The following is a 72,089-nucleotide window of genomic DNA, read 5'->3' as shown; positions in this document are numbered from 1 at the left end:
TCCAGCTATACCACTCCTAGGCATATATCCAAAAGAGGCTCAAAGTAAACAATAAAGACATTTACTCCACCATCTTCATATCAGCCTTATTTTTAATAGCCAGAAGCTGGAAACAGGCCAGATTCCTCTCAGTGGAGGAATGGATACAGAAATTGTGGTACATCTACACAATGGAATATTACTCAGCAATAAAAAAAAACAAGGAAATCTTAAAATTCGCAGGTAAATGGTGGGATCTGGAAAAGATCATCCTGAGTGAGCTACCCCAGAAGCAGAAAGACACACACGGTATATATTCACTCATATACACATATAATATAGGATAAACCTACTAAAATCTGTACACCTAAAGAAACCAATCAAGAGGGAGGACTCTTGCTAAAATAACTAATTCCTATCCAGAAATGCAAAGAGGATGGACATCAGAAGAAGGAGAAAAGAGGGAACAAGTCAGGAGCCTGACATAGAGGGCCCTTGAAAGGTTCTGCCCTGCAGACTATCAATGCAGATGTTAAGACTTATGGGAAACCTTTGGGCAGAGTGCAGGGAAACTTATGAAAGAAGTGGGAAACAGTAAGATCTGGGTGAGAAAGGAACTCCACAAGGAGAACAACAAAACCAAAAAAAATCTGCGCACCAGGGTCTTTCCTGAGACCTCTAACTAAGGACTGTGAATGGAGATAACCTAAGACCCCTACACAGATGTAGCCCATGGCAGTTCAGTATCAAAATGGGTTCCACTGTAATAGGAACAGGGACTGTCTCTGACATGAACTGATTGGCCTGCTCTTTAATTATCTCCCCCTGAGGGGCAAGCAGAATTACCAGGCCACAGAAGAAGAAAATGCAGCCACTCCTGATGAGACCTAATTGACTAGGGTCAGAAGGAAGGAAGAGAAGACTTCCCCTATCAGTGGACTTGGGGAGGGGCATGCATGTAGAGGGTGGTGGAAGGGAGGGATTGGGACTGGAGAAGGGAGGGAACCATAGTGGAATACAAAGTAAATGAAGTGTAATTAATAAAGAAATTTTTAAAAATTGCTTAAAAAAGCAATAAAATAAGGTATCCAATTAAAAAATATCATACAGACCTAAATAGAGAATTCTCTGTAGAAGAAATATAGAATTCCAGAGAAACACTTAAAGAGATGCTCAATTTCCTTAGCCGTCAGAGAGATGCAAATCAAAACAAACCTGAGATTTCACCTTATACCCATCAAACTGGCTAACATCAAAAACTGAAGTGACAACACATGCTGGAGAGGTTATGGAGAAAGGGGAACCCTCCTCCACTGCTGGTGGGAATGTAACCCACTTTGGAAATCAATCTGTGCTTTCTCAGACAATTAGGAATAGTGCTTCCTCAAGATCCATCTATAACACTTTTAGGCATATATCCAAAAGATGCTCAAGTACACAACAAGGACATTTGCTCAACCATGATTGTAGCAGCTTTATTTGTAATAGCCAGAAACTGGAAACAACCCAGATGTCCCTCAGTTGAGGAAAGAATATAGAAATTGTGGTATCTTTACACAATGGAATACTACTCAGCAATTAAAAACAAGGAAATCATGAAATTTGCAGGCAAATGGTGGGATCTAGAAAAGATCATTCTTCTTGAGGTATCCCAGAAGAAGAAAGACACACATGGTATATACTCACTTATAAATCTGTACTAGACCTATAAGATAGGATAAACATACTGAAATCTATATACCTAAAGAAGATAAACAAGAAAGAGGACCCTTTGTAAGATGATCAATCTTTACTTTAAAACTCAAATGGGATGGACTTTTGATGTAGGAGAAAACACCTAACAGGATGGGAGCCTACCAGTAAGGGCCTCTGAAAACCTCTACCTTGCAGTGTATCAAAGCAGATACTGAAATTCATAACCAAACCTTCAGCAGAATACAGGAAATCATATGAAATAAGGGGGAGTTACTATGACCTGGAGAGGACAGGAGCCCCACAAGGACCAAATGTATCTGGGCACAGAGGTCTTTTGTGAGACTCTATCTCCAACGAAGGACCATGTATGGATATAACCTACAACCCCTGCTCGGATGTAGCCCATGATAGCTCAGTATCCAAGTGGGTATCCTAGTAAGGGGAACAGGGACTATTTCTGACATGAACTCAATTCCTGGCTTTTTGATCTCCCCACCAACACCAGAGAGAGGAGCAGCTCTGCTAGGCCACAGAGGAGGAATTTTTAGCTAGACTTGAAGATATCTGATAAGTTAGGGTCAGATGGAAGGGTGGAGGTCCTCCCTATCAGTGGACTTGGAAAGGGTCAGGGAGAATATGATGGATTGAGGGTGGGAATGAGAGGGAATGAGGGAGTGGGATATAGCTGGGATACAAAGTTAAATAAATGTAACTAGTACTAAAAAATAAAATTAAAAAATTAAAAACACGAAGTTTTTCAGAATTCTTTATAGATTCTAGATTTTTTTTACTATTTTTTCATTTTTTTCTCTTTTTTTTCTTTTTTTCACTTTTTTAATTTTTTATTTTTTTTATTTTTCATCAATTACACTTTATTCATTCTGCATCCCCCCATAAGCCCCTCCCTTCTCCCCTCCCAATCCCACCCTCTCTCCACCGTCTGCATGCATGCCACTCCCCAAGTCCACTGATAGGGGAGGTTCTCCTCTCCTTTCTGAACTTAGTCTATCAGTTCACATCAAAAGTGGCTGCATTGTCCTCTACTATGGCCTGGTAAGGCTGCTCCCCCCCAGAGGGAGGTGATCAAAGAGCAGGCCAATCAGATTGTGTCAGAGGCAGTCCCTCTTCACATTACTATGTAACCCAATTGGACTCTGAACTGCCCTGGGCTACATCTGTGCAGGGGTTCTGGGTTATCTCTATGAAAAGTCCTTGGTTGGAGTATGAATCTCTGGGAAGTTCCCTGTATTCAAATTTTCTGGTTCTGTTGCTCTCCTTGTGGAGACCCTGTCCTCTCCAGCTCTTACTATTTCCCAGTTCTTACATAAAATTCCATTCACTCTGCCCAACAGTTGCCCATCAGGCTCAGCATCTGCATTGATAGTCTGAAGGGCAGAGGCTTTCAGAGGCCCTCTGTGGGAGGTTCTTAGGTTGTTTCCTGTTTTCTTCTTCTTCGGATGTCCATCCGCTTTGGCTTTCAGAATGGGGAATGGACATTTTAGTTAGGGTCCTCTCTCTCTTGCTTAGTTTCTTTAGATGCACAGGTTTTAGTGGGTTTGTCCTATGTTGTATGTCTATATGATTGAGTATATACCATGTGTGTTTTTTTGCTTCTGGGACAACTCACTCAGGATGATCCTTTCCAGATCCGAACCATTTACCTGCAAATTTCATGATTTCCTTATTTTTCATTGCTGAGTAATATTCCATTGTGTAGATGAACCACAATTTCTGCATCCATTCTTCAGTTGAGGGGCATCTGGGTTGTTTCCAGCTTCTGGCTATTACAAATAAAGCTGCTACAAACATGGTTGAGCAAATGTCCTTTTTGTGTACTTGAGCCTCTTTTGGATATATGCCCAGGAGTGGTATGGCTGGATCTTGAGGAAGCGCTATTCCTAGTTGTCTGAGAAAGCACCAGATTGATTTCCAGAGTGGTTGTACAAGTTTACATTGCCACCAGCAGTGGAGAAGGGTTCCCCTTTCTCCACAACCTCTCCAGCATGTGTTGTCACTTGAGTTTTTGATCTTGGCCATTCTCATGGGTGTAAGGTGAAATCTCAGGGTTGTTTTGATTTGCATTTCCCTAATGGCTAGTGAGGTTGAGCATTTCTTTAAGTGCTTCTCTGCCATTCGGTATTCCTGTACAGAGAATTCTCTGTTTAATACTGTTCCCCATTTTTTAAGTGGATTACTTGGTTTGCTGCTTTTCAGCTTCTTTAGTTCTTTATATATACTGGATATGAGTCCTCTGTCAGATAAAGGGTTGGTGAAGATTCTTTCCCAATCTGTAGGCGGTCGCTTTGTTTTGATGACAGTGTCCTTTGCTTTGCAGAAGCTCTTCAGTTTCATGAGGTCCCATTTATTGATTGTTGCTCTTAGAGCCTGTGCCGTTGGTGTTCTGTTCAGGAAGTTTTCTCCTGTACCAAGGAGTTCTAGGGTATTTCCCACTTTTTTTTCAAGCCGATTTAATGTGTCTGGTTTTATGTTGAGGTCTTTGATCCACTTGGACTTCAGTTTTGTGCATGGTGATAAATATGGATCTATTTTCATTTTTCTACATGTAGACATCCAGTTGGACCAGCACCATTTGTTGAAGATGCTATCTTTTTTCCATTGAATGGTTTTGGCGTCTTTGTCAAAGATCAGGTGTCCATAAGTGTGTGGGTTTATTTCTGGGTCTTCTGTTCGGTTCCATTGATCCACCAATCTGTTTCTATGTCAGTACCATGCAGTTTTTAAAACTGTTGCTCTATAGTACAGCTTAAGATCAGGGATGGAGATACCTCCAGAAGATCTTTTATTGTAGAGGATTGTTTTAGCAATTCTGGGTTTCTTGTTATTCCATATGAAGTTGAGAATTTTTCTTTCCAGGTCTGTAAAGAATTGTGTTGGTAATTTGATGGGCATTGCATTGAATCTGTAGATTGCTTTTGGTAAGATGGCCATTTAACTATGTTAATCTTGCCAAGCCATGAGCATGGGAGATCTTTCCATCTTCTCATATCTTCTTCTAATTCTTTCTTCAGAGATTTGAAATTTTTTTCATACAAGTCTTTGACTTCCTTGGTTAGGGTTACTCCGAGGTACCTTATGTCATTTGTGGCTATTGTGAAGGGTGTTGTTTCCCTAATTTCTTTCTCAGCCTTTTTGTCTTTTGTATACAAGAGGGCTACTGATTTTTTTGAGTTAATTTTGTATCCGGCCACTTTGCTGAAGGTGTTTATCAGCTGTAGGAGTTTCCTGGTAGAGTTTTTGGGTCACTCACGTATACTATCATATCATCTGCAAATAGTGATAATTTGACTTCTTCCTTTCCAATTTGTACCCCCTTGATCTCCTTCAATTGTCTTATTGCTCTAGCAAGGACTTCCAGCACTATGTTGAAGAGATATGGAGAGATTGGGCAGCCTTCTCTTGTACCTGATTTCAGTGGGATTGCTTTAAGTTTCTCTCCATTCAGTTTGATGTTGGCTATAGGCTTGCTGTATATTGCCTTTACTATGTTTAGATATGTGCCTTGTATCCCTGATCTCTCCAATACTTTAAACATGAATGGATGTTGGATTTTGTCAAATGATTTTTCAGCATCTAGGGAGATTATCATATATTTTTTTTTCTTTCAGTTTGTTAATATGGTGGATCACATTGATGGATTTCCATATATTGAATCACCCCTGCATACCTGGGATGAAGCCTACTTGGTCATAGTGGATAATATCTTTGATGTGTTCTTGGATTCGGTTTGCAAGTTGTTGTTTTTTTTTTCAATACAGTTTATTCAGGAACCTTGAACAATCCTCGGACCCTGGGGAAAGCCAGCCCACAGAATTAATAGCCTATGGGTAGCCAACCTAGGCGTGCCACGTGGGCAATGCAGATAGGTCCACATACATGGAAGCAAGCCAGATCCTCAGCCTTATCCAAATGTGGAATTTTTCCTAACAGAGAGCACTCACCAACTGGAAGGTGGAAGGCGGGAACCAGCTCCATCTTTAAGGCATAGCATTCCGCAGCTCTCTACAGTTCCCCCTTTTTGTTTTAGACACATCAGGCAAGAGTAGAGGTCTGATCTCTGATATTAGAAATAAATTGGGACTTTGTACTGATGTTCATTTAGGTGTCATCCACCCAAAGAGCATCAGACCCGTCCTATACCTTTTTCTCAGAGGCGGGACCTGGGGCATCAACCCACATGCAATCAGACATGCTCTTCTCTGGGTCCAAAGCGGCTGACCCTGAGTGCAGTGCTTAGCCTCGCATCCAGAGCATAACATTTTAGCTTTTTATGGTATCCAACCATGCTTGGGGAGAATGTCCTGCTTCAATGGCTGTAAAGGCCTGAATGATCATGGCTGCATCACACTGTTGTGAGACTCTAATCTTGCATATATACCACAGGCAAACCAAGGAGACCAACACCAGAAGGCCTGCTAACGCTCCCATGCCCGCCCATTCCTTCAGATGATTCATGGCTGCAGCAATCCATGTTGATAATCCTGTGGCTAGTCCTGCGTCCACTCTGGTAGAATTTACTGTGACCATGGCCACTCTCAGCTGCTCCATGGTAGTATCGAATTCTCCAGTACAATTACCTAAAATATAGCTTGACAATTGTTTAGACAGATTTGCAGCACAGGGAAAATTCTCATGTTATATGCTAGTGACTCAAAGTCCAGCATATTTTCATTGACAGCCAAGTTGAGCGAATTGCCATAGGGTATCAATTTGCTCCTGCACGAGGTCAATCCTCTGATTGAACACCATCAAGCTTCCTTTTAGTTGAGCATTAATTCCTTTATGTACAACTAAGGCATGAGCTACATTGGCTAAACGATTTTTCAGGGTCTGAGCAGTCTGCCCAGTATGACTCATGGCTAATGCCCCAGTGGTGGCTCCAACAGCCGCCAATGAGATGGTAGTAACAAGGGTGGCTGTAGTTCCAAGATCCCTTTTCTGTCTGAAGAGAGTCATAGCGTGAGGGGCATCAACGGGCACAGGCACCCAGTGAGGCATGCGAGTAACCAGGGCATACCTAAATTTACTAGCATTCCAGCATTGGGCAAAAAAGCAAGTATCATTACCACAATTACTTGGCTCTATCTGGCTAATAATGAATAGAAATGGGGGATATAAACAAACAGATGTGGGCTTATAGGAAATATGAGAAGCCTTAACCCCCTCGTTGGAACATCCTGCATCAGTTCTAGAACTAGCAGTGGTGGTGTCCGAGGTCTGAGTAGGTTCAGGAGATCATTGCCCCCAGGGGCGAGACGTGCTCCATGCCAATTGACTAACTCCATGTTTTCATCCACTTTTGAAAGTCATTTAAGGTTTTTAAATTAATTTTCCCTTTTTTTTTTTAAATTTTTCATCAATTACACTTTATTCATTCTGCATCCCCCCATAAGCCCCACCCTCCACCCCTCCAAATCCCACCCTCCCTCCTCCCTCTGCTTGCATGCCACTTCCCAAGTCCACTAATAGGGGAGGTTCTCCTCTCCTTTCTGATCTGAGTCTGTCAGTTCACATCAAAAGTGGCTGCATTGTCCTCTACTATGGCCTGGTAAGGCTGTTCCCCCCCAGCGGGAGGTGATCAAAGAGCAGGCCAATCAGATTATGTCAGAGGCAGTTCCTCTTCACATTACTATATAACCCAATTGGACTCTGAACTGCCCTGGGCTACATCTGTACAGGGGTTCTGGGTTATCTCCATGAATAGTCCTTGGTTGGAGTATGAGTCTCTGGGAAGTTCCCTGTGTTCAAATTTTCTTGTTCTGTTGCTCTCCTTGTGAAGACCCTGTCCTCTCCAGCTCTTACTATTTCCCAGTTCTTACCTAAAATTCCATTCACTCTGCCCAACAGTTGCCCATCAGGCTCAGCATCTGCTTTGATAGTCTGAAGGGCAGAGGCTTTCAGAGGCCCTCTGTGGTAGGTTCCTAGGTTGTTTCCTGTTTTCTTCTTCTTCTGATGTCCATCCTCTTTGCCTTTCTGGATGGGGATTAGACATTTTAGTTAGGGTCCTCTCTCTCTTGCTTAGATTCTTTAGATGCACAGGTTTTAGTGGGTTTGTCCTATGTTGTATGTCTATATGAGTGAGTATATACCATGTGTGTCATTTTGCTTCTGGGACAACTCACTCAGGATGATCCTTTCCAGATCCCACCATTTACCTGCAAATTTCATGATTTCCTTATTTTTCATTGCTGAGTAATATTCCATTGTGTAGATGTACCACAATTTCTGCATCCATTCTTCAGTTGAGGGGCATCTGGGTTGTTTCCAGCTTCTGGCTATTACAAATAAAGCTGCTACAAACATGGTTGAGCAAATGTCCTTTTTGTGTACTTGAGCCTCTTTTGGATATATGCCCAGGAGTGGTATGGCTGGATCTTGAAGAAGTGCTATTCCTAGTTGTCTGAGAAAGCGCCAGATTGATTTCCAGAGTGGTTGTACAAGTTTACATTGCCACCAGCAGTGGAGAAGGGTTCCTCTTTCTCCACAACCTCTCCAGCATGTGTTGTCACTTGAGTTTTTGATCTTGGCCATGCTCATGGGTGTAAGGTGAAATCTCAGGGTTGTTTTGATTTGCATTTCCCTAATGGCTAGTGAGGTTGAGCATTTCTTTAAGTGCTTCTCTGCCATTCGGTATTCCTCTCCAGAGAATTCTCTGTTTAGCTCTGTTCCCCATTTTTTAAGTGGATTACTTGGTTTGCTGCTTTTCAGCTTCTTTAGTTCTTTATATATACTGGATATGAGTCCTCTGTCAGATAAAGGGTTGGTGAAGATTCTTTCCCAATCTGTAGGTGGTTGCTTTGTTTTGATGACGGTGTCCTTTGCTTTACAGAAGCTTTTCAGTTTCATGAGGTCCCATTTATTGACTGTTGCTCTTAGAGCCTGTGCTGTTGGTGTTCTGTTCAGGAAGTTTTCCCCTGTACCAATGAGTTATAGGGTATTTCCCATTTTTTTTCAAGCCGATTTAATGTGTCTGGTTTTATGTTGAGTTCTTTGATCCACTTGGACTTCAGTTTTGTGCAGGGTGACAAGTATGGATCTATTTTCATTTTTCTGCATGTAGACATCCAGTTAGACCAGCACCATTTGTTGAAGATGCTATCTTTTTTCCATTGAATGGTTTTGGCGTCTTTGTCAAAGATCAGGTGTCCATAAGTGTGTGGGTTTATTTCTGGGTCCTCTGTTCGGTTCCATTGAGCCACCATTCTGTTTCTATGCCAGTACCATGCAGTTTTTAAAACTGTTGCTCTATAGTACACCATAAGATCAGGGATGGAGATACCTCCGGAAGATCTTTTATTGTAGAGGATTGTTTTAGCAATTCTGGGTTTCTTGTTATTCCATATGAAGTTGAGAATTTTTCTTTCCAGGTCTGTAAAGTATTGTGTTGGTAATTTGATGGGCATTGCATTGAATCTGTAGATTGCTTTTGGTAAGATGGCAATTTTTACTATGTTAATCTTGCCAAGCCATGAGCATGGGAGATCTTTCCATCTTCTCATACCTTCTTCTAGTCCTTTCTTCAGAGATTTGAAATTTTTTTCATACAAGTCTTTGACTTCCTTGGTTAGGGTTACTCCGAGGTACCTTATGTCATTTGTGGCTATTGTGAAGGGTGTTGTTTCCCTAATTTCTTTCTCAGCCCTTTTGTCTTTTGTATAGAGGAGGGCTACTGATTTTTTTGAGTTAATTTTGTATCTGGCCACTTTGCTGAAGGTGTTTATCAGCTGTAGGAGTTCCCTGGTAGAGTTTTTGGGGTCACTCACGTATACTATCATATCATCTGCAAATAGTGATAATTTGACTTCTTCCTTTCCAATTTGTATCCCCTGGATCTCCTTCAACTGTCTTATTGCTCTAGCAAGGACTTCCAGCACTATGTTGAAGAGATATGGAGAGATTGGGCAGCCTTCTCTTGTACCTGATTTCAGTGGGATTGCTTTAAGTTTCTCTCCGATCAGTTTGATGTTGGCTATAGGCTTGCTGTATATTGCCTTTACTATTTTTAGATATGTGCCTTGTATCCTTGATCTCTCCAATACTTTGAACATGAATGGATGTTGGATTTTGTCAAATGATTTTTCAGCATCTAGGGAGATTATCATGTGGTTTTTTTCTTTCAGTTTGTTAATATGGTGGGTGACATTGATGGATTTCCGTATATTGAACCACCCCTGCATACCTGGGATGAAGCCTACTTGGTCATAGTGGATAATATCTTTGATGTGTTCTTGGATTCGGTTTGCAAGTATTTTATTAAGTATTTTTGCATCAATGTTCATAAGGGAGATTGGCCGGAAATTCTCATTCTTTGTTGAGTCTTTGTGAGGTTTAGGTACCAAGGTGACTGTGGCTTCATAGAATGAATTTGGTAATATTCCTTCTGTTTCTAGGTACCAAGGTGACTGTGGCTTCATAGAATGAGTTTGGTAATGTTCCTTCTGTTTCTATTTTGTGGAATAGTTTGAAGAGAATTGGTGTTAGCTCTTCTTTGAAGGTCTGGTAGAATTCTGCGCTGAAGCCATCTGGTCCTGGGCTTTTTTTGGATGGGAGACTTTTGATGACCGCTTATATTTCCTTGGGGGATATAAGACTATTTAATTGATTTACCTGGTCCTGATTCAGCTTTGGTAAGTCAAATCGATCAAGAAAATTGTACATTTCATTTAGATTTTCAAATTTTGTGGCATATAGACTTTTGAAGTAAGTCCTAATGATTGTTTGGATTGCCTCAGTGTCTGTAGTTATTTCCCCCTATTCATTTCTGATTTTGTTGATTTGGGTGGTGTCTCTCTGCCTTTTAGTTAGCTTTGCTAAGGGTTTGTCGATCTTGTTGATTTTCTCAAAGAACCAGCTCTTGGTTTCATTGATTCTATGAATTGTTTTATTTGTTTCCAATTGATTGATTTCAGCCCTGATTTTGATTATTTCCAGCCGTCTACTCCTTCTTGGTGTGTCTGCTTCTTCTTTTTCTAGGGTTTTTAAGTGAGCCATTAAGTTGCTTGAATGAGCTGTCTCGAATTTCTTCTTGAAGGAACTTAGTGCTATGAACTTTCCTCTTAGCACTGCTTTCATTGTATCCCACAAGTTTGGGTATGTTGTGTCTTCATTTTCATTGATTTCTAGAAAGACTTTAATTTCTTTCTTTATTTCTTCCCTGACCCAGCTGTCATTTAGTAACAAGTTGTTCAGTTTCCATGTATGTGTAGGCTTTTTGGTAATTCTGTTGTTACTGAGGTCCAGCTTTATTCCATGTTGATCAGACAAGATACAAGGGATTATTTCAATCTTCTTGTATCTGTTGAGGCTTGCTTTGTGACCAACCATGTGGTCTATTTTGGAGAAGGTTCCATGAGGTGCTGAGAAGAAGGTAAATTCTTTTGTGTTTGGGTGTAATGTTCTGTAAATATGTGTTAGGTCCATTTGATTCATGACCTCTGTCAGAGATATTGTTTTTTTTGTTTAATTTCTGTTTTGTTGACCTGTCCTTTGTTGAGAGTGGGGTGTTGAAGTCTCCCACTATTAATGTGTGGGGAAGCCATATGCGCTTTAAATTTTATCAATGTTTCTTTAACAAATGTGGGTGCCCTTGTATTTGGGGCATAGATGTTCAGGATTGTGATGTCTTCCTGGTGGAATTTTCCTTTGATGAGTATGAAGTGTCCTTCCCCATCTCTTTTTATTAATTTTGGTTGAAAGTCTATTTTATCAGATATTAGAATGGCTACTCCTGCTTGCTTCTTGGGTCCGTTTGCTTTGAAAGTCGTCTTCCAACCCTTTACCCTCAGTTAATGTCTATCTTTGTGTCTTAGGTGTGTTTCTTGTATGCAACAGATTGCTGGGTTTAGTTTAGGTATCCATTCTGTTAATCTGTGTCTTTTTATTGGAGAGTTGAGTCCATTGATGTTGAGAGAGATTAATGACCACTGGCTGCTAGATCCCTTGATTTTGATGTTGGCTGTGGTCATCAGGTTGTGTGCTTGGTTGCTTTTTGTTTTACTGAAGTGAGGTTATTTATTTCCTGTGTTGTCTTGAATGTAGCTAGTTTTCCTGGGTTGTATTTTCCCTTCTAGTGTCTTCTGTAATGCTGGATTTGTTTGAAGGTATTATTGAAATTTGTTTTTCTCATTGAATATCTTGTTTTCTCCATCTATGAGGACTGAGAGTTTTGTGGGGTATAGTAGCCTGGGCTGACATCTGTGTTCTCTTAGGGTCTGCATGATATCTGTCCAGGCCCTTCTGGCTTTCATAGTCTCTGTTGAAAAGTCAGGTGTGATTCTAATGGGTTTGCCATTATATGTTACTTGGTCTTTTTGTCTTGCAGCTTTTAGTATTTTTTCTTTGTTCTGTATACTTACTGTTTTGATTATTATGTGGCGGGAGGATTTTCTTTTCTTGTCAAATTTGTTGGGTGTTCTTTAGGCCTCATGTATTCTAATTGGGCTCTCCTTTAGCTTGGGGAAGTTTTTTTTTCAATGCAGTTTATTCAGGAACCTTGAAAAATCCTCAGACCCTGGGGAAAGCCAGCCCACAGCTTAAATAGCCTCTGGGTAGCCAACCCAGGCGTGCCACGTGGGCAATGCAGATAGGTCCACATACATGGAAGCAAGCCAGATCCTCAGCCTTATCCAAATGTGGAATTGTTCGTGACAGAGAGCACTCACCATCAGGAAGGTGGAAGGCGGAAACCAGCTCCATCTTTAAGGCATAGCATTCCGCAGCTCTCTACAGTTCCCCCTTTTTGTTTTGATTTTCCCCAAGCATGGTTGGATACCATAAAAAGCTAAAATGTTACGCTCAGGATGCGAGGCTAAGCACTGCACTCGGGGTCAGCCGTTTTGGACCCAGAGAAGAGCATGTCTGGTTGCATGCGGGTTGATGCCCCAGGTCCCACCTCTGAGAAAAAAGTATCGGACGGGTCTGATGCTCTTTGGGTGGATGACACCTAAACGAACATCGGTACAAAGTCACAATTTATTTCTAATATCAGAGATCAGACCTCTACTCTTGCCTGATGCGTCTAAAACAAAAAGGGGGAAATTTTCTTCAATGATTTTGTTGAAAATATTTTCTGGGCCTTGGAGAAAGGAGTCTTCTTTTTCCTCTATACCTATTATTCTTAGGTTTTGTCTTTTCATATTGTCTTGGATTTCTTGGAAGGTCTGTGTCAGGAATTTTTTGGATTTAACATTTTCTTTGACAGATACATCTATTTCTTCCATTGTATCTTCTACATCTGAGATTCTTTCTTCCATCTCTTGTAGTCTGTTGGTTATGCTTACCTCTGTAGTTCCTGTTTTCTTCCCTAGATTCTTCCTTTCCATTATTTCCTCCATTTGTGTTTTCTTTAATTTTTCCAATTCTATCTTCAGGTCTTGAGTTGTTTTGTTTACTTCCTTCACCTGTCTGACTGTATTTTCCTGTTTTTCTTTTAGTTCCTTCAACTCTGTTTCTTTTATTTCATTCAGTGCTTTAAGCATTTCCTTTCTAAAGGCCATAAGCTGTTTGGCTGCAGCTTCCTCTATTTCTTTACGGATGACAATATTCTGTTTGAGTTTATCTTCCTCTATGTCTTTACGTATCTTATTTGTTTCCTCTGTTATCATCTTCATGAGCATAGTTGTTAGGTCATCTTCTTGGATTTCAGTTATGCTGGGGTGTCCAGGGCTATTTGCCCCTGGGTAACTGGGTTCTGGAGATGCCATATTGCTCTGTCTTTTGTTGCTTGAGCTTTTACGTTGGCCTTTACCCATTGTGCTATCTTAGGTGTTTGGGGTTATTTTCTGGTGGTTCCTGGGGATCCTGTGGTGGAGAGAATCCCCTTTGCAAAAAGCTGGTTTTTCCTGAAGGATGTCTTCTCAGCTTTTTGGGTATAGTCCCTGGATGGCTGGTGTTTTTTCAGGAGTTGCTTACCTCAGGGATATAGACCTGAGTGGTAACTGTGGTCTTTGTTAGTCGAGAGGGTTCTCCTTTCACCCAGGGAAGTCCTGAGGGCAGCTGCCCTGTTCCTGGGTTTCTTGTTGTAAATTTAATGATCAGCTGCTGTGACCCAGTTGGACATCAGGTGCGCAGCAACTATTTGTGCCTGTGTCTGGAGCACAGCTGAGTGATCGCGCCTTGGCCCCACTGGTCTGCTAGACTTTTTCTAGGGAAGGATTGGGTGATTTAAGTCAGTACAGTTTCCTTCCTTCCCTGTGGATTCTCTGGAGACACGGACTCCCAGTGTCTTTTTTTGCCCTGGTGCACACTGCTCAGTGTCTGCCAGCTGGCTGGCTGCAGAAACTGCCTGTGCCTGGAGCACAGCTGAGTGATGGAGGCTCAGTCTCTGCCAGCTGTCTGGTGCGCAGAAACTGCCTGTGTCTGTCTTTGCGGCCTTTGGGAGCCTGGGTGCCTCCCTAAGCTAGGTAATTTTCCGGGGACCTTTTCAGGCTGGGGGTGTCGGCTGAGTGGTCTGAGATCGGACCAGCCGTTTCCCTCCCTGTGTGTTTGCACAGGAAAGTGAAACTCATTCGCTGGTGCCCTGGTGCCCACAGTTCTATCTCAGGCGGCGAATCAGGCGCGCAGGCAGGCAGAGCTCTGGTGCCGGAGCCTGGGTCCCAGGCTTGGCTCCGGGCTGGCTCCTGGGGTGCCCGTGAAACCCGAGTCTTTTCCAGGGGATGTCTGGGTGACCTAAGGCTGGTCCCAATCGTTTTCTGTACCCTGGGGTTATCTCTCAACTGAAAATTCCAGTCTCTGATAGTGTGGTGCGCACGGTTCAGTCTGGGACCGTGACCAGAGACACTGGCTTGTGTCTCTGGGCTGGGGCTGGGGCTGGCGGCCGGCAGTCAAGCGTCTGGGGGAACCAGGATCTCTTCCGTGGTTTAGCCGGGTGAGTTAAAAGCTGATTGAATCCCCCACCGTGGGGTATCCTCTCACCTGGGAAACACAATGACTGTGTTTTATGGCCGCGAGTTCTGATTACTGGTCACTGTGCTGATCCTGCTGCTGCTGCTCAGAATGAGAGTCCTCCTGGCGCCACCATCTTGCCCCTCCCCTCCTAGATTCTAGATATTAACTCTCTGTCAGATTTACATCTAGATATATATTATGTTTACAATTTCCTTTTTAGTCTAGGAGACAAAATCTTACACAGGTTTCCTAATCCTCTTCCTCTTATAATCTTTCTACCTCGTACTGCTATAATGTTTCTTGGGCACAGTGTGCAAGAATTACATCAGTGTATTTGATATTGCTGGTCACCCCATAATCACATGCTCTCTGTATTTTAAAGAGCTAAGGCTTCTGTGATGGTCTTCATCTTCTTCAAAGAGTAAGGGTTCATGGGGTTTTTGTTTTTTATGAGGGATTAGATCCATACTTATCTTTTACTATAAGGATAAGCATTTCAGATGCAGTTAGCTGACAGAGGGAGAGCAGATTCCACCTCCCTGCTCAGACTTGACAGATATTTTCAGACTGATCCTAGTTGACATGACTGGGGCCTGCCAGGTCCACTTCCAAATGATTACTCCTATTGTGTGTGGATTCTCATCTCCTTGCATATAGCCTTAACTCAGCATGGATTCTGGACTCTGACCTGTGTCACTGAGAAGAAGTCTGAAAAAAGGTCACCTGTCCTCTCCATTGTCATTGTCAATGATCTGTAGTTTGTCTTTTCAGCTACTTCAATGTTCATAACTATGGACGAGTTATCATATTGTATGATGTTTTCAACTTTCAGCAATATAATTGGCCTATTAAAAAAAGATGCCCTTAGAATTATACTGTTTGTAAAGTGGTGGAACTATGTTTCCAAATAAGATTCATGTCCTCACTAGGCCCAAATACTTGGCTATATTATCAGTACCAGGTATGCTTATCCTCCCATTTCAGAGATCTTAGGTCCAATCGCAGAGCTGTTGATTACAAAGAAGATATGAGTACCACTGTTGCTACTTCAGAAGTAACTTGCAAGACTGGTAACAGGCATCACAGCTAATAGAAATATTGATTGTTTTCCTTCAATGGAAGCTTGAATAGCAATGTCTGTTATGATAGCCAATTTGTGGCTAGGAGGTTTTCATGTCAGTTTTAGTTCAAATCTTTTGAGTCCTATATCTTCGATAAATGGTGCCTTTAACAATACAGGCTTACCAGCAACCTTTGGGAGGCAACCTAAGAAAATAGAAAAAACCTATGGATTTTAGGGTTCTCTTAGACTTTCCTGACCAAAAACTAGAAGAACAAAATCTCATGCCTAGAGATTATTTTTTTCTCTGAGTTTTTCTGTTTGTTTGGTTTTGTTTTGCTGTTGTGTTTAGGTGTCTATGGCTCTTGTGGGGAGTATTGTCAGCCCAAGTGACACAACTTCATCTAAGATACAAAGAAATGTAAGTTTATATAAATATAAAGTAATGTTCACATAAATCTTTTTCAAATATCCTTAACGTGATTTATTCCTCTTCCCTTCCTTTCTCTCCTCTTAGGTTTCTCTCCCCTAATCCCAATTAAAACTGACCTTCCCATGAATCTTTGTGTTTTGATGTTCTTTGTTCACTCTAGATTTAATCTCCATCAGACGTATGACTAGTAACGTTTCTTCTCCCATCCTCTTGGTTCCACTCAGTTGATATTTTTTCTTTAGCTCTGTAGAAATTATTTTGTTTTCATAAGGTTTTACTTGAAAATTGTAGGTCTTAATTCCTGGACAAATGGGATCCTATTAAAAAATTCCTTACCAACACTTTCATACCAGTACCATGCTGTTAATATTACTACAAATCTATATAATATCTTGATATGTCTAATGGTAATCCTCCCAGCAATGTTGGTTTTGCTCAAAATTATTTTGGCTATCCAGAGTCTTTTGTATTTCCAATGAAATTTTAGATAGTTTTTCTTTCTATTTATATGACAAATAAGATGAAAATTTTTACTGTAATTGTGTGTAATTTAAATAACTTTTGGTAGAATGATCATATTCACAATATTAATTCTACTAACCAATGAACATGTGTTGTCTTTCTATTTCCTAGAGTCATTTCTAATCTTTTTCTTCAGAGACTTAAAGTTTACTTATGAGTCTCAGCATCTGCTTTAATACCCTGCTGTGTAGAGTCTTTCAGAGGCTCTCTGTAGTAGGCTTCTGTCCTGTTCACTCTTTTCTCCCTCTTCCAATATCTATTGCATTTCACTTTCTGAATGAGGATTGAGCTACTTACCCAGGGTCCTCCTGCTTATTTAGTTTCTTTAGGCGTACAGATTTTAGTATGAATATCCTATATTATATGTCTAATATCCACTTATAAGTGAGTATATTCCATGTGTGTTTTTCTGCTTCTGGGATCCCTCACTCACGATGATCTTTTCTAGTTCCCAAGCTTGCTAATTTCATGATATCCTTGCTTTCGATTCCTTGCCGAATAGTATTCCAATGTGCAAATGTACTACAATTTTTGTATTGAAAGGGATAGGCTAACTTTGTAACTTATATATCTTCTAAAGCCTATAGTTTTGAGTTTTAGGTCCAGGTTAAGCTAAAGCCTCTGAGCACCTTTCCAGAGAATGGAGGAATATGACCCTATCTGTGAGGAAAAACATAAAAAAAGCAAGCAAGCAATGACCTTCACTCAGCAAGAAGAACGACCAGACCGTTGTCTTCAAGATAGTGTTCCTTAGCAATGAACCCAGATGGCCTCAATCCTTCTTCTGACTAGCTCCTGACCTCCAGCCAAATCTTCAAGGATGGGCTAACCACCCCACCTTCAATTGCAGCTGCATCCACACTTGGCAGGACTGGCCAAGCTTGAGTACCTAAGAGTAACCAATTATTTTACTTTATAGCTTCCTCATCAATCCTAAATTGTCAAAACTGCAACGTCAAATTTCACACAATTTTCTTTTAAAAACCTAAAGCCTTTGTCTCCCAGGGCCACTCTTTGCTGACTGGCAGGGGTGACCCCATTTCACAATGGTTAAATTAAACCTCTTGCTTTTGCAATGAGTTGCGTGGTCTGTGAGAGTTTCTGGGAAGGGCGCGATCTTGAACACCTGAGCTGTGAGACATTAGGTCTTACAGTATCTATTGCTCCATTGAGTGACATCTGGGTTGTTTCCAGATTCTGGCTATTATGAATAAAGCTGCTTCTAACATGTTTAGCAAATGTCCTTGTTGTATACTTGAGCATATTTTAGATATATGCCTAGGAGTGGTATAGCTGGATCTTGAGGTAGCACTATTCCTAATTGTCTGAGATAGGGCCAGATTGACAGACAAACTTTGGGCCCAGTGCAGGCAATCTTATGAAAGAAGGAGGAGACAGAAAGACCTGAAGGGAAGAAGAGCTCCACAGGAGAGTTACATAACCCAGACATCTTGGTCTGGGGGTCTTTTCTGAGATTGATACTCCAACCAAGGACCATCCATGGAGATAATCTTGAACCCCTACATAGGTGTAGGCCATGGCAGCTCAGTGTCCAAGTGGGTACCCTAGTAAGGGAACAGGGGCTGTCTCTGACATGAACTCAGTGACTGGCTCTTTGCAGCCTTACAAGGCCACAAAAGAAGACAATGCAGACAGTTGTGATGAGACCTGACAGAGAAGGGTCAGATGGAATGGGAGGAGGATCTCCCCATTCAGTGGACTAGAGTGGGGCATGGGAGGAAAAAGGGAGGGAAGACAGTTTTGGGAGGGGTCAATAGGGGGCTACAGCTGGGATACAAAGTGAAGTTTGGGTAAGTTGGGTTTTTTTAATTTTTTTATTTTATTATTATTTTTTTATGTTACATTTTATTAACTCTGTATCCCAGCTGTGTCCCGATCCCTCATTCCCTCCCAGTCCCTCCCTCCCTCCCTCATCTCCACCGTGCCCCTTTCCAAGTCCACTGATAGGGAGGACCTCCTCCCCATTCATCTGATCCTGTTTTATCAGGTATCTTCAGGACTGGCTGCAAAGCCCTCCTCTGTGGCCTAACAGGACTGCTCCTCCCTTCGGGGGTGGGGAGACCAAAGAGCCAGTCATTGAGTTCCTGTTAGAAATAGTCCTTGTTCCCCTCACTTTGGGAAACCAATTGGTTACTGAGCTACCACAGGCTACATCTGAGTGGAGGTTCTAGGTTATATCCATACATGGTCCTTGGTTGAATGTCAGTCTCAGAAAAGACCCTGTGCCCAGATATATTGTAATAAACATAAATTTAAAAAATTGAAAAATTTATATCTGTTTTCCTCATACTTGTGGAATGTAACAACATTTCTTAAATAATATTTAACTGTCACTTATTTCTTTTTTATTTTATTATTGTAGAGTTATTGTAAAAAGGACTTTTATTTGATTCAACTGTTGGGTCTCTGAGTTTAATTTCCTCTGTCTGCTAGCCTATACCCAGTCCTGGAAGCTTCTAAGCTTCATACAATGGAACCTAGGCCTAGAATGTTTTCTGCCTCTGAGACTTACTGCTTAATAAGCTCACACATTCTCTTTCTAACTTAGCTCTGAGCTGGCTGGTTCAACTCAGCTGCTCTGGCTCAAACTCCTCTCCCAGCTAAGTTAAACAGTGTGGCTTTTCTCTCGGCCTCTGTTTAGCCGCAAACTAACTCAAACTATCTTTTCTAATCATCTAGTTCCTTCTCATTCTCTAGCTCATTCTTTCTTCAACCTGTCTCTGTACATCTACCCTAGTAAAACTCCCTCCTCTTTCTCTCTCTTTCTCTGTCTCTGTCTCTCTCTCTTTCTCTCCTGGTCTCTTTCTCTATCTCTGTCTTGCTCTGTCTCCCTCTCTCTGTCTCCCTCTCTTCATTTCCCCTTAAGTAGCTTCCCCTTTCTCTCTCTTCTCATGAGTGTTGGTTATCCTATTCTGTCAGTCTTTCTATGATTAGTCACTATTTCTGATATTCAACTAGACATCACTTTTAAACATGGGTCCTTCCTTCTACAAACTAACTTTACCTTCATTGTTTGGGATTAAAGGCAAAGAAAGCAATGCTTTTCTTCACCTGAAATTCTCTCTACAGCAAGCTGTCCTTGTCATATCTACGTGCCTCTGTCTCCTGGATTAACGCTTGTTTGTATTTCAGCCAGATCACATGACCTAGAAGGGCTTTGGATATGATCTCTTGCCAGAGCAGTCATATTCTGAATTAAAATTCCTTTAAAAGTTATTATGAAATGTAAAATAAAAACAAGATATTTGAATTGTACATCTATGTTTATTTTCTTTAAACATAATGGGAGTGGTACTGGACACATGGCAATGTGATTAAAAGCCTTGCTACGCAAGAGTGCAGTCCCAGAGTATTTGATATATTGAATAAGAGGACCAACTCCCAAAAGTTGTTCTTTAATTTTCATAAACATTCAAGGACACACACACAAGGCTCACACAAATTGTTTGAATACACATAGACACATATCAACAATACATATATCCATCCATACATATACACACACATAATTAGGTATACAAAATAATAAAAAATTAAACTAATGGATGTGAATAATTTGGCATTCAATTCATACCTACTACCATTATAGAATCACCTATCAGACTAAGATGAATCCAGCAAGTGACCAAAATTGTTTACCAACATGACAAAACCTGGTCGCACACTAGGGAATTGCATTCACAGCATGGATATTTTTCTAATCATATTTCATGTCATCAGCATAGAGCTTCTTGTAAATATAAAACAATTTTATTCACTTAGATGAAATAGACATAGTAACATATCACGATATCAGAAAACTCTGTGGTTATTATTGGTCAAGTGAATAATTTTGAAAATGAACTAAAGTTGTCAATTCTGGGATGACTAATAAGTATGTTTCTATAACTTCACAAATAAGTAGCACTTGGTATCATTCTTAGATAGAAATCCCTGAGAGATGTCCATGATAATTATTTTCATGGTCCTCATGTTGCTCAGAATACAGAACAAGTCAATTCACCTATGGGAACAACTTGAGGCAGTGAATATAGGTCAGGCTTAGAGAATGTTCTTCCAAGAGGACACATCTTCATGAAATGGATGACTTCAGGAGCACATGTCAGGTGGAAAAAAATATGATCATGGAGAAGAGTATGAGTTTTGTAAGTCATTTTATCTCTCCAACATTCTAAGACAATTCTCAAAATATTTATAGGTATCTTTCCTATATATTACATTATATATGGACTTGAGCATGTTTCCTTTATAACCTGTAATTTTTAAAAGCCTATTAAGTAGGTTCACAAGCTTTTAAGCCACCAAAATTTTCTGTGGACTAACATCAGCCCACTTACCACAAAAAAGAAAGAAAGAAAGAAAGAAAGAAAGAAAGAAAGAAAGAAAGAAAGAAAGAAAGAAAGAAACATTCCCTTGGTGTGTTAGTGTCTACATCAAGAGATCATCATTTCTTATTCAATGATAAGTATGAACAATATCCAGCTAACACTATACAATTCCCTGTGCTTTATCAGGAACAATGTGTTGTAATCATAGAGTGCAGAACAGATAAGATAAATTTCAGCTGAGAAATGGGTGGGAAGTGAGTGGGAAGAAACATAACTACTCTTCATTTTAAAAATCAGATCAAGCAGCCTACCAGAAAACAAGATGCTAGGAGTAACTACAGTAAAACATAAAGTCATCAGGATCCACCACAAGGTTTCTATTAAGGCATATAATTCAATTATATCCAGATATGCTTGCAAAATACAAATATTGGCACTCTTGCCGAAATTGGAATTTTAATACAAAACAATCTACATGAAAAAATTTTAATCAGTGGAAAGGTCAAATACTTGGTTTAAATGTTCCTAAAACGATAATTTGGTGGTTTCCCTACTTCTTTTTAAATATATTATTGATCTAAAATCCAAACTTAGTATTTTCTATGAGAATAGCCACCAAGATAAGGGAAAAAATTCCAGATGACATAATAGAATATTCTACTGAATTCATGCCCACTAAAGTAGGCATAGCACTATTGAGAAACAAACAAGGAACCATAAAATGGTTGTCAGGTGCCTAGAAAACACTCAGCATGGCTAATATGCCTTCTATATTTACATATCTCATAGTTACTGAATAGGTGTATGTCAACCTAGAGGAAATGTAAGTATCAACATTTTTTTGAAAAAAGTGGTTATATATGTTTACAAACAAAATAATAAATAGTGTTCAGCTGAAAAATAAAATCTTTTCATAAAACAGTACAAACAATATTGTTTAAGACATACATGGAATGACAGAGAAAAGAGATAATGCTACTACAAACACTAGAAAATGTTACTGATTTCTTTGTCTCTCTCTCTCCATCTCTATCTATCTATCTATCTATCTATCTATCTATCTATCTATCTACCTATCTATCTGTGTGTGTGTTTTAACACCTTCTCGGTATAGAACTTACATGTGTTAATTTTGTAGATAAAAAAAATGGAATCAAACACTTCTAAGAGAAGAACATGCATATTATTCACTGCTGGATAGCTATAAATCAGATCTTATTTAAAACTCTATGCTCAATCATCTAACAATGCTAAACCTGTATTAATATTAGTAAATAATATGACCATTCCTCCATGATACTGAATGAAAGGCAATCTACAACTTAATTGTAAAACTGATATTTTTATTGATAATTGTCTTTTAAGAATGTGTTTGGTCATCTTGCAGCAAATTTCTATCTTATGCAATGAAATACTAAATGACTATTATCCCAGTGAATTGTTTTAGAATATACAGAGTGGGTTTTTTAAAGCTACTTTGAAATTTTTTAGGATAAGAAGTAAGAAATTCGGAAATAGAATTCAGATTATCCAAAAATTCAAGCTTCATAGAATTGTCTGGTGTAATATTATTGAATTTTTCTTAGACAATCTGGAAAACTTTAGAAAATACATAGATTTATAGCACATAAGACTCATATACCATTATGCTTCTAGAGCAAATGTATGTGTTACCTACTGTCTTCAGAATATACTTTTCATCCTCACCCTTTGAAATCCTCACAAAAAGAAAAGGTGAATATAACTATGATGATAATGAGAGAGTTTTTATTGTTCACCTGCTGTCTTCTTTGACTGCAGAGTTCTCATAAAATAATAGAGTAAGACCTAAAAATTGAAAATCACCAGGAAAATTCCTGAAGATGGAAGAAAGTGGGCAAGGATTTCCCATCATCCAGCTTGAGTATTTTCTATTACAGCTTGAATGTTAGCATTCTGCCTGTACGTTCTGGTGAATAAATGTTGTTCATTGAAAGTTCATCATTCACATCCATCCAAGACTGATGATCAAAGATAGCATTTGTTTTATATGTTTATGTAACTTATTTTCTTCTTTCAAACAATATAGATGATCAATAGGTAAATGATATGATGAGAAAGAAGGTGATAGATAGATGATATATAATATATTGTTGCTGTCAGGAAATTATAATATTTCAGTCTAAGGAGTCCAAAATTTAGCTGATAAAATTCAAGATCAGTACTTTTGACTTCTAAAACTAAACTAAATGTAAGTGTTAGGCTTTAGGTTTGAATATGAATTACCTACTTCTCTTGTTACCACTTATACATGTGTTTGCATGTATAGCTCATTTATTTGCATGGTAGCTCAAAAATCAGTTAGCTTAATAAATAAATCCTATGGTATATTGTGATTATGTTTTTTTATATTTCTTATATGGTATTCTGTGCAGAATAGTCTCAAAAAGATGGGAACATCTAAATTACAGCTTTAACCAAATATTTTAATTCAGCAATGTCATAGAAATAACTGATGATTGATAGTGTCATCATACATGCTGATAAAAAATGGCAAGATTCGAAATCTTTTATAATGAAATTGAATATATTTCCTATCAGGTCAAAAGGATTAAACTTACTTCTGCTTTGAACGTTCATGATTGCTAAGGACACATTGAGACCACTTCTTACTAGATTAATGGTCAGAAACTCACTTACTGGGGAGACCACACACACTTTGAATTGCTATCTTGCTTCCTCCTTGCACTCCTGTAAGAGGCATTTCCTGGTGGAGCATGTACAGAACAGTGACACTGGATGCTTATGTTCTGGGCTGGTTACATTTAGCCCATTAGCTTTCACTTTGGGCAGCAATGATTCCCAAAGCTGACAAAGACTTGTCCTTTCATTGAGTTTTCCTATTTCCGGTGCAGATGTTAACTTCATAACAATATGAATGTCCGGTTCAACTAGATAACTCACTTTCCACATCCTTTCTTTCTCTTCAGGTTATTTCTAAAGACACAGTGAATTCAATGGGTGGGGAATCAGTCTTTGGCATCATAATTTTGCTGTGCGGACTTGCCCACGCATAGAGTGTTCAGCTCTTACTCTTCATGGTATTTTTGGTGCTTTATCTGCTCATTGTGTCTGGAAATATTGTCATCATGGTCTTAATAACCACTGACCCCCATCTCCATTTCCCTAAGTACTTCTTGTTGGCCAACCTATCCTTTGTTGATACTTAGCTTTCCTCAGACACAACTCCTAAGATGATCACAGACTTTCTCAGAAAAACAAGACTATTTCCTTTGCAGGCTTCGTAACAGGTATTGTTTGCCAGCTCTGTTGGCACAGGAAAAATGGAACTGCTGGTGGTCATGGCTAATGACCACTATGTGGCCATCTTCAAACCCACATCTACTTCATTATTATGAGAATAATAAAAATGTACTGGGTTGGTGTTTTCCTTCTGGACCATGGGCTTTGTGCATGCCATCAGTCCACTTGTATCAGTTCTGCAGCTACCTTTCTGTGTGACCATTGTAACTGACTGTTTCTTCTGTGACATACCACTGATAATAAACCTAGCACTCATGAATTTCTATAATTTGGATTCTTATAAATATAAAACAATTTTATTTACTCTGATATTGTAACGGAACTATCATATCTACATAACAGAAAGTTTCTCCTCAGTCTGTATTGGCCAAGTGAATAACACTGAGTAAAGGACTAATATTCTCTATTCTGAGGTGACTAATGTCTTGTGATTTCATAAATATGTAGCACTTGGTACAGATGTTAACAAAGCCATTGCTAATGTATGTTTAAAATAATTAACATTCAACGTTCTCATTCTGATGAGAACACAGAACAAGTGAATTCACCCATGGGACAACATTGAGCAATGAATAGGTCAGGCTTAAGGGAAGTGCTTCCAAGAAACTGTTTCTGCACAACACAGATCTCTTCATAAGCACACATAAGATGGAAAAATATGATCTTGGGAAAAAAAACATAAGTTTGGTAAGTCATCTCATTTTTCCAACATTTTCCTCCAGGATTATTCTTGATCGTTTCTATGCATCTCTTCTACCAATTCCTATTATATGTGGACTTGAGTTATATTGCTTTATTTTCTGTCATTTTAGCAGCCAATTAATGACTTTTCTCTGTATTTTCTAATCCAACAGAAGTTTCTGTGCTTTATCATCAATGCAAACATGACCAAAAGTCACACCCTCAGTGTGTTTGAAACTTCATCAAAAGATCATAATTTTTTATCTAATGATCCATATAAGGAACAACCAGCTAAACATTGCACTATAATTTCCTGTATCTTAATCAGATACAGTATTGTTTAATAATAAAGTACCCTGTATGATAATTTTCTGTTCAGAATTGGGGATAAACATAATAGCAAGTCATAAGAGAAGAAACATAAGAGTTGTTGATTTCAGAAATCAGATTAAACCAGACTGCCAGCAAACAAGGCATTACAAGCAACTACAGGACCAGTTTTACTTGTGGTTGTAAGCTCAGCCTTTAATAGCTGAGCCATCACTCCAGCCAGACAGTATTACTTTTTAAATCATGAGGATTTACCACCTTGGATCTACTGAAGTGAATAATTCTGACTATATCCACAAATGTTTAAAAAGTACAATTGACTATATTACAGAGTTTAGAACTTTGATATAAACAATCTACATGGATAAAAACCTTTAATCAGAAAAAATAATAAATACTTGCTCTAAATGTTCCTAAAATTATCATTAGGTGAGAGATTTTCATTGATTTTTTAATTATGTTCACCTTAAAGCCAAAATTAGCATTTTCTGTGAGAATTGCCATTAAGTTAAAAGAAGAAGTGCAGATAAAATATTAGAAGATTCAACTGAATCTGGGTCTTCTAAAATACAATGGTGGCTGGCTAAGGGCTGGAGAGATGGCTCAGTGGTTAAGAGTACAAGCTGATTTTCCAGGGGGCCTGAGTTTAATTTCAGCAGCCACATGCCATCTCACCACCTTGTATAATGTGGACCGATGCCCTCTTTTCGCCTGCAGACATGCATCCAGACTGAGCCCTCACACATATTAACTAAATCAATCAATAAATATTTAAAATACTTATAACTCTCCTGATCAGTGTTAAGAGGAAGCTAGAAATGGCTGTGAGGGTTCTGAAAAATAGTCAGGATGGCTAACATGTCCTCTGCTTCTACATAGTCACTATATAGTTGTATGTCAACTTTGGAGAATTCTAATTATCAAGTATTTTAAAAAATATGATTATATATATTCACACACATACACACACACGAACAAACTCATCGTAAACATAGTTTTTAGTTTAACAGTAAGACTGCCTAAAAAGTACAAACGATATTGGTTTAAAATAAGTATGAAAGTATGCTGAAAAGAGACCATTCTCGTAATTATTAGACTCCAAATACTATAGAAGCTTGCTGATTTCTCTGTGTTTATTTTCTTTTGAACCTCCACAGCACAGTATTGAATTGTTTTAATTGTACAGGTAAAGAAATAGGAAAAAAATGCTTTAGGTGAAACAACACATTTTTAGGCTTTCAAGTCAATATCTTGCTTTTTCAATATACTCCTCTAAGAGGAATTTACTGATAAAGCAACTACATAGAAATCATACTTGATGCTTCTCTTCTTGAGCAGTTATACTTATCTTATTAGCTTTCATTAGGGCAGCAATCATTCTCAAAATGAACCAAGAATTGTGTTTACAATTAGCTTCCTATTTCAAGTATAAATGTTAACTTTCAATATGAACGTCATATTTAACTAAGTAGCTCATTTTCTACATCCTTCTAATTAATTTTTCTTTCGCTTCAGGTTTTTTCTAAAGAAATAGCTAATAAAATGTATGGAGTGAATCAATCCGTGGTAACAGAATTTGTGCTTCTGGGACTTGCCCACTCACAGAGTACTCAATTCTTATTGTTTATGATGTTTCTGATGCTTTATGTAGTCATTGTGTCTGGAAATATTGTCATCATGTCCTTAGTAACCACTGACCCCCATCTCCATTCTCCTATGTACTTCTTGTTGGCCAACCTGTCCTTTATTGATATGTGGCTTTCTTCAGTCACCACTCCTAAAATGATCACAGACTTTCTCAGAGAAAACAAGATCATTTCCTTTTCAGGCTGTATGTCTCAGGTCTTCTTCACCCATTGCATCGCTGAAGGAGAGGCAGTGCTATTGGTGGTTATGGCTTATGACCGCTATGTGGCCATCTGCAAACCACTCCACTACTTCACCATCATGAACATGAAAAGATGCACTGGGCTGGTGTTGACTTCCTGGATGACTGGATTTTTCCATGCCATGAGTCATCTGGTAGTGATTGTACATCTGCCCTTTTGTGGACCCAAGGAAATTGATAGTTTTTTCTGTGATATGCCACTGGTAATCAAGTTAGCTTGTATGGATTCCCATGACTTGGATATTTTCACAAATGTTGACTGTGGGGTTGTGGGCATACCCTGCTTCATTCTGTTGCTCATATCCTACACATATATACTTAGAACTGTACAACAGAGCTCTAAAGCCGGGGCATCTAAGGCCCTGTCCACGTGCACTGCCCACATCATGGTTGTGATGATCTTTTTTGTACCCTGCATCTTCATCTATGTGTGGCCCCTCAGTATCACCTGGTTAGACAAATTTCTTGCTGTGTTTTACTCTGTTTTTACACCTCTCCTAAATCCAGCCATCTACACAATTAGAAATAAGGAGGTGAAAAATGCTATGAAAAGGTTGATAAATAACTATTTGGATTCCAAAGGAAAGTCCTAATATCCAGAAATCTGCACTAAATAGTTCACGTTACTGATGCTGGCCTCACAGAAAATAAGTTTAAAACAGGGAATTTACTTGTATCTATTTTTTACCACTCTACCAAATCAGGTATATGTTTAGTATATTTCTAAGAAAATGATGCTTAATAATCAGTCATCAGAATATTGTGAATTATTCACTGAATAAAGATGTGAATGATCCTTTATACACATATGTAAATTGAACATTTTCTTATATCTTCCATAAACCAACACAATGTTTGCTTTCCAAACGTGTATGTTTCTCCTCTGCGAATAATAACATAGTAAACTTCATTTGAATATAATTCTAGATATCACATTCCCAAAACTTTTGATTTACCCCTTGCCAAACTGTAATATCATCACTTCGGCTTAGCACAGATATCTCTCTATCAAAATGCTAATAGGGTTACAAAGAAAAAAAATTAAAGTCACCACTCCTAAAATGATCACAGACTTTCTCAGAGAAAACAAGATCATTTCCTTTTCAGGCTGTATGTCTCAGGTCTTCTTCACCCATTGCATCGCTGCAGGAGAGGCAGTGCTATTGGTGGTTATGGCTTATGACCACTATGTGGCCATCTGCAAACCACTCCACTACTTCACCATCATGAACATGAAAAGATGCACTGGGCTGGTGTTGACTTCCTGGATGACTGGATTTTTCCATGCCATGAGTCATCTGGTAGTGATTGTACATCTGTACATTATTGTACATTATTTCAGAGACTTGAAATAAGACAAAAGTAATAGACTACACATGGAATAGCAGTGAACTTTACTCCATATCCGTTTTTAACTCAATGAGCAAAATTTTATAATACAAGTTTATTAATGAAGCCTGCTCATATTTTCTAAGTTTTCTCAGTCATGAGGAATGAAATTTTATCATGAAGCTATTAACATTTATGTAATATTTCAAAATATAATTCTGTAAATGATCATGTGCACAAATTCACTGGTTTTTGTTACATTTTCTTTTGGTTTTGTTTTTGGAGACAGGATTTCTCTGTGTAGCCTTGGCTGTTCTGGTCTTGTTTTGTAGACCAGGGTGGCCTTGAACTCACAGTGATCTGCCAGCCTCTGCCTCCCTGAGTGTAAAAAATTCAAGAATGTGTTTAATGTTTAATTCAAGAATGTGTTTTAATTCATTCATTAATAGATAACAAATCTCTAACATATGGATTTATAAGAACTTGCACTGTGCTGTCGCCCTATAGTTGTTTGTTTGTTTGTTTGTTTGTTTGTTTTTTATGTCAGGACATTTGGAGGTCTTAAAATAGCACTGGTCATTTCCATTGATCTTAATTTCCCACCATGACAAGATGATATGACCCTATTGCTGAAACCACAATATATTTTGGCTCTAAGACGCAGAAAAATCGGTTTCAAAGTGACAGAGATACTTCTGAGATGGCTCAGAATCATAGTACTAGAAGGTGCTCTGTGGGTCACTGGAGAAGACAGCACATCAGTGGTGTTATCTGTCTCTGGAGTCTGCATGGAATGAAGGACCAGCCAAGAAACATGTGCTTACTGGTGCAATAATGGCATTGCTCCTATGGAGTAACCCACCACATTCTGGTTATATCTGAGGCTTTCTCCATGGGAAGGATTTTATGACCAGACCCATATTCCTGATCAAATGCAAATAACTAGGAATATGGACTCAGATTCAAATTCCCAAAAAATGAAACTACTACTATTAGTTTGCAAAATAGTCCTGTTATCCAACTCCCTTTAAATACTCAAGATTGTAATCATATATCTGTGCTGTTCTCAACCTTAATGAAAGAAGATTTAAGAAGTGGGCAGTAATTAATATGGAGAGAGAAAAATATTAAAAGCTCTGAAAAGACAATTAGACCCCAATAAAACTGTTTATGTTTTTGTACTTTTTGACAATTATAAGTGTGCCTGTAAAAAAAATTATCTCTCCAAGTACAAATATAAAGATGTCCTATGAGATAATAGAAGATATTTTACTGAATATATTATTTATCTTGGAATTGTCAATTGAGTTTTTCTCTTTCTGGGTAGCCTTAGTTTGTGTATAGTTGGCCAAAAAGCACTCTTAGGTATATCCAAAATATGCACAAGTATACATCAAGGACATTTGCTCAACCATGTTCATAGCAGCTTTATTCATAATAGCCAGAACCTGGAAATGACCCAGATGTGTTCCTCAACTGAGGAATGGTTACAAAAACTGTGGTACATTTACAGAATAGTATACTACTCAGCTATTAAAAACAATGAAATATTTTATTGTAGAGGATTGTTTTAACAATTCTGGGTTTCTTGTTATTCCATATGAAGTTGAGAATTTTTCTTTCCAGGTCTGTAAAGAATTGTGTTGGTAATTTAATGGGAATTGCATTGAATCTGTAGATTGCTTTTGGTAAGATAGCCATTTTTACTATTAATCCTGCCAAGCCATGAGCATGGGAGATCTTTCCATCTTCTGATATCTTCTTCTAATTCTTTCTTCAGAGACTTGAAATGTTTTTTCATACAAGTCTTTGACTTGCTTGGTAGGGTTACACCAAGGTACTTTATGTCATTTTTGGCTATTGAGAAGGGTATTGTTTCCCTAATTTCTTTCTCAGCCCTTTTGTCTTTTGTATACAGGAGGGCTACTCATATTTTAAAGTTAATTTTGTATCCAGCCACTTTGCTGAAGGTGTTTGTCAACGGTAGGAGTTCCCTGGTTGAGTTTTTGGGGTCAATCATATATACTACCATATCATCTGCAAATAGTGATAATTTGACTTCTTCCTTTCCAATTTGTATCCCCTTAACTTCTTCAACTGTCTTATTGCTCTAGCAAGGACTTCCAGACCTATGTTGAAGAGATATGAAGAGAGTGAGCAGCCTTGTCTTGTCCCTGATTTCAGTGGGATTGCATTAAGTTTCTCTCCGATCAGTTTGATGTTGGCTACAGGCTTGCTGTGGATCAATGGAACTTAAATGAAATAAACCCACACACTTAGGGACAATTGATCTTTGACAAAGATGCCAAAACCATACAATGGAAAAAAGATAGTATCTTCAACAAATGGTGCTGATCTAAATGGCTGTCTACATGTAGAAAATGCAAATAGGTTCATACTTATTACTCTGCACAAAACTAAAGTCCAAGTGGATCAAAGACCTTAACATAAAACCACACATTAAATCGGTTAGAAGAAAAAGTGGAGAAGACCTAGAACTCATAGGTACAGGAGACAACTTCTTAAACAGAACACCAAGAGCACAGGCTCTAAGAGCAACAATCAATAAATGGGACCTCATGAAACTGAAAAGTTTCTATAAAGCAAAGGACACAGTCATCCAAACAAAACGACCTCCTACAGATTGGGAAAGAATCTTCATGAACCCTTTATCTGACAGAGGGCTAATATCCAGTATATATAAAGAACTAAAGAAGGTGAAAAGCAGCAAACCAAATAATCCAATTAAAAAATGGGGAACAGAGCTAAACAGAGAACTCTCTGTAGAGGAATATTGAATGGCAGAGAAACACTTAAAGAAATGCTCAGCATCATTAGCCATTAGGGAAATGCAAATCAAAATGACCCTGAGATTTCACCTTATACCCATCAGAATGGCCAAGATCAAAAACTCAAGTGACAACACATGCTGGAGAGTCTGTGGAGAAATGGGAACCCTCCTCCATTGCTGGTGGGAATGTAAACTTGTACAACCACTCTAGAAATCAATCTGGTGCTTTCTCAGACAACGAGGAATAGTGCTTCCTCAAGATCCAGCCATGCTACTCCTAAGCGTATATCCAAAAGAGGCTCAAGTACACAAAAAGGACATTTGCTCAACCATGTTTGTAGCAGCTTTATTTGTAAAAGCCAGAAGCTGGAAACAGACCAGATGCCCCTCAAATGAAGAATGGATGGAGAAATTGTGGTACATCTACACAATGGAGTATTACTCAGCAATTAAAAATAAGGAAATCAAGAAATTTTCAGGTAAATGGTGGGACATAGAAATGATCATCCTGAATGAGCTGTCCCAGAAGCAGAAAGACACACAAGGTATATACTCACTCATATAGACATATAACGTAGGATAAATCTACTAACATCTGTATATCTAAAGAAATTAATCAAGAGAGAGGACCCTAACTAAAACGCTCAATCCCCATCCTGAAAGGCAAAGAGGATGGACATCAGAAGAAGAAAACAGGAAGCAAGCTAGGAACCTGCCACAGAGGGCCTCTGAAAGGCTCTGCCCTGCAGACTATCAAAGCAGACACTGAGACTTATGGCCAACTGTTGGGCAGAGTGCATGGAATCTTATGTAAGAAGTGGGAAATAGTAAGATCTGGAGAGGACAGGAACTCCACAAGGAGAGCAACAGAACCAGAAAATTTGAACACAGAAATCTTCCCAGAGACACCAACCAAGTACCAGGCATAGAGATAACCTAGAACCCCTGCATAGATGTAGCCTATGGCAGTTTAGAGTCCAAGTGGGTTACATAGTAATGGGAAGAGGGACTGATTCTGACATAATCTGATAGGCCTGCTCTTTGATCACTTCCCCCTGAGGGGGGAGCAGCCTTACCAGGCCACAGAAGATGACAATGTGGACACTCCTGATGAGATCTAATAGACTAAGATCAGAAGGAAGGAGAGGAGGACCTCCCCTATCAGTGGACTTAGGGAGGGGCATGCGTGAAGAAGGGGGTGGGAAGGTAGGATCCAGAGGGGAGGAGGGAGGGGCTTATGGAGGGATAGAAAGTGAATAAAGTGTAATTAATAAAATAAAATAAAATTCTAAAAAAAAAACAGAAATGAATAAATCCCATAAAGAAATACAGGAAAATGCAACCTACTAGTGAAGAAAATGTCCTAACAGATATTTACAGAACATTTCACCCAAACACAAAAGAATATACTTTCTTCTCAACACCTCATGAAACCTCTTCCAAAACTGTCCATATACTTAGTACAAAAAAGTCTCAACAGATACAAGAAAATTAAAATAACCTACCCATACAATATTTGTGCACCGTAAATTAAAGTTTCACTACATCAACAGGAACAACAGAAAGCCTAAAAACTTATGGAAAATGAACAATTTGTATTCAATGACAGCTGGGAAAGGAAGAAATAAAGAAATTGAAGACTGAGCTTAATAAGAATGAATGCACAACATACCCAAACTTATGGGACACAATGAAAATAATTCTAAGAGGAAAGTTTATGGAACTAACTGCCTTCATAAAGAAAATAGTGAAGGAAATTAGTGAGCAACTTAACAGAACACATAAAATCTCTGTAACAAAAGAAAACACACCCAAAAGGAATAAATTGCAGTAAGTAATCAAACTTGGGGCTGAAGTCAATGAAAAAGAAACAAAGAGAATAGCACAAAGAATCAACAAAACAAAAAGTCAAAAAATAATGAAAAAATCAACACAATAGACAAACTTGTGCCCAAACTAACTAAAGGGCAGAGATAATATTCAAATTAGCAAAATCAGAAATGAAAAGGGGGACATAACAACAGACAACAACAACAATAACAAAAAAAATAAAAAACAGAGAATCATTAGGTCTTAGATCAAAACCTATGCTCCACCGAATTGGACCATCTAAAGGAAATGGATGATTTTCTGGATCAATTTCACCTACCAAAGATAAATCAAGATCAGGTAAACAACTTAAACAGTCCTATAACCACAAGGGAAATAGAAGCAGTCAGTAAATGTCTCCCTACAAAAAAAAAAAAAAAAAAAAAAAAACAGGTCCAGGTGCTTTTAAAACAAAATTCAATGATACAGTCTAAGACAGCTTACACCAAAACTCCCCAAACTATTCCACAAAATAGAAACAAAAGGAACATTGCTAAATTCAATTTATGAATTGATAGTAACCCTGATACTTAAAACACACACTCAACAAAACAAAATTTTAAAAAAAGAGAATTTCAGGCTAATTTCCCTCAAGAACATTGATGCAAGAATGCTCAATTAAGTACTAGCACATCAAATCCAAGAATGTATCAAAAACATCGTCCACCATGACCAAGCAGGCTTCTTTCAAGAGATGAAGGCAGTGAATGGCTCAACATAAAAAATATCAATGTAATCACCATACAAAAAATCTGAAATTAAAAAAAATCACATAAGTGACCAAAAAATTGTAGCATAGAACCCCTGAAGCTGATTAACAGTTTCAGCAAAGTGGCTGGATACAAAGTTTACTCAAAAAAATAAAAGAAATTCAGAAGCCCTCCTGTAGACAAAAGACTAAATGGCTGAGAAAGAAATTAGGGAAACAACACCTTTCACAATAACTACAAATAACATAGAGCACCTTGGTGGGACTCTAACCAAGCAAGTGAAAGACCTATATGAAAAAGAAAAAAAAAATCAAGTCTCTGAAGAAAGAAATTGAAGAAGAAATCCAAAGATGGAAAGAACTTCGATGCTCATGGATCAGTAGGATTAACATAATGAAAATGGCCATCCTACCAAAAGCAATCTACAGACTCAATTCAATTCCCAGCAAGCAGAAGTAGAAACACACACATGGTATGAACTCACTTAGAAGTGGATATTAGCCATGTTATATAGGATAAACATATTAAAATCAATAATCTTAAAGAAAGTAAACAAGATGATGGAGAGTGGGTGGGACTGGGAGGGCTTAAGGGAGGTGGCTACAGCTGGGATACAAAGTGAATAAACTGTAATTAAAATAAAAAGGAAAAATTTATTAGAAGATGAAAGAGACAAGCCAAAAAATGGGTGTAGCATTAAAAAGAAAAAGCTAAACAGCAAGAAAGACCTTTAGAAAGATGCTTAATCCTCATTCAGAAGGGCAATCAGGATAGATATCAGAAGTGGGAGAAGACAGGAAACAAGACAGGAGCCTACCACAGAGGCACTCTGAAAGACTCTACCCATCAGGGTATCGAGGAGATACTGAAAATCATAGACAAAATTTGGGCAGAGTGTAGGGAATCTTATGAAAGAATGGAGGGATAGAAAACCTGGAGGGGAGAGGAACTACACAGGGAGTCCAAAAGAGACCAAAAAAAAAAAAAAATCTGGGCCCAGAGTCCCTGCAGAGACTGAGAAATCAACCAAGGACCAGGCATGGAAAGGACCTAGACACCCTGCTCAGTCTCCATGGGGATTCCATGGAGAACAGGAGCAGTCTCTGACATGAACTCAGTTGCCTGTTCTTTGATGACCACCCCCTGGTGAGATGGACTTACTAGGCCAGGGCGAAATAGGATCCAGTTAGTCCTGATGAGACTTGATAGGCTAAGGCTAGATAGTAGGGGAGAGGGTCCTCCCCTATCAGTGAACAGAACACCAACAGCACAGGCTCTAAGAGCAACAATCAATAAATGGGACCTCATGAAACTGAAAAGTTTCTGTAAAGCAAAGGATACCGTCATCAAAACAAAACGACTGCCTACAGATTGGGAAAGAATCTTCACTAAACCTTTATCTGACAGAGGACTAATATCCAGTATATATAAAGAACTAAAGAAGCTGAAAAGCAGCAAACCAAGTAATCCAATTAAAAAAATGGGGAACAGAGCTAAACAGAGAATTCTCGACAGAGGAATATCGAATGGCAGAAAAACACTTAAAGAAATGCTCATCCTCATTAGCCATCAGGGAAATGCAAATCAAAACGACCCTGAGATATCACCTTACACCCATCAGAATGGCCAAGATGAAAAACTCAAGCGATAACACATGCTGGAAAGGTTGTGGAGAAAGGGGAACCCTGCTCCACTGCTGGTGGGAATGTAAACTGGTACAACCACTCTGGAAAGCTATCTGGCGCTTTCTAAGACAAATAGGAATAGTGCTTCCTCCAGACCCAGCTATACCACTGCTAGGTATATACCCAAAGTTTGTTCAAGTACACAAAAAGGACACTTGCTCAACCATGTTTATAGCAGCTCTATTTGTAATAGCCAGAACCTGGAAACAACCCAGATGTCCATCAACGGTGGAATGGGTACAGAAATTGTGGTATTTTTATACAATGGAATACTACTCAGCAATCAAAAAGGAGGAAATCATGAAATTTGCAGGCAAATGGTGGGATCTAGAAAAGATCATTCTGAGTGAAATATCCCAGAAGGAGAAAGACAAACATGGGATATACTCACTTATATAGACCTATAAGATATGATAAACATAATGAAATCTATACACCTAAAAAAGATAATCAATTGAGCGGACATGGGGTAAGATGATCAATCCTCATTTAGAAAGACAGATGGGATGTGCTTTGAACGTATGACAGGAGTCTACTGAGCTCATCTGAAAGACTCTAACTAGCAGTGTTTTCAAAGCAAAGACTCATGACCAAACCTTTGGCAGAGTACAGGGAATCATAAGAAAGAAGGGGAGTTAGACTGATGGGGAAAGGATAGGAGCTCCACAAGGACCAAATATATCTGGGCACAGGGTCTTTTCTGAGACTGACATTCAACCAAGGACCATGTATGGCTATAACCTAGAACCTCCACTCAGATGTAGCCTGTGGTAGCTTAGTAACCAATTGGTTTCCCAAAGTGAGGGGAACAAGGACTATTTCTAACAGGAACTCAATGACTGGCTCTTTGGTCTCCCCACCCCCGAAGGGAGGAGCAGTCCTGTTAGGCCACAGAGGAGGGCTTTGCAGCCAGTCCTGAAGATACCTGATAAAACAGGATCAGATGAATGGGGAGGAGGTCCCCCCTATCAGTGGACTTGGAAAGGGGCACGGTGGAGATGAGGGAGGGAGGGAGGGAGGGAGGGAGGGAGGGAGGGAGGGAGGGAGGGAGGGAGGGAGGGAGAGAGGGAGGGACTGGGAGGGAATGAGGGATCGGGACACGGCTGGGATACAGAGTTAATAAAATGTAACTGATAAAAATAAAATAAAAAAAAAAAAGAAAAGAAATAGCCTATAGATTTTGGAAATCTCTGACTGTCCTGACCAACAACTTGTAAAGAAATATCTCATGCCTGGTTCTGGAGCTTGTTTTTTTTTTTTTCTGTGAGTTTTTATGTTTGTTTTATTTTGTTGGGTTTTGCTATTTTTAGATAGTCCTGTGGGGAGTATTGTCAGCCCAAGTGACAGAACTTCATTCAGGATATAAGCATATTTAAGTCACATAAATATAAAGCAATGTTATCTTAAAGCCTATCAAATATCCTTAATGTTATTTATTCCTCACCCTTTCCTCCCTCTTCTCTGTTAGCCTCTCTCCCCTAATCCCAATAAAAGCCCACCTCCTTATGAATCTTTGTGTTTTGTTGTTCTTTGTTCACACTAGAGCTAATTCTCCATCAGGTGTATGACTAGTAAAAATTCTTTCCCATTCTATTGGGAAATTCTTTCCCATTCACTCAGTTAATGTTTTTTTCCCTTTGGCTGTGTGGAAGCTCTTGATTTTCATAAAGTCTTGCTTGAAAATTGTAGGTCTTAATCGATGTGAATAACTTGGCATTCAAATCATATCTACTACCAATGTAAATTCACCTATAGGACCTAAATATCACTTCTTTTATTATATTCTTATTTATTTATATAGTATTAAATTTAAAATAAAAATAAAATATTTTAATTGTTTAACTATGTATGTTTTACATAAATATAATGGGAGGGATATTGGGCACGTGGCTTATTAGATTAAAAGGCTTCCTATGCAACTCTGTCCACCTGAGTTCAGTTGCAAAGCACTTGATAAGTTGAAGAAGAGAACCAACAACACAAAGTTGTTCTCTAATTTTCATAAACATATAAGGACATATATACATATATGAGTGTTTTTGTGTGTACATATGTATATATTTATATTTATATATATCATCAATATCTACAACATATATACATATATACACATTATTAATGTCTATGAAATAGTAAAATAGAACTTTAATGGAGTGTTATTAATTTGACATCCAGTATGTAACTTCCACCACCATATAGAGTCACATATCATACTAAGATGAATCCAGCAAGTGACCAAAATTGCCTACCAATTTGACACAACCGGGTCATGCGCTAGGAAACTGCATTCACAGCAAGGATTTTGTTCTAGTCATATAGCCAGCATATAACCTCTTGTAAGTATAAAACAATTCAATTCACCTATGAAATAGACATATTAACATATCATGATATCAGAAAAATTCTCCTTGGTTATTATTGGTCATATGAATAATTTTGAAAATGAACTAATGTCAATTCTGTGATGACTAATGTCTCTGTAATTTCACAAATAAGTAGCCCTTGGTATCATTCTTAACAGAGAAATCCCTGAGAGATGTCCATAATTATTTTCATGGTCCTCCTATTGCTCAGAATACAGAACAAGTCAATTCACCAATGGGAACAACTTCAGACAGTGAATATAGGTCAGGTGTAGAGAATGTGCTTCTAAGAGACTACATCTGCATGAAATGGATGTCTTCAGGAGCACATGTCACATGGAAAAAAAATATGATCAACGAGAAAAGCATGAGTTTTGTAAGTCATTTTATCTCTCCAACATTCTAAGACAATTCTCAAAATATTTATAGGTATCTTTTCTATCAATTCTATTATAAATGTATTTGAGCATATTTTCTATATCATGCGTCATTTTTAGAAGGCAATTAAATGGCTTCAAAATCTTTTAAACCACCATAATATTCTGTGGATTAATATCAGACCAAATCACACCATCAGTGTGTTAGTGGCTGTATCATTCATTAACCAGTGGTATAAACAACATCCAGCTAACATTACACAAGAATTCTCTGTGTCTCAGTCAGGAGCAATGAGATTTGATTATAGTGTGCACGGTACATAAGATAATTTTTAGTTCAGAATTAGGAAGAAACAGTCAAGTGAATGGAAAGAGGTATAATTCCTGATTATTTCATATATCAGATCAAGGAGGCTACCAACAAGCAAGACATTGGAAGAAATGAGCGTACAAGTTCAAAGATATGAGAACCTATCGCATAGCACCTACTTATGCCTGTAATTCTGACTCTATCCACAATACTTAACAAAATCTAAATACTGACACTAATACAGAGTTTACACTTTTGATACAAAACTTCTACATGGACAATCTTTAATCAGAAGATAGAATAAATACTTGGTTTAAATGGTCCTAAAAAGATCATTTAGTTTGTTTCCTTTTGTTGATTTTTAATATCATTGATCAAAAGGCCAAAGTTAGTGCTTTTCTATTAGAATAGACACCAAGACAAAGGCAAGAATTCCAGATGGAGTAACAGAACATTCTACTGAATCTAGGCCCGCTAAAATACATAGAGCACCGCAGAGAAACAAAGGAACCATGAAGTGTTGTCAGGTGAAAAGAAAAGAGTCAGCATAACTAATACGGCTTTGGCATCTACATAGCCCATAGTTACTGAATAGGTGTATGTCAACTTATAGGGCAGTGGCAAGTATTTTAAAGAAAAGGGATTATGTATGGTTACATATACACAATCTTATATAAAGTGTTCAGTTGAACATTAAAATCATTGCTTAAAACAGTAAAAACTATTCTTTTAAAACATACAAAAAAGTACAGGAAAAGGAAACAATTCTTATGGATTATTTTACTACAAATACTTTGAGTAATAAAGTAATGTCATTTTGTTTGTGCATAATAAGAATGTCTTTCTAATTCATCAAATATGTAGCACTTGGTATTTTTCTTAACAAAACAATTGCTAAGATATGTCTAAGATAATTACATCCCAGTCTCTCATTTTGTTCAGAATACAGAACAAGTGAATTAACCTATGTGACAAGTTCAGTCAGAAACTATACGTCAGGCTAAAAGAAAATGCTTCCAATAATAAGCCTCTGCGTGTCGCAGATGTCTTCACAAGCACACATCAGATGGAAGAAAATGTGATCTTGGGGGGAAAAAAAGAAACATGTGTTTGTAAGTCATCTCATTTCTCCAACATTTTTCCCCAGGATTATTCTTGAACATTTCTAGATATCTCCTTTATCAATTCCCATTACATGTGGATTGAGCAATGCTGCTTTATGTTTTATCATTTTTATAAAACTCTTAATGACTTTGCGCTACCTTTTCTAACCAAACAGAAGTTTCTACGGTTTGCCATCAATGCAAACACCACCAGAACAGGCACACCCTCAGTATATTAGGGCATCACATCACCATTCCTTTCCTAATGATCAGTATAATCAACAAAATGCTAACAATGAACAAGATTTGCTGTTTCTTAATCAGATCCAGTATTGTTCACTCATAGAAAAGACTGTAGATAAGTTAATTTTCCGTTCAGAAATAGGAGTAAATGTAAAACAAGTCACGAGAAGATGCAAAACACTTGTCCATTTCACAAATCAGGTTAAAGCAGTCTGCCAGCAAAGGAGACATTGTGAATGACTACAGGACTATGAGGTCATGTGAATATACCACCTGGGATCTACTATAGTGAATAATCATGACTATATGCACAAATGTTACAAAAATACAAATATTGACTCTATTACAGAGTTTAGAACTTTGATACAAAACAAGCTATGTGTAAAACTTATTACCACAAGAAAGAATAAATATTTGGTATAAATGTTCATGAAACTCTTACTACATGAGTTTCTGCTCATTGATTTTGTTTAATTTTTTAAGCCAAATTCACCATTTCCTCTGAGAATTGGCACCAAGTACAAAGAATTGCAAATAAAATATTAGAAGCTTCTATTGAATATGGATCTTCCAAAATACTTATAACATTGGCTGGGAGGTGTCCCAGTGTTTAAGAGCACTGGCTGTTCTTCCAGAGGTCATGAGTTCAATTCCAGCAACCATATGTCACCTCACAACCATGTGTAATGGGATCTGATGCTCTCTTCTTCCTGGCAAGGATTCATGCAGACAGAGCCCTCATCTACATTAAATATAAATAAATAAATAAATAAATAAATAAATAGATCGATAGATAGATTTTTAAAATGCTTTTAACACTCCTGAGCAAAGTAAAGAGGGAGCATGATAGGTTTTTGGAAAATAGAAAGTGTGGCTACTATGCATCTACATGTTCCATAATTCAAATATGTGTCTGTCAACTGGGAAGAACTGTATCGAGTATTTTAAAGGAAGCTGATTACATATATTCACACACAAATACACACACATATAATTCACAAATAAACTTGTCTTAAACGTAGTATTCAGTTTTACAATAAAATACTTGCCTAAAACTGTGCAAACAATATTGTGTTAAAATATACATAAAGGATGCTGAAAAAAAAAAACATTCTATTTATCACTTGACCCCAAATACTACAAAACCTTGTTAATTTTACTGTGGATGTTCTCTTTTACACCTTCACAACACAGTATTAAATTAAGGTAAAGAAATGGAAACAAATACTTTTAGACGAAGCAACACTTTCAGGCCTTCGAATTGCCATCTTGCATCCTCACTGTACTCCTGTAAGAGGTATTTCTAACTAGAGTATGTGCATAGCAGTCACACCTGATGCTTCTCCTCTTGGGGAGATACATTTGGCTCATGAGCTTTCACTTTGGGCAGCAATGTTTCTCAAAGCTGACAAAGACTTGTCCTTACATTTAGATTTTTTTATTGCAGGTGTAGATGTTAACTTCATAACAATACGAATGTCAGGTTCAACTAGATAACTCACTGTCCACATTCTTCTAATTGACCTTTTTTTCCCTTCAGGTTGTTTCTAAAGACACACTGAATAAAATGGATAGAGGTAATCAGTCCACAGTGTCAGAATTTGTGTGTTTAGGACTTGCTCATTCACATAGTGTTCAGCTTTCACTCTTCGTGATGTTTGTGATGCTTTATATACTCATTGTATCTGGAAATACTGTCGTCATGTTTATAATAACCATTGACCCCCATCTCCATTCCCCTATGTACTTCCTGTTGGCCAACCTGTCCTTTGTCGACATGTGGCTTTCCTCAGTCACTACTCCTAAAATGATCACAGACTTTCTCAGAGAAAACAAGACCATTTCCTTTTCAGGATGCATGTCTCAGGTCTTTTTCACCCATTGCATCGCTGCAGGAGAGGTGGTGTTGTTGGTGGTTATGGCTTATGACCGCTATGTGGCCATCTGCAAACCACTCCACTACTTCACCATCATGAACCTGAAAAGATGCAGTGTGCTGGTGTTGACTTGTTGGGCCATTGGCTTTATTCATGCCATGAGTCACCTGGTAGTGATTGTGCAGCTGCCCTTTTGTGGGCCCAAGGAAATTGATAGTTTTTTCTGTGATATACCACTGATAATCAAGTTAGCTTGTGTGGATTCCCATGACTTGGATATTTTTACAAATGTTGACTGTGGAGTTGTGGGTATGCCCTGCTTCATTCTGTTGCTCATATCCTATACATATATCCTTATAACTGTTCGCCAGAGCTCTAAAGCTGGTGCATCTAAGGCCCTGTCCACATGCACTGCCCACATCACAGTGGTGATGATCTTTTTTGTGCCCTGCATCTTCATCTATGTATGCCCTATCCAAATCTCCTGGTTGGACAAATTTTTTGCTGTATTTTACTCTGTTTTTACACCTCTCTTAAATCCAACCATTTACACAATGAGAAATAATGAGATGAAAAATGCCATGAAAAGGTTGATAAATAACTATTTGGATTCCAAAGGAAAGTCCTAATATCCAGAAATCTGTACTAAATACTTCACGTTACTGATGCTGACCTCAGAGAGTAAGGATATAATAGGGAATTTACTTATATTCATGTTTTTACCACTCTACCAAATCAGGTATAGGTTTAACATATTTCTAAAAAAATGATGCTTAATAATCAGTCATCAGAATATTGTGAATTATTCACTGAATGCAAATATGAATGATCTTTTACACAGAAATATAATTCAAACATTTTCATATATCTTCCATAAAACAACACAATGTTTGCTTTCCAAACTTGTATGTTTTTCCAATGTGAATAATAACATAGTAAACTTCATTTGGATATGATTCTAGATATCACATTCCCAAAACTTTTAATTGACCCATTGTAACATCATCACTTCGGCTTAGCACAGATATCTCTCTATCAAAAAGCTAATAGGGTTAGAAAGAAAAAAAAAAAACTAGACACAAAAGTAATAGACTACACGAGGAATAGAAGTGACATTTGTTCCACATCCATTTTTAACTCAATGAGTAAAATTTCATAATACAAATTTACTAATGAAAAACTGGTTGTATTTTCTAAGTTTTTGCAGTCATGAGGAATGAATTTTTTTCATGAAGCTATTAACACTTATGTAATATTTTAAAATATAATCTTGTAAATGACAATGTGCACAAATTCACTGGCTTTTGTTATGATTTCTTTTGTTTTTGTTTTCTGAGACAGTATTTCTCTGTGTAGCGTTGGCTGTCCTGATCTTATTTTATAGAGCAGGCTGGCCTTGACCTCACAACGATCTGCCTGCCTCTGCCTCCGTGAGTGTAAAAAATTCAGTTTAATTCAAGAATGTGTTTTTAATTCATTCATTAATAGATAACAAATCTCTAATATATGCATTTCTAAGAACTTGAACTGTGCTATCTCCTTATAGATTTTTTTTTAATGTCAGGACAACAGGGAGTTCTCAAAACAACACTGGTCTTTTCCATTGTTCTTAGTTTCCCACCATGACAAGATGATATGACCCTATTGCTGAAACCACAATATATTTTGGCTCCAAGTCATATAAAAATCAGTTTCAAAGTGACAAAGATACTTCTGAGATGGCTCACATTCATGGTAGTGGAAAGTGCTCTGTGGATCACTGGAGAAGACATCACATCAGTGGTGTTATCTGTCTCTAGAGTCTGATGGAATGAAGGACCTGCCAAGAAACATATGCTCTTTGGTACAATAATGCCATTGCTCCTATGGAGTAACACTCCACATTCTGGCTATATCTGAGGCCTTTTCCATGGGAAGGATTTTATGACCAGACCTATTCCTGATCAAATGCAAATAACCAGCAAATGAGAGTCAGATTCAAATTCTCTAAAAATGAATCTACTACTATTAATTTGCAAAATAGTGCTGTTATCCAACTCCCTTTAAATACTCATGATTGTAACCATATATCTGTACTGTTCTCAACCTTAATGAAAAAAGATTTGAAAGGTGGGCAGTAATTAATATGCTGAAAAGACAATTAGACCACAATAAAATTGTTTATGTCCATATACTTTTTGACGATTATAAGTGTGACTGCAATAAAAAAAATGTATCTCTCCAAATAAAAATATAAAGATAACCTATAACATAAAACAAGACATTTTACTGAATATTTTGTCAATTGAGTTTCTCTTTTTCTGGGTAGCCTTAGTTTGTGTCAAGTTGGCACAAAAGCGCTCTTAGGCATATATCCAAAATATACTCAAGTATACAACAAGGACATTTGCTCAACCATGTTCATAGCAGCTTTATTCATAATAGCCAGAGCCACCTGGAAACAACACAGATGTGTCCCTCAACTGAGGAATTGATACAAGAACTGTGGTGCATTTACAGAATAGAATATCACCCAGCTATTTAAAAGAATGAAATCATCAAATTTGCAGGCAAATGGTGGGAACTAGAAAAGATCATCCTGAGTGAGGTATCCCAGAAGCAGAAAGACACACATGATATATACTTACTTATAAGTGGACATTAGACATATAATATGGGATAAACATACTAAAAATCTATATACCTAAAGAAGCTAAGTAAGAAAGAGAAAACTGGGTAAGATGCTCAATCCTCATTCAGAAAGGCAAAAGGGACAGATATCAGAAGAGGAAGTAAACAGGGAATAGGAAAGGAGCCTACCACAGAGGGCCTCTGAAAGACTCTACCCAAAGCAGATGCTAAGAAACATGGCCAAATTTTGGGCAGAGTACGGGGAATCTTATGAAAGTAAGGAGAGATAGAAAGAGATAGAAGCTCTACAAGGAGAGCAACAGAACCAAAAAATCTGGGCTCAGGGGTCTTTTCTGAGACTGATACTCCAACCAAGAACCATACATGGGGATAACCTAGAACCCCTCCACAGATGTAACCCATGGCAGCTCAGTCTCCAGTGGGTTCCAGAGTCTCTAAGTGGGCTCCCTAGTAACGGGAATAAGGACTGTCTCTGACATGAACTCAGTGGCTGGCTCTTTGATCACCTCCCCCTGAGCATGGAACAGCCTTTCCAGGCCACAGAGGAAGACAATACAGCCAGCCTTGATGAGTCCTGATAGGCTAGGATCAGAGGGAGGGGAGGAGGGCCTCCCTTAACAGTAGACTTGGGGAGGGGCATGGGAGAAGATGAGGGAGAAAAGGTGGAAATAAGAGGAGTCAAGGGAGGGATCTACAGCTGGAATAAAAAGTGAATAAACTGGCATTAATAATAAATAAATAAATTTAAACAAAAAATATTTCTTTAAAAATGTTGCCTCAATCTTCATTCAGAAACATAAACAAGAAGGGCATAGGAAGAGGAAGAAAACAGGGAACAGGACAGGACCTTATCATAGAGGGACTCTGAGAGACTCTATCCAGCAGGGTATCAAAGTAGAGACTGAGACTCAAAGCCAAACATTGGGCAAAGTGCAGGGAATCTTATGAAAGAAGGGGGAGATATAAAGATCTGGAGGTGACAGGAGCTCCACTACAAGAAAAAAAGCAAAATCTGGGCACAGGGGTCTATCCTGAGACTGATACTCCAATCAAGGACCATGCATGGAGATAACCTAGAACCCCTGCACAGATGTAGCCCATGGCAGCTTAGTGTCCAAGTAGGTTCCATATTAATGGGAACAGAGACTGTCTCTGACATGAACTCAGTGGCCTGCTCTTTGATCACCTCTACCTGAGTTGGGTGTACTGTTAGAGGGCACAGGGGAAGACACTCCTAATGAGACCTGATCAACTAGGTTGAGATTGAAGGGGCGGAGGATCTCCCCTATTAGTGGACTGAGGGAGGGGGATGGGTGGAAAAGAGGGAGAGGTCAAAGGGGGTGGTTACAGTTGGGATACAAAGTGAATAATCTGTAGTTAATTAAAAAAATAAATTTTATAAAATGAAAACAAAGAAGTTAGCACAAAAGCGTTTTAAGCACACACAATTTATTTTGAAATTATCAATTTGTACATGCGGAATCATCCCTGAACATCTAGAATGAAGCAAGCTTGACAGTAAAGTAGAACAAGCTTTTTCATTTTTTTTTAATTTTATGTGAGTGGTGGTCTTTTGTTTACATGAGTATCTGTGGTTTTTTTGTTTTGTTTGTTTTGGGGTTTTTTTTGGTTTTTTTGTTTGTTTGATTCTTTGTTTTTTGTTTGTTTGTTTGTTTGTTTTGTGCCTGTTGTTCATAAAGGCCGCAAAAGCCTATCCTGGAAATGCATTTACAGTTGTTTGTGAGTCACCATGTGGTTTTTGAGCATCAAACTTGTTCCCCTGCAAGAACAGCCAATGCTTTTTCTTCAGCTATATAAGAAACATTGTTATGTGTGCTGTATTGTTTTTGCAAATATTCTGCTGCATCTATGTTCTTCATGTATATTTATCTATCATTCCTCCCATTTTTGTTCTTGTTGTGTCTTTATACGGTTTGGATGTTAGAGCAATATTAGCTCCTACAAAAGTCTAGAAAAACTCCTTTTAGAGCTATAGAATATTTTAGAAGCATCCGTAGCATTTAAATGCTAGAATTCTACATTCAATTAAAAAATCCAAATTAATAACACAAAGCAAGACCCAAACTTCAGCAATTATCCAAGAAGAAAGCCCCACAACTATCAGGGACTCCAGGTCAGATACAGGCTTGTGCCTCTCAACTACCCTTAAAGTGCATCAAATAGCCATAAACTGCACACCATCCTTGGGCTCCATATTCCAGCGCAAAATTTTAGCATAACTCTGCTTAATCAAAGGCCAAGTCAGATCTAGGGATCCCAGGGGTCACACAGGATACAAAACCACCTGCAGAGACTTCGACTGGACCTGAAGTCTCTGTGGTCATGAGAACACCAGGACACCCAGGCCAGAAGACCAGAAAAGAAACAGACACCAAGGGAGAAGAAACATCCAAAGAACAAAAGTCTAATGAAGATTACCTCAAAAATCAGCACTTTAACCTGTTAGAGCTCCAAATCCAGATGACCAGAGGTCTGCAAAGGAAAACAATCAACAAGAGCCAGGGCAATGTGGTATCACAAAAGCCCAGCTGTCCTAATACTGCAAATCCTATGAAGTTCAGCACAGCTAAAACACAGAAAAATTATCTTCAATGTTATTTTATGAAGATGGTAGTGGCCCTTAAAAACAGAAATGAATAAATCCCTTAAAGAAATACAGTAAAATACAATCAAACTAGTGAAGAAAATGTCCTAACAGATATTTACAGAACATTTCACTGAAACCAAAAGAATATACTTTCTTCTCAGCACCTCATGGAACCTCCTCCAAAACTGTCCATATACTTAGTACAAAAAAAGTCTCAACATTTACAAGAAAATTAAAATATCCTCCCCATACATTATTTGTGCACCGTAAATTAAAGTTTCACTACATCAACAGGAACAACAGAAAGCCTAAAAACTTATGGAAAATGAACAATTTGTATTCAATGACAGCTGGGAAAGGAAGAAATAAAGAAATTGAAGACTGAGCTTAATAAGAATGAATGCACAACATACCCAAACTTATGGGACACAATGAAAATAATTCTAAGAGGAAAGTTTATGGAACTAACTGCCTTCATAAAGAAAATAGTGAAGGAAATTAGTGAGCAACTTAACAGAACACACAAAATCTCTGTAACAAAAGAAAACACACCCAAAAGGAATAAATTGCAGTAAATAATCAAACTTGGGGCTGAAGTCAATGAAAAAGAAACAAAGAGAATAGCAAAAAAATCAACAAAACAAAAAGTCGAAAAATGAAAAAAATCAACACAATAGACAAACTTGTGCCCAAACTAACTAAAAGGCAGAGATAATATTCAAATTAGCAAAATCAGAAATGAAAAGGGGGGACATAACAACAAACAACAATAACAAAAAAAAACAGGTCTAGGTGGTTTTAGAACAAAATTCTACTAGACAGTCAAAGAAAAGCTTACAACAAACTATTCCACAAAATAGAAGCTAAATTCAATTTATGAGGTAATAGTCACCCTAATACTTAAAACACACAAAGACTCAACAAAAAAAAAAAAAAAAAAGAATTTCAGGCTAATTTCCCTCAAGAACACTGATGCAAGAATACTCAATTAAATACTAGAACATCAAATCCAAGAATGTATCAAAAACATCTTCCACCATGGCCAAGCAGGCTTCTTTCCAGAGATGAAGACAGTGATGGTCCTACATACAATATATATCAATGTAATCACCATACAATCTAAAGAAAAAAAATCACTTAAGTGACCCCAAAAATTGTACCAGAGAAACCCTTAAGCTGATTAACACCTTCAGCCAAGTGGCTGGATGCAAAATTGACTCAAAAAAAAAAAATTGGAAGCACCCCTGTAGATAAAAGACTAACTGACTGAGAAAGAAATTAGGGAAACAACACCCTTCACAATAACTACAATAACATATAGCACATTGGTGTGATTTTAACCAAGCAAGTGAAAAACCTGTATGCAAAAAAAAAAAAAAAAATTCAAGTCTCTGAAGAAAGAAATTGAAGAAGAAATCCGAAGATGGAAAGAACTTCCATGCTCATAGATCAGTAGGATTAACATAGTGAAAATGGCCATCCTACCAAAAGCAATCTACAGACTCAATTCAATTCCCAGCAAGCAGAAGTAGAAACACACACATGGTATGAACTCAGAAGTGGATATTAGCCATGTTATATAGGATAAACATATTAAAATCAATAGTCTTAAAGAAAGTAAACAAGATGATGGAGGGTGGGTGGGACTGGGAGGGCTTAAGGGAGGTGGCTACAGCTGGGATACAAAGTGAATAAACTGTAATTAAAATAAAAAGGAAAAATTTATAAAAAAAAATGAAAGAGACGAGCCACAAAAATGAGTGTAGCATTAAAAAGAAAAAACTAAACAAGAAGGAACTTTAGGCAAAAAAGCAAGTATCATTACCACAATTACCTGGCTCTATCTGGCTAATAATGAATAAAAATGGGGGATATAGACAAACAGGTATGGGCTTATAGGAAATATTATGAGAAGTCTTAACCCCCTCGTTGGAACATCCTGCATCAGTTCTAGAACTAGCAGTGGTGGTGTCCGAGGTCTGAGTAGCTTCAGGAGACCATTGCCCCCTGGAATGCTAGTAAATTTACTAGCTGGTTACTCGCATGCCTCGCTGGGTGCCTGTGCCCGTTGATGCCCCTCACACTATGACTCTCTTCAGACAGAAAAGGGATCTTGGAATTACAGCCGCCATTGTTACTGCCATCTCATTGGCGGCTGTTGGAGCTACCACCGCGGCATTAGCCAGGAGTCATACTGTGCAGACTGCTCAGACCCTGAATAACCTTTTAGCCAATGTAGCTCATGCCTTAGATGTACAAAAAGGAATTAATGCTCAACTAAAAGGAAGCTTGATGGTGTTCAATCAGAGGATTGACCTCGTGCAGGAGCAAATTGATACCCTATGGCAAATCGCTCAACTTGGCTGTCAATGGAAGTATGCTGGACTTTGTGTCACTAGCATACAATATGAGAATTTTTCCCATGCTGCAAATCTGTCTAAACAATTGTCTAGCTATATTTTAGGTAATTGGACTGGAGAATTCGATACTATGATGGAGCAGCTGAGAGTGGCCATTGTCACGGTAAATTCTACCAGAGTGGACACAGGACTAGCCACAGGATTATCATCATGGATTGCTGCAGCCATGAATCATCTGAAGGAATGGGCGAGCATGGGAGCGTTAGCAGGCCTTCTGGTGTTGGTCTCCTTGGTTTGCCTGTGGTATATATGCAAGATTAGAGTCTCACAACAGCGTAATGCAGCCATGACCATTCAGGCCTTTACAGCCATTGAAGCAGGACAGTCTCCCCAAGCATGGTTGGCTACCATAAAAAGCCAAAATGTTACACTCAGGATGCAAGGCTAAGCACTGCACTCAGGCTCAGCTGCTTTGGACCCAGAGAAGAGCATGTCTGATTGCAGGCAGGTTGATGCCCCAGGTCCCGCCTCTGAGAAAAAGGTATCTGACGGGTCTGATGCTCTTTGGGTGGATGACACCTAAATGAACATCTGTACAAAGTCCCAATTTATTTCTAATATCAGAGATCAGACCTCTACTCTTGCCTGATGTGTCTAAAACAAAAAGGGGGAACTGTAGAGAGCTGCATAATGCGGAGCCTTAAAGATGGAGCTGGTTTCCGCCTTCCACCTTCCCGATGGTGAGTGCTCTCTGTCACAAACAACTCCACTTTTGGCTAAGGCTGAGGATCTGGCTTGCTTCCATGTATGTGGACCTATCTGCATTGCCCACATGGCATGCTGGGGTTGGCTACCCAGAGGCTATTTAAGCTGTGGGCTGGCTTTCCCCAGGGTCAGATTGAAAGACTCCCATGAGCCTATCTAGACGGGGAGACCCCGCTTCCCAAGGAACAGCGAGACCAGCCTTCGGATGCAAGCCGAAAGAGGTTTATTTTGATACACGGGTACCCGGGGCGACCAAGCCTATCGGAGGACTTGCGCGCCTCTCGGTTGGGGTGACGGGTTTTTATAGGGCTCGGGAGCAGGAGGCGTGTTTACAGAAGCGAGAAGCATAGTTACAGGGGTCTGATTGGGTGGTTTGAACAAAGCCGTAGTTAAGTCACGTACCCAGAACAGGGAAGGCGGGAAGGCAGATTGTGAGCCAAGTCACGTACCCACCCGGAACCGGGAGGGCGGGAAAGAATGCAGCGAGGTAGCTCTTGCTATACCGCGCCTACTCTACATAGTGTTAACAATCGCTGCTTATCTTTTGGTCTTTCAAGATGATTGTTCAAGGTTCCTGAATAAACTGCATTGAAAAAAAAAAAAAAAAGAAGAAGGAACTTTAGAAATATGCTTAATCCTCATTCAGAAGGGCCATCAGGATAGATATCAGAAGTGGGAGAAGACGGGAAACAGGACAGGAACCTACCACAGAGGGACTCTGAAAGACTCTACCTGTCAGGGTATCGAGGAGATGCTGAAAATCATAGACAAAATTTGGGCAGAGTATAGGGAATCTTATGAAAGAATGGAGGGATAGAAAAAACTGGAGGGGAGAGGAACTACACAAGGAGTCCAACAGAGCCAAAAAAAAAAATATGGGCCCAGAGTCCCTGCAAAGACTGAGAAATCAACCGAGGACCAGGCATGGAAAGGACCTAGACACCCTGCTCAGTCTCCATGGGGATTCCATGGAGAACAGGGGCAGTCTCCGACATGAACTCAGTTGCCTGTTCTTTGATGACCACCCCCTGGTGAGATGAACTTACTAGGCCAGGGAGAAATAGGATCCAGTTAGTCCTGATGAGACTTGATAGGCTAAGGTTAGATAGTAGGGGAGAGGGTCCTCCCCTATCAGTGAACTAGGGAAGAGACAGAGTTGAGGAAGAAGGAAAGGTGGGAATGGGAGGAGATGAGGGAGGGGTCCTCAGCTGGATACAAAGTGAATAAATTGTAAATGATGATGATGATGATGATAAACCTGAAAAAAAAAAAACATAATCACCTCACTAGATGCTGAAAAGACCTTTGACAAAATTGAAAACCCCTTCATGATAAAAGTTTTGGAGTCATCAGGGATACGAGGCACATACCTAAACACAGTAAAGGTATACAAGGCAAGCTAATAGTCAACATCAGATCAAATTCAGGATCTGAGTGCCACTATTGCTACTCTAGGAGTAACTTGCAAGACTGGTAATATGCATCTCAGCTAGTAGCAATAGTGATTGCTTTCCTCTACTGGAAGCTTGAATAGCAATGTCAGTTATTATGATGGTCAGTACTCAGGGAGGAGGTTAATCCTGTGAGATCTGGCTCAAATCTTCCAAGTCCTTTCTCTGAGATAATTGGTGCCTTCCACAATACAGACTTATCTTCAACCTTTGGAAGGAAAGCAAAAGCAATAGAAATAGCCTATAGATTTTGGAAATCTCTGACTGTCCTGACCAACAACTTGTAAAGAAATATCTCATGCCTGGTTTTAGAGCTTGTTTTTTTCTGCAAGTTTTTATGTTTGTTTTAATTTGTTTTGTTTTGCTAATTTTAGGTAGTCTTGTGGGGAGTATTGTCAGCCCAAGTGACAGAACTTCATTCAGGATATAAACATATTTAAGTTACATAAATATAAAGCAATGTTATCTTAAAGCCTATCAAATATCCTTAGTGTTATTTATTCCTCACCCTTTCTTCCCTCTTCTCTGTTAGCCTCTCTCCCCTAATCCCAATAAAAGCCCACCTCCTCATGAATCTGTGTTTTGTTGTTCTTTGTTCACACTAGAGTTAATTCTCCATCAGGTGTATGGCTAGTAAAAATTCTTTCCCATTCTATTGGAAAATTCTTTCCATTCACTCAGTTAATGTTTTTTCCCTTTGGCTGTATAGAAGCTCTTGATTTTCATAAAGTCTTGCCTGAAAATTGTAGGTCTTAATGGATGTGTATAACTTGGCATTCAAATCATACCTACTACCATTGTAGAGTCACCTATCAGACCTAAATGTCACTTCTTTTATTATATTCTTATTTATTTATATATTATTAAATTTAAATTGAAAGCAAAATATTTTAATTGTTTATCTATAATTGTTTTACATAATCATAATGGGAGGGGTATTGGGCACGTGGCTTATTAGATTAAAAGGCTTCCTATGCAACTCTGTCCACCTGAGTTCATTTGCAGGGCACTTGATAAGTTGAAGAGAACCAACACCACAAAGTTCTTCTCTAATTTTCATAAACACATAATGACATATATACGTATGTGAGTGTTTGTGTGTGTACATATGTATATATTTATATTTTTATATATCATCAATATCTACAACATATATACATATACATACACATCATTAATGTCTATGTAATAGTAAAAAAGAACGTTAATGGAGTGTTAATGTTTTTACATCCAGTGCGTGACTTCCACCACCACATAGAGTCACATATCGTACTAAGATGAATCCAGCAAGTGACCAAAATTGCCTACCAATTAGACTCAACCCGGTCATGCATTAGGAAACTGCATTCACAGCAAGGAATTTGTTTTAGTCATATTTCACACTGTCCAGCATATAGCCTCTTGTAACTATAAAAAAATTTAATTCACCTATGAAATAGACATATTAACATAACATGATTTCAGAAAACTTCTCCTTGGTTATTATTGGTCATGTGAATAATTTTGAAAATGAACTAATGTTGTCAATTCTGTGATGACTAATGTCTCTGTAATTTCACAAATAAGTAGCCCTTGGTATCATTCTTAACAGAGAATCCCTGAGAGATGTCCATGATAATTATTTTCATGGTCCTCCTATTGCTCCAAATACAGAACAAGTCAATTCACCTATGGGAACAACTTGAGGCAGTGAATATAGGTCAGGTGTAGAGAATGTGCTTCCAAGAGACTACATCTGCATGAAATGGATGTCCTCCGGAGCATACATCAGATGGAAAAAAAAATATGATCAACGAGAAAAACTTGTATTGTAAGTCATTTTATCTCTCCAACATTCTAAGACAATTCTCAAAATATTTATAGGTATCATTTCTACCAATTCTATTATAAATTTATTTGAGCATATTTTCTATATCATGCGTCATTTTTAGAAGGTAATTAAATGGCTTCAAAATCTTCTAAGCCACCATAATATTCTATGGATTAATATCAGACCAAATCACACCATCAGTGTGTTAGTGGCTGTATCATTCATTAACCAGTGGTATAAGCGACATCCAGCTAACATTATACAAGAATTCTCTGTCTCTTGATCAGGAGCAAAATAATGTTTGATTATAGTGTGCACAGTATGAGATAATTTTTAGTTCAGAATTAGGAAGAAACAGTCAAGTGAATGGAAAGAGGTATAATTCCTGATTATTTCATATATCAGATCAAGGAGGCTACCAACAAGCAAGACATTGGAAGAAATGAGCGTACAAGTTCAAAGATATGAGAATCTATCGCATAGCATCTACTTATGCCTGTAATTCTGACTCTATCCACAATACTTAACAAAATCTAAATACTGACACTAATACAGAGTTTACACTTTTGATACAAAACTTCTACATGGACAATCTTTAATCAGAAGATAGAATAAATACTTGGTTTAAATGGTCCTAAAAAGATCATTTAGTTTGTTTCCCTTTGTTGATTTTTTAATATTATTGATAAAAAAGCCAAAGTTAGTGCTTTTCTAATAGAATAGACACCAAGACAAAGGCAAGAATTCCAGATGGAGTAACAGAACATTCTACTGAATCTAGGCCCTCTAAAATACATAGAGCACCGCTGAGAAACAAAGGAACCATGAAGTGTTGTCAGGTGAAAAGAAAAGAGTCACATAACTAATACGGCTTTGGCATCTACATAGCCCATAGTTACTGAATAGGTGTATGTCAACTTATAGGGCAGTGGCAGGTATTTTAAAGAAAAGGGATTATGTATGGTTACATATACACAATCTTATGTAAAGTGTTCAGCTGAACATTAAAATCATTGCTTAAAACAGTAAAAACAATATTCTTTTAAAACATACAAAAAAGTACAGGAAAAGAAAACAATTCTAATGGATTCTTTTACTACGAATACTTTGAATAATAGAGTAATGTCATTTTGGTGGTGATTAATAAGAATGTCTTTCTAATTCCTCAAATATGTAGCACTTGGTATTGTTTTTAACAAAACAATTGCTAAGATATGTCTAAGATAATTACATCCCAGTCTCTCATTTTGTTCAGAATACAGAAAAAGTGAATTAACCTATGGGACAAGTTCAGGCAGAAACTATAGGCCAGGCTGAAAAAAAAATGGTTCCAATAAAAAGCCTCTGCGTGTCGCAGATGTCTTCACAAGCACACATCAAATGGAAGAAAATGTGATCTTGGGGGAAAAAAAAGAAACGTATTTGGTAAGTCATTTCATTTCTCCAACATTTTTCTCCAGGATTATTCTTGAACATTTCTAGGTATCTCCTTTATCAATTCCCATTATATGTGGATTGAGCAATGTTGCTATATGTTTTATCATTATTACAAAACTATTAATGATTTCACTCTACCTTTTCTAATCCAACAGAAGTTTCTACGGTTTGCAATCAATGCAAACACCACCAGAACAGGCACAGCCTCAGTATATTAGGGCATCACATCACCATTCCTTTCCTAATGATCAGTATAATCAGCAAAATGCTAACACTGAACAAGATTTGCTGTTTCTTAATCAGATCCAGTATTGTTCACTCATAGAAAAGACTGTAGATAAGTTAATTTTCAGCTCAGAAATAGGAAGAAATGTAAAACAAATCATGAGAAGATGCAAAACACTTGTCCATTTCACAAATCAGGTTAAAGAAATCTGCCAGCAAAGGAGACATTGTGAATGACTACAGAACTATGAGGTCATGTGAATATACCACCTGGGATCTACTATAGTGAATAATCATGACTATATACACAAATGTTACAAAAATACAAATATTGACTCAATTCCAAAGTTTAGAACTTTGATACAAAACAATCTATGTGTAAAACTTATTACCACAGGAAAGAATAAATATTTGGTGTAAATGTTCATGAAACTATTAGTACATGAGTTTCTGCTCATTGATTTTGTTTAATTTTTTAAGCCAATGTCAACATTTTCTATGAGAATTGGCACCAAGTTCAAAGAATTGCAAATAAAATATTAGAAGGTCTTATTGAATCTGGGCCTTCCAAAGTACTTACAACAGTGACTCGGAGGTGTCCCAGTGGTTAAATTTGCAGGTAAATGGTGGGATCTGGAAAGGATCATCCTGAGTGGGTTGTCCCAGAAGCAAAAAGACACACATGGTATATACTCACTCATATAGACATACAACATAGGACAAACCCACTAAAACCTGTGCATCTAAAGAAACTAAGCAAGAGAGAGGACCCTAACTAAAATGTCCAATCCCCATCCGGAAAGGCAAAGAGGATGGACATCAGAAGAAGAAGAAAACAGGAAACAACCTAGGAACCTACCACAGAGGGCCTCTGAAAGCCTATGCCCTACAGACTATCAATGCAGATGCTGAGCCTGATGGACAACTGTTGGGCAGAGTGAAGGGAATTTTATGTAAGAACTGGGAAATAGTAAGAGCTGGAGAGGACAGGGTCTCCACAAGGAGAGCAACAGAACCAGAAAATTTGAACACAGGGAACTTCCCAGAGACTCATACTCCAACCAAGGACCATTCATAGAGATAACCCAGAACCCCTGCACAGATGTAGCCCAGGGCAGTTCAGAGTCCAATTGGGTTACATAGTAATGTGAAGAGGGACTGCCTCTGACATAATCTGATTGGCCTGCTCTTTGATCACCTCCCTCTGGGGGGAGCAGCCTTACCAGGCCATAGTAGAGGACAATGCAGCCACTTTTGATGTGAACTGATGGACTAAGATCAGAAAGGAGAGGAGAACCTCCCCTATCAGTGGACTTGGAGAGTGGCATGCATGCAGAGGGAGGAGAGAGGGTGGGATTGGGAGGGGAGGAAGGAGGGGCTTATGGGGGGATGCAGAATGAATAAAGTGTAATTGATGAAAAATAAAATAAAAAAAAGAGCACTGGCTGCTCACCCAGATGTCATGAGTTCAATTCCAGCAACCATATGTCAACTCACAACCATGTATAATGGGATCTGATGCTCTCTTCTTCCTGGCAAGGATTCATGCAGATAGAGCCCTCATCCACATTAAATATAAATAAATAAATAAATGAATAGATAGATAGATAGATAGATAGATAGATAGATAGATAGATAGATTTTTAAAATGCTTTTAACACTCTTGAGCAAAGTAAAGAGAGATCATGATAGGTTTTTGGAAAATAGAAAGTGTGGCTACTATGCATCTACATGTTCCATAATTCAAATATGTGTCTGTCAACTGGGAAGAACTGTATCAAGTATTTTAAAGGAAGCTGATTACATATATTCACACACAAATACACACACACATATACATTCACAAATAAACTTGTCTTAAACATAGTACTCAGTTTTATAATAAGATACTTGCCTAAACCTGTGCAAACAATATTGTGTTAAAATATACATAAAGGATGCTGAAAAAAAACATTCTATTTATCACTTGACCCCAAATACTACAAAACCTTGTTAATTTTACTGTGAATGTTCTCTTTTACACATTGACAACACAGTATTAAATTAAGGTAAAGAAATGGAAACAAATACTTTTAGACGAAGCAACACTTTCAGGCCTTCGAATTGCCATCTTGCATCCTCACTGTACTCCTGTAAGAGGTATTTCTAACTAGAGTATGTGCATAGCAGTCACACCTGATGCTTCTCCTCTTGGGGAGATACATTTGGCTCATGAGCTTTCACTTTGGGCAGCAATGTTTCTCAAAGCTGACAAAGAATTGTCCTTACATTTAGATTTTTTTATTGCAGGTGTAGATGTTAACTTCATAACAATACGAATGTCAGGTTCAACTAGATAACTCACTGTCCACATTCTTCTAATTGACTGTTTTTTCTCTTCAGGTTGTTTCTAAAGACACACTGAATAAAATGGATAGAGGTAATCAGTCCACAGTGTCAGAATTTGTGTTTTTAGGACTTGCTCATTCACACAGTGTTCAGCTTTCACTCTTCGTGATGTTTGTGATGCTTTATATACTCGTTGTATCTGGAAATATTGTCGTCATGTTTATAATAACCACTGATCCCCATCTCCATTCCCCTATGTACTTCCTGTTAGCCAACCTGTCCTTTGTTGACATGTGGCTTTCCTCAGTCACCACTCCTAAAATGATCACAGACTTTCTCAGAGAAAACAAGACCATTTCTTTTTCAGGCTGCATGTCTCAGGTCTTTTTCACCCATTGCATCGCTGCAGGAGAGGTGGTGTTGTTGGTGGTTATGGCTTATGACCGCTATGTGGCCATCTGCAAACCACTCCACTACTTCACCATCATGAACCTGAAAAGATGCAGTGTGCTGGTGTTGACTTGTTGGGCCATTGGCTTTATTCATGCCATGAGTCACCTGGTAGTGATTGTGCAGCTGCCCTTTTGTGGGCCCAAGGAAATTGATAGTTTTTTCTGTGATATACCACTGATAATCAAGTTAGCTTGTGTGGATTCCCATGACTTAGATATTTTTACAAATGTTGACTGTGGAGTTGTGGGTATGCCCTGCTTCATTCTGTTGCTCATATCCTATACATATATCCTTATAACTGTTCGCCAGAGCTCTAAAGCTGGTGCATCTAAGGCCCTGTCCACATGCTCTGCCCACATCACAGTGGTGATGATCTTTTCTGTGCCCTGCATCTTCATCTATGTGAGCCCTATACAAATCACCTGGTTGGACAAATTTTTTGCTGTATTTTACTCTGTTTTTACACCTCTCCTAAATCCAGCCATTTACACAATGAGAAATAAAGAGATGAAAAATGCCATGAAAAGGTTGATAAAGAATTACATGGATTCCAATAGATATTCCTAATATCCAGAAATCTGTACTAAAAAATTCAAGTAACTGATACTGATCTCACAGAGTAAGGTTAAGGTCAGGAAATTTACTTATATTCAATGTATTTACCACTTTACCAATTCAGGTATAGGTTTAATAATACTTTGAAGAAAATAATGCTTAGTAATCAGCCAGCAGAATATTATTAATTATTCAAAGAAATACAAATATGAATGAACCTTTATAGAGGAATGTTATTCAACCCATTCTCTTATTTCTTCCTTAAAAAAAAAAAAAAAACAATGTTTACCAAACTTAAATGTTTTTCTCTTTGAATAATAACTTAGTAAATTCCATTTAAATATAATTCTACATACCATATTCTTCAATTTATCTGTTGCCAAATTATAAAAACATCAATTTGTTTAACACAGATATCTACCAAAATGCTAATTGGGGTAAGAAGAAAAACGTTAATTAAAAAAAAAAAAGAGAAAAGTTACATCCAATTGCCTGCTAATTTCATGATTTCCTTGTTTTTAGTAATCGAGTAATATTCCATTGTGTAAATGTATCACACTTTCTGTATCCATTCTTTGGTTGAGGAACATCTAGGTTGTGTCTAGATTCTAGCGATTATGAATAAAGCTACTATGAACACAGCTAAGCAAAAGTTGTAAGGTTCAGCATCTTTCAGATATATGCCTAGTAATGGTATAGCTGAGTCTCGAAGTAGCCCTATTCCTAGTTTCCTAAGAAAGCGCCAGATTTATCTCCAAAGTAGTTCTACAAGTTGATATTTCCACCAGCAACACTGGAGAATTTCCCTTTCACCATATCCCCTCCAGCAAGTGCTGTCACTTGAGTTTTTGATCTTAGCCATTCTGGTGAGTATGAGATGGAAAAGGTCATCCTGAGTGAACTATCCCAGAAGCAGAGATACATACATGGTATATACTCATTTATAAGTGGATATTAGCCATATGACATAGGATAAATATACTAAAATCTACAGACATAAAGAAGCTAAACAACAAGGAAGACCCTTGGGAAGATTCCACATTCACATTTTTTTAAATTAAATATTTATATTAATTACACTTTATTCACTTTGTATCCCAGCTCTAGCCCCCTCCCTCATTTCCTCCCCAAACCCCCTACCCTCCCTCATCTCCTCCCATTCCCTTCTCCAAGTGCAAATCTGTGGCCTGGCTAGGCTGCTCCCCCATCAGGGGGAGGAGGGTCAAAGAGCCTTCCACTGAGCTCATGTTAGAGACAGTCCCTGTTCTTCTTACTAGGAAACTCACTTGGAGACTGAGCTACAATGGGCTACATCTGAACAAGGGTTCTAGGTTATATCCATGAATGGTCCTTGGTTGGAGCATCAGTCTCAGAAAAGACCCCTGTGCCCAGATTTCTTGGTTATGTTGCTCTCCTTGTGGAGGTCCTGTTCTCTCCAGGTCCCCCTACCTCCCCATTCTTTCATAGAATTCCCTGAACTCTGCCCAAATTTTGGTTAAGAATCTCAGCATCTGCTTTGATATACTGCTGGGTAGAGTGTTTCAGAGACCCTGTGTGTTGGGCTTCTGTCCTGTTTCCTGTTTTCTCCTTCTTCCAATGTCCATCCTGTTTGTCTTTCTGAGTGAGGATTGATCATCTTACCCAGGGACCTCCTTCTTGTTTAGCTTCTTTAGGTGTACAGATTTTAGTATGTTTATCCTATATTATAGATCTAGTATCCACCTATAAGTGAGCATATACTGTGTGTCTTTCTGCTTCTGAGATACATCACTCAGGATAATCTTTTGAAGATCATTCTTATTTTTTTATTAATTACAGTTTATTCACTTTGTATCCCAGCTGGAGTCCCCTCCCTCATTCCCTCCCAACCCCACCTTCCCTCCCTCATCTCCTTCCATCCCCTCCTCAAGTACAGTGATCAGGGAGATCCTTCTCCCTTTTCCTGTGACCCTAGCTTATCATGTCTCATCAGGACTGGCTACAGTATCTTCCTCTGTGGCCTAGTAAGGATGCTCCTTCCTCAGGGGGAGGTGATCAATGAGCCAGCCACTGAGTTCAGGTCACAGATAATCCCTATTCCTATTACTGGGGAACCCATTTGGACACTGAGCTGCCATGGGCTACATCTGTGCAGGGGTTCATGGTTATGTCCATGCATAGTCCTTGGTTGGAGTATCAGTCTCAGAAAAGGCCCCTGGGCCCAGATTTATTGGTTCTGTTGTCAAGTTTCCTTGTGGAGCTTCACTTCCCGCCAGGTCTTTCTATCTCCTATTCTTACATAAGATTCACTGCACTCTGCCCAAAGGCTGCCGATGAGTCTCAGCCTTTGCTTTAATACCTTGCTGGGTTGAGTGTTTCAGAGTATTTCTGTGGTAGGCTCTATCCTGTTCCCTGTTTCTCCCTCTTCCAATGTCCGGTACCACTCTTTCTTTATCCATTCCTCAACTGAGTTCCATTTTCTATTATAAATAAAGATTCCATGAATATAGTTAAACAAGTATCCTTGAGGAAGGATGGAGCATCCTTTGGGTATATGCTCAGAAGTGGTATATATGAATCTTTTTTTTAAAATGTACTTATTTGCATGGACCTAGGGACATCTGAGAAGCCAGCAGGGAGAAAATGTCACCTAACAAACACAGGATGTCATCTTTGCTTTAGTCCCTGGGCTAATAAAACAGATTACAGTGATAATAAAACACCAGTGATCTCAGGACTTTGACTGATGCAGACTGATGGTGATGGTGATGGAGTTGATGATGGTGATGTGTTAGGTCTGGCACTGAAATTGTAGAAGAGAGAAGACATTGAGAGAAATGGTGCTAAGGAACAGAAGGGGTAGGGTGGGCACTGCTATGGAGCATAACTTCCTGCAGGAAGAAACAGCTTGGTCCTAAGAGATTTAGGATTGAAGCTAATCAGAGCAGCAGTGAGGAAAGCAAAGCAGAATTTTAAAAGTGTGGTGAACTGTAAGCAAATAAATGTTCAGAGCATATAGATTTCCTTGAAGAAATGAAGAGTTGCATCCGCCAGGGCTGGTCCCTATTTTACAAACTTACAGGCAGCAAGAAAAGTCTATGTGATCACAGAGATCAAAGAAACTCCAATATTCTTCCAGGTCTGTTCAATTCTCAGAATATAGTATTTATATTTCCTTAGAAATATTTTCAGTGGCACATTTGTAACAGTTGTATCTTTTTTATTTTTATTAATTACAGTTTATTCACTTTGTATCCCCCCTGCAGCTTCATCCCTCCTCCCCTCCCAATCCCACCCTCCCTCCCCCTTCTCCACCATGTCCCTCCCCAAATCCACTGATAGGGGAGGTCCTCCTCTCCTTCTTTCTGATCCTAGTCTATCAGGTCTCATCAGGACTGTCTGCATTGTCTTCCTCTGTGTCCTGGTAAGGCTGCTCTTCCCACCCCAGGAGGAGGTGATCAAAGAGCAGGCCAATCAGTTCATGTCAGCGACAGTTCACTGTTCCCATTAAAGTGCAACCCACTTGGACACTGAACTTCCGTGAGCTACATCCATGCAGAGGTTCTAGGTTATCTCCACAAATAATCCTTGGTTGGAGTATCAGTCTCAGAAAAGACCCCTGTGCCCAGATTTTTTGGTTCTGTCGCTCTCCTTTTGGAGCTCCTGTCCTCTCCAGGTCTTCTAATCTCCTCCTTCTTTCATAAGATTCCCTGAAACCTGGCTAGGAGTCTCAGCAGCTGCTCTGATACCCTACAGAGGTCCATGCAAATGCCAACTCTGATGGTTCCTATGCCTTACGGTAAACATTGCAAACACATATCACATCTTTTCTCTCTGTCTTTGTTTGTTCACTGTTTTCTGATGTGAAACAACATCTCCAGTGTGCTCATGCTGATGTCCTCAGTACTGTTTATTAACTCTGACATAAAGTTAACACTCAGCAAATGCAAATTGTCATGGATGATTATTTGGATAACAATTATTACCAGAGTTCCACTTTAACAAAATTAAAACATAATGTTTTAGCTAATAAATACAGAGAAACAAGTGTTATTTGTATCTACATTATATCTGCACATCCTGAAATTATGAATTTATTGAGATCCTCAGTCCCATTATTTTTCTCCAAAATCAAAGTATAGATTTCTGATGGAATGTTAAAATTATGTTCCTCTGTCTCTAAGCTACCGTTTGTTTAAATACTGTCTGGAGGCAGCACTTAAAGTCATAAAAGGAACTTTGGATGTGCTTTTAAAGATGAACTTCCAACTCAGTGACCCACTGTGAGTTCTTCTTGTTCAACATAATAATAGACTTGGCCTTATGGGTCATTTGTTAGAATCATACCACTTAATTTGAACAATGCTGTTTGTAGCTATTCCTCAACCTCAGACTGGTCTTTGTGTGGGTACCAAATTTCTCTTCGTCACCCCTACTTAACTCTCTGGCTTATGCCATATCCACACAACAGCTAACCTGGATACTTCCCACTCATTTCCATTCAGAACTGCAGTTCGGAGCACTCAGGTTTTCCCTTCTGCTTCAGTGGCAGCAGTGATAATAAAACACCAGTGATCTCAGGACTTTGAATGATGCAGACTGATGGTGATGGTGATGGGGTTGGGACTGTCCTTTTATTGAAAAGGCCACACTGGCCACTTTATAATGATGATCCTTATTTATTTCATTGTAATCAGCCTGCCTGTGCCTTGGATACTAAGTTAGGGTTAACGTCTTTCCTCATTGTACCATCGCTGACTGCATGGTTCACATTATGAAAAAGCCAAAGGAAATTATATCCCCCCACGAATAAAACAGCTTCTGAGATAGTATATATATATATATATATATATATATATATATATATTACAGTTTGTTCACATTATATCCCAGCTGTAGCTGCCCCCATCCCCTCCAGATCCTACTCTTCTTTCCTCATCACCTCAAATGCCCCTCCCCAAATACACTGATAGGGGAGGTCCTCCTCCCATGACCCCTTAGCCTATCAGGTATCATCAGAACTGACTGCATTATCTTCCTCTGTGGCCTGGGAAGACTGCACCCATTTCAGGGGAAGGTGACCAAAGAGCCAGCCACTGAGTTCATCTCAGAGAGAGTCCCTGCTCCCATTACTAGGGTACCCACTTGGAGACTGAGGTGCCATGGGCTAAATCTGTGCAGGGGGTTGAGGTTATCTCCATGCATGGTCCTTGGCTGGAATATCAGTCTCAGAAAAGATCACTTGGCCCAGATTTTTTTGGTTCTGTTGGTCTCCTTGTGGAACTCCTGTTACCTCCAAGTCTTTTTATCTCCCTCTTCTTTCATAAGATTCCCTGCACTCTGCCCAAAGATTGGCTACGAGCCTCACCATCTGCATTAATACCCTGCTGGGTAGAGTCTTTCAGAGGCCCTCTGTGGTAGGCTCATGTCCTGTTTCCTCTTTTCTCCTTCTTCCAATGTCCATCCCATTTGTCTTTCTGAGTGAGTATTGATCATCTTACCGAGGGCCCTCCTTCTTGCTTAGCTTCTTTAGGTGTACAGATATTTGTAGGTTCATCCTATATTATATGTCTAAAATCCACTTATAAGTGAGCATACACCATGTATGTCTTTCTGATTCTGGGAAACCTCACTCAGGATGATCTTATCTAGATCCCACCATTAGCTGCAAATTTTATGATTTCCTTGTTTTTATGTGCTGAGTAGTATTCCATTGTGTAAATGTACCACAAATTCTGAATCCATTCCTCAGCTGAGGGACATCTGGGTTGTTTACTGATTCTTTCTATTACAAATAAAGCAGCTACAAACATGGTAGCAAATGTCCTTGGCTATATGTCTAGGATGCTCTAGCTGAGTCTTGAGGAAGCGCTATTTCTAGTTGTCTGAGAAAGCACCAGAATGATTTCCAAAGTGGTTGTACAAGTTTACATTCCCAACAACAATGGAATAATGTTCCCCTTTCACCATATCCTCTCCAGCATGTGCTGTCACTTAAGTTTTTTATCTTAGCCATTTTGATGGGTGTGAGAAGGAAAAGATCATTCTGAATGAGGTATCCCAGAAGCAGAAAGTCATACATGGTATATACTCATTAATAAGTGGATATTAGCCATATAATATAGCATAAACATACTAAAATCTACAGACATTAAGAAGCTAAACAACAAGGAAGACCCTTGTAAAAATTCTTAATTCTCATTCAGAAGGGAAAACACTATAGACACCAGAAGGGGTAGATGAGAGGGAACAGGACAAGAGCTAGCACGGATATCCTTTAAAAGACTCCACCCAGCAGGGGATCAAAGAAGATGCAGAGACTCACAGTCAAATTTTGGACAGAGTGTAGAGAGTTTTTTGGAAGAAAGGGGGATATAGAAAGACCTAGAGGGGACAGGAGCTTTACAAGGAGAGTAAGAGAACCAAAAAAGTAGGGCCCAGGGGGGACTGCAGAGACTGATGAATCAACCAAGGATCTAGACCTCTTGTTCAGATGTATCCTATAGACTCTTAGTCTCCATGTGGGTTCCCTAGTGAGGCTTCTAGGCAGTCTCTGACATGAAGTTGGATGCTTGCTCCTTGATCACTTTTCCCTGGTGGGGCGACCTAGACAGCCCACTGAGGAAAAGGATCTAGGCAGTTCTGATAGGATCTGATAGGCGACAGTCAGACAGTAGTGGAGGAGGACTACTCCTATAGTGGAGGAAGAGGGAGGGGAAGGTGGGACAAGGAGGAAATTAGGGGACTATGACTGGCATACAAAGCAAATAAATTGCAAGTAATGATAATAACTAATAATAAAGAAAAATGAGACAAAAGTAATAATCTACCCGTGGAATAGCAGTGGACTTTACTCCACATTCTTTTTAAATTCAACAAGCAAAATATCATAATACAAGTTTACTAATGAAGCCTGATGATGTTTTGAAAATTGTCTCAGTCACGAGGACTGTATCATGCACTTATTAGCATTTATGTAAAATTTTTTAATATCTTCCAAAGGACCATGTGCACAAAATCACTGTTTAATTCAAAATTTATATTTAATTTGTTTATTAATACATGACACACCTCTAACATGTGAATTTGTATGAATGTGTACTGTGCTATGTACCTATAGTTTATGGCCAGGAAAGCTGGGAGACCTTCAAAACAGCACTGAACATTTCCACTGTTTTTAGTTTCCCACCATGACTAGATGGTATGACCCTATTGCTGAAGCCACAACATACTTTGGCTCCAAGATGTAGGAAAATCAATTTCAGAGTGACAGAGATACTTCTGAGCTGGCTCACATTCATAGTACTGGAAGGTGATCTGTGGGCCACTGGGAAAAACAAGACATCAGTGGTGTTATCTGTCTCTGGAACCTTCATGCAGTGAGTCACCTCCCAAGCACGATGTGGTCACTGGTGCAATAATGGCATTGCTCCTATGGAGTCACCCACTACTTTCCAATTGCATTTGAGACCTTTTCCATGGGAAGTATTTTATGACCAGATCCATATTCCTGATCAAATGTAAATGCTGGGAGGGTTAGATTCAAATTCCCTAAAAATGAGTCTACTACCATTAGTTTGTAAAATATTCATGTTGTCCAACTCCCTTTAGACACTCATGATTGTAATCATGTATCTGTGCTATTCTCAACCTCAGTGAAAACAGATTTTAATGGTGGGAATTGAGTAATCTCAAAGCATTAATCTTCAAAATGCTAACAGAAAATCAATAAAATTATCTATGTTCATGTACTTGTTGATGATTATAAGTGTGACTCTGCAAAAAGAAATGTATCTGTGCAAGGAAAGATGAAAGTATAGAGATGCTCTATGAAACCAAGCAAGGTATTTTACTGATTATATTATTTTCCTTAGAATCTTTACTTGAGTTTCTCACTTTCCAGGTAGCCTTAGTTTGGGTCAAGTTGGCATAAAAAACAGTTTTAAGCACATAAGATTTTTCTTTGTAATTATCAGATTGTACACACCGAATCATCCCTGGAAAATCTGGAATAAAACAAACTTAACAATGATAAAAATTTAGAATAAATTTTTTAATATATTTTTACTCTACATATATTGTAGTCTTTTGTCTGCATTAGTGTTTTTGTACCATTTGTGTGCCTGGTGCTCATGGAAACCAATAAACGCAGATCCTGGAAATGGATTTGTGCTGTTTGTGAGCCACCATGTGGATCATGGCCATCAAACCTCATTCCCTAAGAAAATAGCCAATGCTTTCTCACTCTTTTTGATATATTCCTATACTCTTTTTAAAGGATGGACATTTTGTGCTTTTTAAAAGATGAGGGCTCAAATGTGAGAATCCATTCTCCAAATGCAAATGCATTCATTTGTAAAAGAAACATCACTAAATATTAAATCACACATTAAATTCCACACATTAATAATTGGAGACTTCATTACACTACTTTCACAAATTGATAGGTCATCCAGACAGACACTAAACAGAAAAATAACAGAAATAACCAATATCATTCTCAAATGAACCTAACAGATAACGACAAAACATTTCACCCAAACACAAAAGAATATATCTTCTTCTCAGCAACCCAAAGAACCTTCTCCAAAATTGATCATGTACTCAGTACAAATAAAATCTCAACAGATACAAGAAAATTTAAATAACCTCCTTTATCTTATCAGATTACCACAAATTAAAGCTCGACTTCCACAAAAAAAGAAAGAAAGAAAGAAAGAAAGAAAGAAAGAAAGAAAGAAAGAAAGAAAGAAGAAAAATCCTAAAACTCATAAAACTGAGCAACTCTTTACTCAATGACTGTTGGGTCAAGAAAAAAATAATGAAATTAAAGATGTCAATGAGAATAGACTAATGAGAATAAATGCACAGCATGAAATTTGCAGGTAAATGGTGGGACCTGGAAAGGATCATCCTGAGTGAGTTGTCCCAGAAGCAAAAAGACACACATGGAATATACTCACTCATATAGACATACAACATAGGACAAACCCACTAAAATCTGTGCATCTAAAGAAACTAAGCAAGAGAGAGGACCCTAACTAAATTGGTCAATCCTCATCCTGAAAGGCAAAGAGGATGGACATCAGAAGAAGAAGAAAACAGGAAACAACCTAGGAACCTTCTACAGAGGGCTTCTGAAAGCCAGAAGAAGAAAACAGGAAACAAACTAGGAACCTACCACAGAGGGCCTCTGAAAGCCTCTGCCCTACAGACTATCAAAGCAGATGCTGAGCCTGATGGGCAACTGTTGGGCAGAGTGAATGGAATTTTATGTAAGAACTGGGAAATAGTAAGAGCTGGAGAGGACAGGATCTCCACAAAGAGAGCAACAGAACAAGGAAATTTGAACACAAGGAACTTCCCAGAGACTCATACTCCAACCAAGGACTATTCATGGAGATAACCTAGAACCCATGCACAGATGTAGCCCATGGCAGTTCAGTGTCCAAGTGGGTTACATAGTAATGGGAAGAGGGACTGCCTCTGACATAATTTGATTGACCTTCTCTTTGATCACCTCCCCCTGTGGGGGAGCAGCCTTACCAGGCCACAGTAGAGGACAATGCAGCCACTTTTGATGTGAACTGATAGACTAAGATCAGAAAGGAGAGGAGAACCTCCCTTATCAGTGGACTTGGGGAGTGGCATGCATGCAGAAAGGGGAGGGAGGGTGGGGTCGGGAGGGGAGGAAGGAGGTGCTTATGGGGGGATACAAAATGAATAAAGTGTAATTAATAAAAAAAGAAGCACACACAAAGGAAAAAAAACAAATGTATGAGACACAATGAATGCTAAGAACAAAGTTCATAGTACTAAGTGCCTTCATAAAGAAATTAGTGAGAACTATTACTAGCTAATTAACAGAACACCTGAAAACTCTAGAAGAAGAGAAAATAATCCCGAGGGGAACAAACAGCAGGATATAGGGTAGCCTACAGAATGGAAAAAGAACTTCACCAAACTCACATTCAACAAAGGGCTAATATCCTGCATATATAAACCTCAAGAAACTAAACAGCAACAAACAAAATAACCCTATTAAAAATGGAGTCTCGATATAAATAGATTCTTCTTCAATAGAGAGACTGGTAATGGCCTGGGAACACTTAAAGAAATGTTCAAAATTCTTAGCCTTTTGGGAAATGCAAACAAACAAACAAAAAAAAAACTGAACTCAAAATACCAACACAATTCTTTACAAGCCTTGAAAGAACAATTCTCAGCTTCATAAGGAAAAATGAACAACAAAAAAAAAAAAAAACAGAATTGCTAAAACAATCCTGTACAAGAACAGATCCTCTGGAGGTATCTCCATCCCTGATCTCAAGCTGTACTAGAGAGCAATAGTAATAAAAACTGCTAAGTACTGGCATATAAACAGAAGGGTAAGTCAATGGAATCAAATGAACCCACACAGCTGTGGCTACTTGATTTTTGACAAAGAAGCCAAAATCATACAATGGAAAAAAAAGACAGTTTCTTCAACAAATGGAATTGATCTAACTGGATGTCTACATGTAGGAAAATGCAAATAGTACCATATTTATCATGCTGCACAAAACTAAAGTCCAAATGGATCAAAGACCTCAATATAAGACCAGACACACTAAATCAGTTAGAAGAAAAAGTGGGGAAGAACCTAGAACTCACTGGCACAGGAGACAACTTCCTGAAAAAAAACACCAACAGCACAGGCTCTAAGAGCAACAATCAAGAAATGGGACCACATGAAACTGAAAATCTTCTGTAAAGCAAAGGACACTGTCATCAGAACAAAGCTATAGCCTACAGACTGGGAAAGGATCTACACCAACCCTATATCTGACAGAGGGCTAATATCCAGAATATATAAAGAACTTAAGAATTTAAACAACAACAACCAATTAATCCAATTGAAAAATGGGGTACAGAGCTAAACAGAGAATTCTCAATACAAGAAAATCGAAAGACAGAGAGACAATTAAAGAAATGTTCAGCATCCTAAGTCATTAGGGAAATGAAAATCAAAACAACCCTGAGATTTCACCTTACAACAATCAAAATGGATAAGATCAAAAACTCAAGTGACAACAAATTCTGGAGAAAATGTAGATAAAGGGGAACAATCCTCCAGGGCTACTGGGAATGTACACTTGTACAACCAATTTGTAAATCAATCTGATGCTTTCTCAGACAATTAGGGATAGTGCTTCCTCAAGGTCCAGCTATACCACTCCTAGGCATATATCCAAAATATGTGGAAGTACGCAAAAAGGACATTTGCTCAACCATGTTCATAGCAGCTTTATTTGAAATAGCCAGAACCGGGGGGAGCCAAGATGGCAGCGCCGGGAGAGCACCTCCTCTGAGAAGCTGGATAGCACTCTCCCTGCAGCGACCAGGAGACTGAACTCTGGGCCCTGAAACTACATCGATCATGTTTCCCAGGTAAGGGGAGGTTCCCACGGCGTGGAAATCAGTCAGGTCCACTCACAGCTACCCAGCCAGAACCCGGAAGAAATCCAGGGGTAACTCGGGCTTTGGACTTCGGGCTGGAGCCGCAAGTGTGCATGTCCCAATCACTTTCCCAGGCTGATCAGTGGGCACAAGGGTGCCTGAGACTGGGAGTCCCAGTCGCAAGAAAACCCCACGGGGAAGCAAAGTTGCCAGTCTGATCACGGGTCACCCAGTCTTTCCCCAGAAGGTCTCTAGGATGGCAGGTATCCACCAATAACACAAATGAGCTCCTGCCGCACAGAGAGCTGCGTGCTCAGCTCAGCGGTACAGACAAGCTGTGCGCCCTAGTACAACAGGGACTGGGAACCCCTGTCCAGAGAGGACCCCACAGGGAAGGAAGAAACCGTGCTGCTGGGGTCACCTAGGGAAAGTCTAGCAGCCTGCAGATCGCAGACAGGTGAGTACGCCCAGCCATCACAGATCTGGGCCCAAAGAGGGAGCACAGAGTGATTGGAAACTCAGCTCCCACAGACTAGCAGGCAGGCGCATGTTCCACCAGCCCAGAGGCCTGCATTGTACCAAATACACCTTACAGGCAGAACTGTGTGCCCCAAGACACCAGAGCAGTACTCACCCGCCACAGATTACCTCTTGGGTTCTGGGGCACAGAGCCCCAACCTCAAACCTACAAAAGACCCGGAACCCTGAGATCAACCCCCAGATACTCCTCCAAGGGGCAACCAGTTATCCCTAACAAAACCAACCAAACCAGCAGCTGATCACTAAATTTACAGCAAGAAACCCAGAAGGAGGGCAGCTGTCTCCAGGACTTCTCCCGGTGATAGGAGAGCCCTCTTGACTAACCAGGACCACAGTTACTACCCAGGTCTCTATGCCTGAGGTGAGCTGTAGCAACTCCTGAAAAAACACCGGACATCCAGTGACTATACCCAAAAAGCTGGGAAGGCTTCCTTCAGGAAAAACCATCTTCCTGCCAAAGGGATCCTCTCCACTACAAGAGTCCAGGAACAACCAGAAACTAAATTCAAACAACTAAGATAGCCCAATGGGTAGAGGACAGCGTAAAAGTTCAACCAACAAAAGCCAGAACAATATGGCATCCCCAGAACCCAGTTATCCAGGGGCAAATAGCCCTAGAAACCCCAGCATAAATGAAATTCAAGGAAATGACATAATATTTATGTTCATGAAGAAGATAACAGAGGAAACAAATAAAATACGAAAAGAATTAGAGGAAGATAAAAACAAACAGATCATGGCTATCCGTAAAGAAATGGAGGAAATTAAAGACAAGGAGATTATGGCCATCCGTGAAGAAATACGGGAAGCTGCAGCCAAATAGTTTGTGGCCTTTAGAGAGGAAATGCTTAAATCACTGAATGAAATAAAAGAAACAGTGGATTGTTCAAACAAACAGCTGAACGAATTGATGGAAAAACATGAAAATACAGTCAGACAGGGGAAGGAAACCAACAAAATAGCTCAAGACCTGAAGATAGAATTGGAAAAATTAAAAAAAAAAAACACACAAATGGAAGAAATTGTGGAGAGAAAGAACTTAGGGAAGAGAGCAGGAACTACAGAGGTTAGCATAACCAATAGGCTACAAGAAATGGAAGAAAGAATCTCAGGTGTGGAAGATACAATGGAAGAAATAAATGTATCTGTCAAAGAAAATGTTAAATCTAAAAAATTCCTGACACAGACCGTCCAAGAAATTCAAGACAACATAAAAAGACAAAACCTAAGAATAATAGGAATAGAGAAAAAGAAGATTCCCTGCACCAAGGCCCAGAAAATATTTTCACCAAAATCATTGAAGAAAATTTCCCCAACTTAAAGGAGAGGCCAATAAGAATACAAGAGGCCTATAGAACACCCAATAAATTAGACCAGAAAAGAAAATCCTCCCACCACATAATAATCAAAACCGTAACTATACAGAACAAAGAAAAAATACTAAAAGCTGCAAGAGAAAAAGGCCAAGTAACATAAAATGGCAAACGCATTAGAATCACACCTGACTTTTCAACAGAGACTATGAAAGCCAGAAGGGCCTGGACGGATATCATGCAGACCCTAAGAGAGCACAGATGTCAGCCCAGGCTACTATACCCTGCAAAACTCTCAGTCCTCATAGACAGAGAAAACAAGATATTCAGTGACAAAAACAAATTTCAACAATACCTACATGCAAATCCAGCAGTACAGAAGACACTGGAAGGGA

General features: G+C 38.7%; 3 protein-coding genes across 3 annotated transcripts; all 3 read left to right on the top strand.

Annotated features, from left to right (window-relative positions):
* Positions 1–26,797: 26,797 nt before the first annotated feature.
* Positions 26,798–27,736, top strand: LOC110565846 (olfactory receptor 4K3-like). Its single transcript, XM_021663621.1, has one exon. The coding sequence runs from the start codon at positions 26,798–26,800 to the stop codon at positions 27,734–27,736; it is 939 nt and encodes a 312-aa protein (XP_021519296.1).
* A 13,751-nt stretch (positions 27,737–41,487) lies between these two features.
* Positions 41,488–42,429, top strand: LOC110565845 (olfactory receptor 4K3-like). The gene has a single exon (XM_060371434.1). It carries the CDS (start codon positions 41,491–41,493, stop codon positions 42,427–42,429), a length of 939 nt encoding a protein of 312 aa, XP_060227417.1. The 5' UTR covers positions 41,488–41,490.
* A 15,064-nt stretch (positions 42,430–57,493) lies between these two features.
* Positions 57,494–58,435, top strand: LOC132649001 (olfactory receptor 4K3-like). The gene has a single exon (XM_060371659.1). The coding sequence runs from the start codon at positions 57,497–57,499 to the stop codon at positions 58,433–58,435; it is 939 nt and encodes a 312-aa protein (XP_060227642.1). The 5' UTR covers positions 57,494–57,496.
* The last annotated feature ends 13,654 nt before the right edge of the window (positions 58,436–72,089 follow it).

The sequence above is a fragment of the Meriones unguiculatus genome, chromosome 18, assembly GCF_030254825.1.
Source record: "Meriones unguiculatus strain TT.TT164.6M chromosome 18, Bangor_MerUng_6.1, whole genome shotgun sequence".
Lineage (NCBI taxonomy): Eukaryota > Metazoa > Chordata > Mammalia > Rodentia > Muridae > Meriones > Meriones unguiculatus.
The sequence above is the reverse complement of the archived record's forward strand: the minus strand, read 5'-3'. Positions and strand labels throughout refer to the sequence as shown.

What these genes read in the sequence shown, in the direction of transcription:
- LOC110565846 (XM_021663621.1), top strand. Translation starts at nt 26,798, where the DNA reads ATGTATGGAGTGAATCAATCCGTGGTAACAGAATTTGTGCTTCTGGGA.
- LOC110565845 (XM_060371434.1), top strand. Translation starts at nt 41,491, where the DNA reads ATGGATAGAGGTAATCAGTCCACAGTGTCAGAATTTGTGTGTTTAGGA.
- LOC132649001 (XM_060371659.1), top strand. Translation starts at nt 57,497, where the DNA reads ATGGATAGAGGTAATCAGTCCACAGTGTCAGAATTTGTGTTTTTAGGA.